The sequence below is a fragment of the Perissodus microlepis genome, chromosome 7 (assembly GCF_051167445.1).
Source record: "Perissodus microlepis isolate ML-2025 ecotype Zambia chromosome 7, ASM5116744v1, whole genome shotgun sequence".
Lineage (NCBI taxonomy): Eukaryota > Metazoa > Chordata > Actinopteri > Cichliformes > Cichlidae > Perissodus > Perissodus microlepis.
In genome coordinates, this window is record NC_140467.1 from 56372620 (window position 1) to 56443731 (window position 71112).

The following is a 71112-nucleotide window of genomic DNA, read 5'->3' on the forward strand; positions in this document are numbered from 1 at the left end:
TGGTGACAGTCGGAAGGAAAAACTCCCTTTTAGCAGGAAAAAACTTCCAGCCGAACCAGTCTAAGGTAGGGGCAACCATGTGCTAGGACCAGTTGAGGGTGAATGGATGAAGACAGGACAAAGACATGCTGTGGATATCCCCCAGCAGCCTAGTGCTATTGGATGTAACTATGGGAGGATTTAGGGTCATCTGATCCAACCCTAACTATATGCTTTATGAAAAAGGAAAGTTTTGAGCCTAATTTTAAATATAGAGAGGGTGTCTGTCTCCAAACTGGAAGCTGGTTCCACAGAAGAGTACCTAAGATAAGCATGTATAATGTTTTTTGTTTTGTTTTTGTTTTCTTTAATCCTTTCCTGTCTGGCAGCCTATGCAATCAGAATTGTGATCTAAATGCACTGTGATAAGTAGAAATATATTGAAATTACAGAGTGCAAATAGAAATGCGCAATCCCAACTGCTGCTCCTGTAAGAAAAAACAAACATACAGCACAAATAAACTGGATTTTGTCCACTAGGGTGGACAAGGCTAAGCATCAGGTTTCAAACGAACTGAAGCTCTGTCTAGGTGTTTGGTTAATGAAAAAGCTGGAATGGAAGAAACCCTAGCGGGTGTGTCGCCGAGTGGTGAAAAACAATTAGATTTTTCTGAAACATCATGATTAGTTAATGCATTGTCTCTACTCTTCCCCAACATTCTTTGAACTCACAATGGTACCTAAGAGCTGCCATCTGGTGGTGTGATTAAAAATGGCACGCACACACACCTTTAGTGAACATTTAGCAACTCCAACAGTTAGTTTACACATGACCACACTAAGGTTTGTTACATGGAATATACATGAAGTTGGTTCCAGGGAAAAGAGGCTTAATATTACTAATTAGTTTAATGACTTACTCGGCAGACATTGAAGAAAGACATGTCTTTCTGCAGGAGACTCACATGTCCAAAACATCTGCACACACACTCACTTCTCCACAGTTCCCTCACACATTCTCAGTCTGTTACAATGCAAAACAAAGAGGTGTAGCCATATTAATTAACATAAAAACAAAACTTCACTGTTAGCAGCTCTAGGTTGTTGAGTGACATGAGATCAAGAGAGACTGAAGTCCCCCCGGCCACCCCTGTCATCACAGTTTGGGCGGGGTGGGGGGGTAAAGGGCTTAACATCCAGGCTTATGTGTTAAAGATGACCAGAGGGCTACAACCGAGCCATTTTCATTTATTATTTTCCATATATGCTAATAATAGATTATCTTTATTCTTATTCCAAAACATAAATAAAATCCAAGCTTAATACTGAATACCAGAATATTATCAGGTAAACAAAATTATGTTTAAGTTTAGATATTGGTGGATCCTATTTAAACAGAGTGATTGGATGTCTAGGGAGGAGAGATGGAGTCAGCACTTGAAAGGGCATAAATTGGAGCACCCAGAGATGTTTTGGGTCTGTTTCCGTCAGTCCTGCGAGATGAGCAGTTCAGAAGATTGGATCCCAGAAGTTCGCCGTTGAAAATTCCCGCAGTGACACCAGAGGGATCAACCACCACTGTCCAGATGGTGGACTTACAAATTAAACTTGGATTTGGCTCTTTCTCTGCTCATCATCACCATCATTGCCATGTTGGATTGTTTCCATTAACACATAACACTGAGAAACACATCTCCAGGCCTGTATGTGCCTGTCTCTCCTCGAAAGAAAAATAAGCATTAGCTCAGAGTAAGTTAATTAGTAAATGATTCAGGTGAATTGTTTATCGTTTTGTGATTATTGCTATTTAATTTTGCTTTTGCTTTGCTCCTGCTAAATTGATTTTTTGTGGACATTCACTTTTTAACCTTTTGTGAAATAGTGAAGTTAGAAATCTGGATGCTAATCATTAATAGTGCAAATAGCTCTTACAGGTTACTACAGCCCTTAACATATAACAGTCCCTTGGGGGCCTACTGTTGCTCATTGGTCCAGTGTTCTCTTTTTGTATGACAGTACATTTTTCATTTTTTTTTTATTATTATCTCTTTTATTGGGACAGCTGTTGAACATAACTGTAGTATGCCTTTTTACACTTTCTTTGCTGTCACATTTTAACTTATAATTTAAAAATTAAAGAAGAAAGAAAAAGAAGAGAAAAAAAAGAAGAGAAAAAAAAACTAGGGTTAGGAGGCAGCAGGGCAGGTAGGTTTACATAATACTCAGGGTTGTAACGTCATATACAAAATCACACCTCATATGATTAACATAGTCTGTCCATTTAGACCATATTCCGTAGAAGGTATCCCTCTGAGGCTTAAGCCATCTTCTCATAAGAGGCTTTTTACTTGCAGCCAGAAGGACATACAGGAGTCTTCTGTCGTTGGAATTCAGTTTATCCACTGGTACATTGCACAAAAATATGGTCTCAAAAGTTGAAGGAAAAACAAATGAAAAAACATTTTGTAAATGATCATGGATTAGAGACCAATACTGGCGAATAACTTTACTGTCCCAAAAGATGTGGAAATGGTTAGCTCCGTCTCCCCCACATCTCCAACATTTATCACCAATTCCTCGATATCTTTGTTGAGCAGGGGTAATGAAAAATCTCATAATGCTTTTCCAGCAAAATTCACGCCAAACATTAGACCCAGTGGTAGCCCACTGTATCTTGCATGCGTGAGCCCAACACTTCTCTGTAATTGACAAATTACCTTCCTTTTCCCACTTCACTTTAATATACAGAGTGCTGTCGTTTTTACACCGCAGGATGCTGTTATATAATTTAGAAATAATTTTACTTTGCGCTTCAGATTTGGTTAGTAATAAGAATGTTTCTACAAATTGTAATTCGTTTAGGTTCACTTTTAAGTTTTGATTAAAATAATTTCTGATCTGTAGATATCTTTAAAAAAAAATCATCTGATCCCAAGTCATGTTTACTCCTTAAAGATTCAAAGCTTTGAAATGCTCCCTTATGGACAAATGAATAATAATTAGTTATACCTTTTGAAATCCAGTTTTTGAATCTGTTATCATATTAATTTGGAGTAAAATCTGAATCATATGCACACCATCTTAAAACCTTAGAGGCATTTTCCAAACCACCAATTTTTATTACTTCTTTCCAAGCAGATATCATTATTTGTAGTATAGGTTTATCTGCCATATGTATTTTATTCTGCAATTTTATGTCCGATATTAAAGCTGAAACTGGTATTTTTTTTCTATTGTTCCTTCAACATCTTTCCATCCGGCGGTGTAGTCTGGACAACAGAGACAAATCAGTGGTCTTAACTGAGCTGCACAATAATATTCTCGTAGACAGGGAAGCCCACGACCTCCCTTTTCTTTCTTTAATTGGAGCGTTTTATATTTAACTCTAGCTTTTTTCCCATTCCAGATATATTTTGACAATGTTCTATCCCATGCCGCAAACTGTTTTTGTGGTATGGCAATCGGTAGAGACTGAAACAAATACAGCAGTCGGGGAAGAATATTTAATCTGATTGATTCAATCCTGGAGTGTAGGTCCAGAAATGGAATAGTGTTCCATCTTTGTATATCTGATTTTATAGATTCATTTAGAGGGGCATAGTTGGCATTGAACATTTTGGTGAAGTCACGATGTATTACCACCCCTAAATACCTAATGCTATCTGCATCTCATTTCCATTTATAACGATTCTTAATTTCGACTGGTGGTTCATAGTTTAAAGTTAATACCTGCGTTTTATTTACATTGACCTTATATCCCGATAAAGAACCATACTGTGATAGGGCTTCCATGATTTGGGGGAGTGCCTGTGAGGGACAGGTTAATGTTAAAAGTAAGTCGTCAGCAAATAATGCTAATTTCTGTTCCCCTCCTGGCGTTCTTACTCCTGTTATATCCTGTCTCTGCCTGATCCACTGACTTAATGGTTCTATAAACAAAGCAAAAAGCAGCGGTGAAATGCAGCAACCCTGTCGTGTCCCTCGTTCCAATATAAATGATTCGGTGAGGTCCCCATTGATTTTGATTTTAGCTGTTGGTTTGTTGTATAACCCTGAAATAATATCAATTATAGATTTATCAAAATTAAACTTCTCAAGCACTTTGTATAAAAAGGACCATCTCACTGAGTCAAACGCCTTCTCTGCATCTAAACTTAACACTAAGGTCTCTAATTTTTGTTTGTCAACTTGCCTCAATATGTGCAAAACCTTTCTGATGTTGTCCTGGGCCTGTCTCTGTTTAATGAAACCCGTTTGGTCATTATGTATTAACCTAGGTAATATCATTTCTAGTCTCTTAGAGATAATAGATGTAAACATTTTTCATTTTATTTACAAATAAACGTCCTCAGACTGGGAAAATATTGCCATGCCAGTGTTTTTTCCACTGTGTTTTAAGCACAAAGTTATCACAGCTGTTCACTGGAAGATTTTAAAGTACTTCATCCTTTCTGACTGTGTGTGCTGACAAGATTTTTGGAGATGCAGATTTGCTTTTCCAGGAGGACTGCACACAGTGCCAAAACTATTGCCAAGTAGTTTGCTGATTATGTTCTTACTGTGATTGACTGGCCAGCAACCTTGTCTGACTGAACCTAATGGAGAATGTGTGGGGTATTGTCAAGACAAAATCATCAGTCTTGTTTTGTATATTCAACAATTCCAGACAGAAAAATAACTCTGCTGTTACCTTTTAACTGCACCTCTTTAAGAAGTGGTCTGTTATATTATAGAAAAACATTCTATATTGTGTTTTCCCCAATGATATCCCCAACTCGTCCTCTAATGTTGCAGGGAAAATGTTCTACCACTATTACAATTTCACAATTAAAGAAACATTAAAAAAAATCATCTCAGCCATAAAAAGCATCCTAAAAACATTTTCAGAATATTGCAACAATTGTCATGGTTCTGGGTCTTGGACCTAGCATTTCTGGACCCTGCCCTGTTGGTCTGTATTGGTTCCCGCTGTGTGATTTATTATTAAAATAGACATAATATAATTTTTTCACCCCCTCCCAAAAAACACATGTTCAAAGCAGAATGTCAGACCAATATCAGACAGAAATGTCACATGATATCAAACAGAAGTTGTTAATTCAGCTCTGCAAAGTGGGCAATCATAGTGAAGCAGTTCATTATAAGCTGTAGTTTTAAGTTGCTCTTCATATTTCTGGCCACCAGATGTCATCAAAGATGACTGTGTTGAAAAGCTTCGAGTAATGAACAGTTTTTCAATACAACCAATGCTTCAGAAAGCTTCATTTAGCCATCACAACTGTCAGGTTTGAACTTGAGTTTTGTGAGCTGGCCCCCAAGAAAGCTGAACTGTGATCTCAGAAGCTGTGCTTTCTGTTCCCCATCTAACTCATTCAGAGACTATTTCTAATGTTGCAATCTCTGTGTATCTCCTGCTTATTCTGAGACGGCTTGATATGCTGCCTAGTCAACTCTCCCTGAGACTGAGAATTGTGTCCCTGTGCTTTCAAAAACTGCTGTGTTCCAAAGCTTTCTAAACCTGAAACTGTGTATTTTGAGACTGTGTGCTGTGCTGCTAACTAAATTCTCTCAGAGACTGAGACTCTGCCCGCGGCCTACCCAGAGATAAGTTTGTGACCTTGTGGTCTCCTCTCTGCTTCAGCCAGAGGTCCCTGCACCGACGCCCCCCGTTGCCAAGGGGCAAGGGGGCCTCCAGACCTGTCTCCCTAGGGCAGTGGTTCCCAAACTTTTTTGCTTGGGCCCCCTTTGTTTTAAATTTCATTATAAGAAGCGTTTGTGAACTAAAAATCAATAATGTGGGATACTGTTTTTCCATGATTTGGACAGCCCAGCGCGTGCTGTCGGGGATACCTACCTTTGCACCACCATTGTGCAGGTGAAGCCAAAGGCAAGATATGTGTCGTCATATTTTCTAGTCTTTGGCTTGGAAGGAAGTTGGTTTGGAAGCATATTTGGCATATTTGGAAACAGAGATATACAGTTACAATTGTGTCATTAACTGCATTGCTAAGTTTCTTCAGTTATCTGCATGAACATAAGAAATAATCAAAAATGCTTTTTCCTTCATGCACACTTGCACGCTACAGTGTGTCATGAGCTGAAATCAGACACCACAGCACCCCTACCAAATGCAAGGAGAAAAAAGAAAAGAGTGTGTTTTTGTGCCTGGAGTCTGCAGCTCCCATGCAGCTCTGTTTTTTAGATCTCTCTTTTTTCTTTTTTTTCTTTTTTTTTTTGCCGTTTTCCACAACATGAAGACTTTTGTTGAATAGTTTATTAAATCCTACAAAAATCTTTTAAATTTTGAGTGACGATGATCACTAACATGTGTAAAAGACATATATTATCATATTATATATAATATAAAAGAATAAATATTAATCTTGTTTGGGTTTTTTTTTACATGAAATCTGCATGAATGGATTCAAAGATTAAATCTATGGCTCTCTCTTTCAGTTCTTCCTTCCATGCGCTTACGTTTTCACTCAGAAGGCTATTCTCTAACTTTTTTTCCCTTGTTGACAGAATTTTATTACATATATGCAGAATTCCATTACATATATGCAGAATTCCATTAAATTCCCTGTTCAGCCATTTCTTGCGCCTCCAAGTGAAGCCTGTCTGCGTGTCAGTAGTCACGCAGGCAAAAACCCCAATCTTAGACCGGTTCGTGTTGTAATCTCGCGTTATGTAGCGAGACTTCGGGTGAACCGGGCTCAGCAGACAAATGTCTTGCTCTTTTCAATGGACGGTAAGTTGCCGGGTGCCTAGATATTGAAATAAAAGCTAAAAGGGGACTTCAGAATGGAACCGTATTGTTTGTAATAGGTGGAAGTCGAACATACGCTGCTGTGGAGACATTTTAATAGACGCTTAGAGAGCAGACAGCAGAATTCTCATCATATCGACGCGTCTCGTTTCGCCGGCATCTTTCACTCGCTAACGTTGAAAATAGCTAGCTGAGCTGATGGACTCAAGTGGAATTTGTGCTTGTGTGTGAGCTTCACGGTTGTGTTAGTGGTGAAAAGTGTGCGTTGTACGCCAAGTGAAAGCCGTCGACTTTAATAGAGGCACGTGGTTACGTAGTAGTCAGGACTCGCGATATAAAGGCGATTCAGCTTTTGGTTAGTACAGGGTCAAGCTGTTCGGGAGAGGCGGACACATGATGCACCAGCAGGGCTCGTTGATGCCCTCTTTGCTCAGTGGTGTATTCTGCCAGTGTCGGTCGACAGACACACATCCAGGGGCCGACCCTGGTGGTGGAGGCAGGGTTCCCCCCTCCGTCCCTCCCTCGGAAGCATCACCATCTAAACCAGTAACCCAACAGTCAGCGTCCGGCGTGTGGCACACCGACGAAGGAGATCATCCATGTGACATATGTGGGGGTTCGGAGCAGGAGCACAGACTCAAAGTGCTCTTCCAGGTCCTGGATGTGAACGGGGATGGAGGCATCTGTGTGAACGACTTGACAATTGGGCTGAAGAAGTTAGGAGTACATCGCACTGAACATGAGCTCATGGTAAGTGGACACAGCTCGAATGCTCAGTTGCATGATATATAGTGTCTTCACTTCCCTGTTTGTGTGTACTAACATAATTTCAAAGCATTTCCCACGGAAAGACACCACATTCATTGTAAATTTTTCATTTAAGAAGAGTGAACATGAATGCAGGGTGAGACAATGAAATGAAACTGGTGCTCAGAGTTATTTAAATAGGAGAGTAGGTAAGGGAGTAAGATGACACCAGGGCATGGCTTGAAACAACTGGAAAAAAGTACAAATGCACTGAACAAGCTTTGGGGTAAATACAGACTGACATGTCATTTAGTAACAAAGGATTTAATTACTTGTACACCAAAAAACATTAAGATATATCAACTGAGATAATAGTGATAGCACTGTCAATAAGCAATGCCATGCTTTAGGGTGTTAAATGGTACAATGCATATTTTATATTTAAAATATCTCTCATACATAAGAAGTGCCAAAATACTAGGGATCTGCACAACTAGTTGACCAACCAAGTAATCGTTGCTATTGTCACTAATTGCTACCAGATGTACTAGTCGTTTAGTCTTAATTGTTTTACATTTGAATTGATACCCGTGGCAGGTGTTGTGCCAAAAAGTGATTTCCAGTATTTGCCAAAAAATGACTGCTGGAACTTAAGCTATTATAAAATAGGTCAATCATAGTTTAACAAAGAATATCAAGTCGTTTAGAGCCAGAAAGCGCATTCCTATCACAAAGTAGCTGCTGCCATCAGTTTTTGGCAAAGTTACTTTTTTTTATCAAGTAAATAAAGGATATATAAGTGTCACTGACATTAGTGAACAGAGATTCTAACAGAGATCTTTAACAGAGATTTAGCAAAGTGGCCTCTTTGCTAAATTGTAACAAATATAACATCGCAATTCTATAAACTTACTTGAAGTGACCAAAAAAGACTAGATTAATGACAGTATGGGTTCAAATACACAGTCATAAAGATACTTCAAAAAGAGGTAATTTCATTATTAAATATATATAACCCCTTCATAAATTTACTGTACAATATAAAGCGCCTTGAGGCGACTGTTGTTGTGATTTGGCGCTATATAAATAAAATTGAATTAAATAAATCCTATTCACTACAGTCTATTTACTACTGTAAGTAAAGATATTAGATGTTTAAAAAAAAAAACCCCAAAAAACCCCTAAAAACAATGGAAATCACTTGCGTCTTAATGTTATGCAGGCATCTGCCACCAGATGGAGCTACATTGGTGAGAAACACATTAAATCTATTAATCTGGGCTTGATCTTTTTGTTAACATTATTATTGTTGGGGGTTTTTTAAGGCGAAAAATGAGATCACAGATACACGTGGTGGAAATGAGCTTTCACTGAAAGGTGGATAGTGTTACCCTTAGCAATAGGATGGGGAATTTAGTCAGGGGATCATAGTAGAGCTGCTGATTTTCCACATCAAAAGGAGCCAGCTGAGGCAGGCACCTCCTGAGTAAGGTGTTCCAACCAGGCATGTTCTACCAGCAGAAATTCCTGGGGCACACCCGGGACCAGCTTTGAATAACTTTTCCCTGGAGGAGGTGGTACATATTTCAATCGCAGTTTCTGAGATTTTCGGTTGTTAATTTGTCACATTTTAATAATATGTGAACATCTTACGTAGTAACATGTTTTCATATCATATTTAACATCGGTTTATTTTAAGTGTTTTTCTTCTTCGTTGTCTGGAGTATAACATGCAATGTTCATAATGCATAATGCCAGGTGCTGCACAGTTAAGCGGGAGGATTTATTATTGAAGAATGTGATTAGTGGTTTAAAATGCCTTTGTTTAAGAGTTTTTGCATTAAACGGTTCTCAAATTTAACTTGATATTAAGTGTTTCTTAGTTTTAGACTAGTCGGTAGTTTTTGGGGGGGGGGGGTTGCGCTTGGAGGACTTAGAAATTAGTTGCCAGGAACATCCCAACTAAATACAATTAGAGTACATGCTTAACGGAGTGCAGCTTTGTTATTTAAAAAGAAAAGATTTCCAGACAAGGTAAAAATGCCCCCAAAACCAGTACTGCAGGAACTTTGACAACAGCTTGAGATGCAGAGGGAAATTGGGGATGAGTCTGTGTGAGTCTAAAAGAGAGACACAACACTGAAAGAATCCCAAAGAGAAGTCTCTGGGAGATGAAGTTGGTACATCAGTGCCCCGAAAGAACCAATTGACAGCTGAAACAGGAAACATATGATTCAACTGTGTTGTTGTCTAGAAACGTGCACAGTTGAGGTTCATAACCGTTTCACTTGTGTGTTAGTAGGTGAATCCTTGCTGATTGTAATGGTAAAGATATAGCTATGTATTTGTTGTTGTTTTTCTTGGAATACAGATAGCTTGGCTGTGTGCTACTAGGATGAATTCATTTTGTTGGCCTGCTGGGTTGAATGAAGGGGTTATGCTGTGTATATAACTTGCAGTGGGGGGGAAAAAAACCCATTTCAACCTCCGTGAGGTAAATTCCACAAAATTTATACATTTGTAAAAAATGAAAATGTAACTGGTAATTCTATACCTTGTGTTTTGGGTCCCGGTGACCAATGAAATTCCTTTCCTAGTTCAGTTTGATACATGTTTCTGTACCTGAGTGACACGAGTTGATGTTATGGTTTTTTTGAGTGAGAGGAGAGTTGCAAATGATGGCCAAGCTTTGTTGAACACAAGCATCTTGTTAAAAATTTTGTTTGGAAATCTGTCTTAATAATTGAGGTACCACTCTATGTTACCATATTTATGTTTTTTTCAAATATTTATGAATTGATTCTTCTCAGTGTGACACACATGTCTCACAAAATTTTTCTCACTGTTTGCTAATAACAGTCTCTTAATACCTGATAACAGTGTCCTCCTTTGTAACATGCTGTTCACAACGGGATTCACGTTCAACAGCTAAATGAGAATGGAATTTCAATGTTTCTGAAGATAATAGTGAAATCCTATACCCCTTTGACAGCAGGAACCTTTCTTTAAGCAGATTAAAGTCAAGTGTTTTTACTGGAGTATTCTGTATAGTTTATTGCAATGAACATCTAGTTTGTAAATAGTGACCCTGTGCCTGGAAAGCCTACAGACAAAGACAGAACATTTTTGACTAACCATTAGAAGGTGTGACAGAAATTCTCTGTGACCAAACACTGTGTTGTGCCAGATGTCATGTCAGCATTGTCAAATATTTAACCAAGTCCTTTTGACTGAAAAGAATTATAAACACTGCATGGATCAACAAATCCAACCTGATGTGTTTGACACAGAAAAATTCTGCACTATATATTTTGTACCCAAGTTGTTTGACATATTTAACAAAAAATACATTAACTCTGGTGCATTGAAAACATTCAAGTTTATTGATATAGTCCCAAATCACCACAACAGTTGCCTCAAGGTACTTTATAATCAAAGTATAGACCCTACAGTATTTGGGATAAAATCCTACAATAAGGCAATCCACTATTAAAACACTTGTGGGAAGAAAAAAACTCCCTTCTAATAGGAAGAAACCTCCAGCAAAACCAGCCTCAGGGAGGGGGCAGCCGTCCACTGCAGCTGGTTGGGCTTGAGAGAAAAGAAAAAGAGCACATTGGGATTGGACAGAACACACACACTATGGGGGAGAGACTGCACAAATCAGGCCTTTATGGTCAAATAACTGCTAAGAAACCAATACTAAGGAAAATCAGCAAGCAGAAGAGATTTGTTTAGGCCAGGAAACACAAGGAATGGACATTAGACCAGTGGATATCTGTGCTTTGGTCTGAGGAGTCCAGATTTGAGATCTTTGGTTCCACCCTCCGTGTCTTTGTGTGATGCAGAAGAGGTGAATGGATGGTCTTTACATGCATGGTTCCAACTGTGAAGCATGGAGAAGGATGTGTGATGGTGTGGGGGTGCTTTAGTGGTGACACTGTTGGGGATTTATTCAAAATTGAAGGCACACTGAACCAGCATGGCTACCACAGCATCCTGCATGCGACATGCCATCCCATCCAGTTTGTGTTTAGTTGGACCATCATTTGTTCTTCAACAGGACAATGACCCCCAAACACACCTCTGGGCTGTGTAAGGGCTATTTGACCAAGAAGGAGAGTAATGCTGTGCCAGGTGGCCTGGCCTCCACAGTCCCCTGACCTAAACACAATCAAGATGGTCTAGGACAGTGGTTCACAAACTGGGGTACGCGTACCACTGGTGGCACTTGGGCTCCTTCTAGTGGTACACAGGAAGTCTCCAGATTAAATAATATACCATGTTCTGGCTGAGAGATTTCTAAAAAATTAAACAGCTCTGCTATCACTTCCCACATAAATGAAGACTAAACCGCACTGGCGTTTGTAAGGTTACTGAATTTGGGCTAGCTAGTATATAATTATGTGCTACAGCTATGTTAGCATAATATAGACACAGTGAAGCTGGAGGATGAACTTTTTTTCCACTCGATAAAAGTTAACGTGAGCGTTCCCGGTGGCTAGGGACAAATGCAATCGCATGGCAGGATGCTGTAAACGTACCAAACTTCAGTCAGGAGAACAACTGAGATAATCCATCCACAATACGAGGTTAGTCATTAATATACTGCTGGGCTGGGCTGTAGTTACACTGTAAGGTTTGAAAAACTGAGCTTTAAAATGAACAGTGGTAATAGCAACCTAGAGAAGCTGACAGTGATCACTGCCTTTTTTTAGGAGCTTGTTTGGATTAAATAGAACAAGATACAAAGCATTAAAATATGTTAAAAACACAACAGCTCTGATAAACTCAGAGTAGTTTGTTCATATGTCAATAGTTAAAGATCATATTTCCCACCCGCTGGAATGTTTTAATGCAGTACAGTTGTTATTATTTCCACTTATCACGTCCTGTTTATGATAGTTAAAATAAATAACATTTATATAAGAAATAAAATTGTCTCATGTAAGCTGTATATGGTGTTAAATAGACCTATACTACTGTACTTTAATGTCGGTCATGAGCGTAGTACTTTAAGAGCCATATATTTTATGAGGTGGTACTCGTGAAAAGTTTGAGAACCACTGGTTTAGGATGAGATGAACTGGAGAGTGAAGGCAAAGGGCCAACAAGTGCTCAGCATCTCTGGGAACTCCTTGGAAAACCATTTCAGGTGACAACCTCATTAAGCTCATTGAGAAAATGCCAAGAGTGTGTAAAGCGGTAATCAAAACAAAGGGTGGCTATTTTGAAGAATCTAAAATATAATACACGTTTTGAGTTATTTCACACTTTTTGTTTACTACATTATTCCATATGTGTTCATTCATAGTTCTCATGCCTTCAGCGAGAATCTACAATGTCATAAAAATGACATTGTAGATCCCAGCAACCGACACCTAACTTTTGACTGGTCACTCGCAGGGCGTAGGTGTTGTTTGGCTGGATTTTGTTCTTTTCATTCAGCAGGATTTCCTTACCCTCTGCAGGTACTTGGTGGTTGCAGCTTTCCTAGCGGCCTCTTCGTGGATCCCATTTGCCGTGGGATTCCCAGGTACTTGTAGCCGTCCTAGATGACTGCAATGTTGCCTTCTGGTAGTGTAAGCCCCTCAGTTCTGACTAACTTCCCTCTCTTTGTTACCATGCGACTACAATTCTCCAGTCTGAATGACATTCCAATGTCGTTGCTGTATATCCTCGTGGATCAGTGAATCTATGTTTCGTTCACACCTGGCATACAGCTTGATGTCATCCGTCACTTGGTGTTCGCTCTCTCTGCAGTAGAATATCACTTCCTGTTCCTGTCACAATACACAATGGTGTTTTTGTGTAGCTCACCTGCATAGTAATTTAATAAAGAACTTTTAGAAAACTTTTTATTTTATAGTGTAATCTTCATGTGCTTCATCTGAAGCACACTCTCCGTGTATTCACTTGCTAATTTATGGTCACAGTATTCACTCACTGTGTCTTTCACTAGCTTAGCTGGTAGCTGACTCGCTAGCAGCATGGCCTTTCCACCTGTCCCTCCTGCACTTTCCTGCTAATTGTGTCAGATGTTTAGTTACTCCTCGGCCTCCCTTAGCAGTATTGATACTTGTAATAAATGTAGCCTATTTGCAGCTCTGGAGGCCAGGATCACTGAATTTGAGACTCGGCTTTGCACCCTTGAAAAACCTGTAGCTAGCCCAGCTAGCTGACCCTGGTAGACTGTCACGAGCAGCCGGGGAAACAGGATGCCTGGGTGACGGTGAGGAGGAAGCGTAGTCCTAAACAGAAGCCCCAGGTACACCACCAACCTGTTCGTGTCTCTAACCGCTTTTTTCCACTTTGACAGCAGTAATGACACCCAGTTACATCAATCAGTGTTGAGTAAAATCAAAGCTGAATCGGTGTGCAACTTGGCCAAAACAATGATGGACTCTGTAGTTTTCTCTGGTCCACTCCCCAATCGGACCAGGAGTGACATGTTTACCCGCATGTTCTTCTTAAATTGCTGGCTAGGGATGGGTATTGATAAGATTTTCACGATTCCGATTTCATTTTCGATTCTGTTTAACAATTCGATTCTTTATCGATTCTTTTAAAAAAAGGAGAACACTAAGGTCGATTAGCTTAGAACTTTGTTTTATATCTTCTCTTTGAACAAGATAGAAATTTAGGAGTAGCATGGCCTTACAAACCCAACAGTGAGATCTTAAGAGATCCTTGAGAGATCCAGCCTACGGCTCTTCAATGGGGTGTCACAAGGTCCCTGGGGAAAAAAATGGTAAATGTAAAATAATAAAATAAATATTCTTCTGTAGCAATAACAAAGTATAACATAAATTATTCTGTAGCAATTACACAAGAATATCCAGTAATGTCCCTGCCTACAATTAAACACATTCACTTACCGAAAATCGGGGGCATCTGCTGTGGCAAATGGGTGCAAGCCTTTTACCACAAACTTAAGTCACTGCTCGGTGACATTCGTCTATCCTGGCCTGAAAGGAGACGCTAACGGTAGACTGCAGCGAGAACTGCCAGCATCTGAGGCAGCCAGACTCTGTCTGTCTCTCTCATCATGGTCACCTAAATGCACAGTAATGGCAGGTTTTGTAATAAGGCAGAACGCGCTAACATAACATGCACTGTTAGTTGCTTATTTACCTGCCGCATTAACGGGAGAGGACATGCAAACGTTACCGCTGCTGCTGCGTTGAGATTCACGAGTCCGGAGCAGAATTAAAAACACGACATTCATTTAAGGTCATCGCGTGTTTTGTGAGCAAATGCTTTTGCATATTTGTAGTGTTTCCTCCCTTAAATGAAATATCTACTTTGCAAGTATTGCAAGTTGCCCTGTTGTCATCCGTTCTCGTAAAGTATACCCAAACGTCTTACACATCTCTCTGCAGCTTCTCCCCTCCTGTTATTCTCCCAAAACCTCCCTCTCTTAGAACATCTAACTATTCATCATTGATTGAAGAAAATAAGAACACCCCTAGGTTTCGCTTCAGCACTGTAGCCAGGCTGACAGAAAGTCAGAGCGCTCTCAAGAGATTATAGATGGGAAACATCCCTCTTATGGGACACTCCCAATAGGGCTTAAAATCTGGGGCTATGCACCATTTGCTCTTAGAACTGAAGAAGCTTCTCAGATAGAGGTGAAACATCTTCAAGAAACTTAAAGAAGTCCAGTCGCTTTTCCAAGATCCTTAGATCAGTGGAAGAAATGTTTCGTTATTCATCCAAGTGACTTATTCAGTCTCAGCTGAATGGAGATTTCCCCAACCTTATAAACAGTACATTTTCATCATTTATGAATAGCAGATGTGTTGATGCATGCTCAAAGTTGAGGCTTCAAAATGCAGAGTTCTCAAGCAGAGGGTGAAATCAAGCTAGTTACGTCTACCTTTCAAAAACAAAAGCTTTTTTCCAAACAAAATGGGAAGATGTAGGATTAATGACAACTGGCTCATGAATTGAATGAGTTACAAACAACTTTTTTGGTCAGGAGATATTTTGGAGCATTTCTGCTCTTTCCTTTTCATTTAATCTGCTTTTGCTGTTCCTGAATGTAGTGATGGAACTCCTCTCTGCAGTTAAGACTGCAGAATGTTGTGCTACCTAGCTACGTACCATTACTCAGCATATTAAATAACAGGTTAAAATATTTCAAATGAATACCTTTTCATTTCTGTCTATATACAGGTATTTAAACTGTTGTCATAGATTTCTACAATAGTAACCAGTGGACTGGGACGATGCACGTTTCTGTGATTTTGTTTGATTGGTTGATGTTAAGATACTTATAAATTAATGCCAGTTTTATCCTTCTACAAGCATAGAGATATTTTTTTCTTTTCTGGTCTAGAGAGGCATGTTGACAGTGTGGTCAGTAAGGTAGTAAGCCAGGAAACGGTTGCAAGAAAGCAGCGTTTAATGCAGAAATAGAACTACTCTGCTATGCCACACTGTAACTCTCCAAGCAGGAGGAACTATATACGTGCTGAGAATGAAAATCTGTCTGCCTTGGATGCTTCAGAATGCTTGCTTGATGCTGACAATGCCCTTAGAATGACTCAGAGCAAGTGCAGGAGGCTAGTGTGGGAGGGAGGAAAAGGAACCGTCACTCAGCAGATTTTCTTTACAGGGAGGGAGGTGCAGCTGAAGGGAATCCTGCTGTTTAGCCAACCCTATCCCTCTAAGTTCATTGACAGTCAGTGACATCGCTTCATTTCCATGCTGCTACTCTGTCCTCTATTGGCTGAGACCCACATTCTGTGGTGAAGCAGTCAGACCTGCTTGTATGGTCTGCAGTGATTGGCCAGGCTGGGCTGCAGTGAGGATGCAGGTTTTGGAGGCTCTCACTGCTGCATTTCCCTGGCTGATGATACTGAAGCTAGCACAGTGGCAAATCCTGACTGTGTGTTGCTGATTCTATTGCATTATCAGCATCAAGAGAAAAGACTTTTTGTCTGCATCTAACGATTTGATGATCCGTGAAGTAACCGCGCCTCAGAAGCAGTGTGGTAGAGTTAGATGGGAGAACTTGGTTTTGTACTGCTGCAGCTGATGCTGTGATCCTGAGCCTGGACATTTTATTAAGGAAAAAGATGCACTTAGAATATGAGGCACCGAGTCTGAGAAGTGAGTGAAATCCTTTCTGCAGCCCCATGCTGTCATTAGCTAGCCTTTCCACACTTGTAATACTAGTTCACCTCTCTGCATTTTGCAAGACCTATACTGTTGCCGTTGCTTTTGGTCTGAGTGCAGTCACCCAAATAGTGTGGGAGAGCCAGTTTGAGGATGCTGCTGGACATACTGAGCTTTCTATACCAGAGACTTTTTGGCAGGACACAATGTAAGCCTGCTGAAACCCAGCTGCCAGGAGAGAAACAGTCTGAGACTACAAAAAACTGCAGAGAGCTACAGGCAAGTCTTCAGGAAAGCACTAAAGAGTCCTCTAATGGTAAAGAAATCAGCAGGAATAATGTTACTCCAAAGAAGACCATGGTATTAATCATGATGGCACCACCTACAGATCTTCAACAGGTAGGATTAAGCTGGTAGAATAAGGTCTGTTTTCTAGACCTGTATAGCCTTTAGTGAGAGTTACTTCACTGTTCAACTTTCTAATACTATTAAATAGAGACCTTCAAGACTGAAAAATAAACCCACTGTAGTCCCCCAAAATGCAGTTTCTCTTAAGAACACTTGGGCTGACTACCAGCCATGATTTTGGTGTGCATGTGTGTGGGTGTGTGTTAGTTAGTTTTCCTTTCTAAACAACTATAATGAGGGTGGATTTGTTTAAATCACAAATTTATACTTAGAACTTATATTACTATGACAAATATTATGCTTCTTTGTGGTAAAAACCAACCATGAGGTCTGTGCTTCAGTTTTGATGATTGAAATTCTTGCATTGTAATAGTCTGTTACTTGATACACTCATAGGTATCAGAGTCTGCAATAGCAGAAAAGTACAGTTAGATGGATGCAGTTTAGAAATCAAGTCATTCTTATATGATCTTAGACTTTTTTTTTTATTGTAAGGTAGACCCTACAATAATACATACAGAGAAAAACGTTGGCAACAGTGGGAAGGAACAACTCCCTTTTAACAGGAAAAAATCCTCCAGCAAGTATGATTCAATGCAGAGGGGTCTATTAACACACAGTGAGTGAGAAAGGTGACTGAAGAAGAAATACATCCGTGTGCATCATGGGGATCCCCCAGCAGCCGACACCTATTGCAGCATAACTAAGGCAGTATTCAGGGACACCTGATCCAGCCCTAACTATTTGCTTTAGCAAAAAGGAAAGTTTTAAGCCTAATCTTGAAAGTAGAGATAGTGTCTGTTTCCCGAATCCAAACTGGAAGCTGGTTCCACAGAAGAGGGGCCTGAAAACTGAAGGCTCTCCCCCTCATTCTACTTGTAAACACTCTAGGAACAACAAGTAAGCCTCCAGTGCGAGAGTGAAGTGCTCTAATGGGCTGATATGGTACTATAAGGTCATTAAGATAAGATGGGGCCCAATTATTCAAGACCTTGTATGTGAGGAGCAGGTTTTTGAAATCAATTCTGGATTTAACAGGGAGCCAATGAAGGGAAGCCAATATAGGAGAAGTATGCTCTCTCTTTCTTGTCCATGTCAGTACTCTTGCTGCTGCATTTTGGATTAACTGAAGGCTTCAGGGAGTTTTTAGGACATCCTGATAATAATGAATTACAGTAGTCCAGCCTAGAAGTAATAAATGCATGAACTAGTTTTTCAGCGTCACTCTGAGACAGGATATCTATGAATCATTCAAGCATTAAAACATTAGTGACTGGAGTTGGTTTAAAAAGTTTAATAATGTAACAATGACCTCTGCCAATCAACAGTGCCAATGGAAAAGTGAAGATAGGAGTGCAGGCAGGGTGGAGTGGGTGGAGGCAAGTGTCACAGCTGACTTGTGACAGAAGAATAGCAGCAAGAGTGCACAGTGAAGATTTCGTCAAAACAAAAGTGAAATCCAGGAAGGATCAGGTGTACATATGAATCCTTATTCACCAGGTGTGTGATGGCCATATGAACCATTGTTAATGAAGGGCACCATCTGTGGACCAGAACACAATGATGCTATCTGCAAGAGGCGCATAAATCTGCCTCACAGAGGCAGCATCACTTTGTGTGGTTTTCTGTGATGGTTTGTGATATTTTAACAGGCCTACCATTGCTTTCTGCTCAGATGGAGCTGTTATGGTTGCTGCATCATCATCCAGCACTGGTGAATTACACCCCCACTGGGCTGTTAATTTCCCACTTCTTGTCTTAAAAGACCTCATACTACCATATCACCCCAGTAGAGCACTTTGTTCTCAGACTGCTGGCTTACTTGTAGTTCCTTGGATATTTAAAAGTAGAATGGGAGGGCCTTCAGGTTTTAGACCCCTCTTCTTCCCCTTGCCTCCAACCGGTTACAGCAGATGACTTCCCCTCCCTGAGGTTTCTTTCCTGTTAAAAGGGAGTTTTTCCTTTATTTTTCCAATATGAAGTACCTTGATGATTTAGCCTACTGTAATTGTCACCATAAGTATATGTATATCACTTTAAATAAAAAATTTTGTCTCTTTTCCTTTTTCTGTAGGTCAGGGTATAATAAGTTCTTTTTTATAGTCCTCTATAAAGTTTCATTTCAGTATGTCGAAATCTCTGATGATCATGTAATTTTCAGTAAAAGGAGATACCCTGGTCAAATTGCTCTTCTGTGTTATAGCTTGATCTCAATAAGATGTTTTTGCTGATTTAAAAAAAAAACCTAACTTCATTTCGTTGTTTCACTTCACTTCATTCTTAGCATATTAAAACTTCGTGATGGTTCAAGTAGACAGTTTCAGTATATCTTTTTGTGTGATGGTTGACCCCCCTTTCCTAATAGGAGGTGTCATCCATTCTTCTGATACCCATTACCTGACAGTAGATGGCATTTAATTGTGTTTCGGTTAAAACTGTTTCCTTGCAACCTTTTCAGTTGACCTGACAAGCTTTGGTAGCACTAAGCACCCTGGATAGTCTTAAATATATAGTAACCTGAGATGTGTGGTGGTTGTAAAATACACTACACTCCAAATCAAGTCAACAAAGCACAGATGGTATGAGGCAGGGGATTGTACACCCTATCCTCGACTGCTGTTTGTCAAATCACTCTTTCCACACAGATAATACTATACTATTAAGAGTGTGTCGTTACTTAAATGAGCTGGCATCTAAATGATTTCTCTTTGTTCACAGAAAATAGTGAAAGCCGGAGACAAAGACCTGGATGGACAGTTAGACTTTGAGGAATTTGTCCATTATCTCAGAGACCATGAGAAGAAACTCCGACTGGTCTTCAAGAGTTTGGACAGGAAGAATGATGGTAAGGCAGTTTGTTAGAAATAGAATGTCTTTTATTGTCACTATACACATGTACAATGAGATACAGAGCATCTCCTACTTAGTGCAGACATGTGGGAAACGAAAGGGGGTGAGGTGCACAGTTCTGCAGTGCCATATACATATGAACAGTATTCAAAAATATCAAATGTACAAATATACAAATCGGGGGGGAATTTAATTGTGTTGTATGTTCACAGTGTGGGTTATTGCATGTAATAGTAATGGGAGTTGTGTAGTCTGTGTATAGAGGGAAGTCCTTAGATTGGGGGGTGGAACTGTGTTGTCAGTACACATGTGAGTTCAGGGTGGTTATGGCTTTTGGGAAGAAACTATTCTTGAGTTAAAAGCAGAGTTTGAAGCATTTTCTGAGCAGTGCCAACAGCTGCTTCTGTGGTCACAGTTCGTAAGTATTGGATTCTTAAACCAGAGTGCTGAGCCCATGCTGGTTTTTGAAGAACTGATAGGAACAGATGGTTTCTTTTAGACTTGATCTTAATCCTAAAGAAATGCAGAAGACATAGGATTGTGAATGAATTTGAATTGATTTTAATGTCTGTGTGAAATCGTTGCAGTAGCCATGGCTAATAACTTCTTGTGTTGCAGGTCGAATTGACTCACAAGAAATCATGCAGTCTCTGCGTGACCTGGGAGTGAACATCTCTGAGGAACAGGCAGAGAAGATTCTTAGAAGGTTAGATAATGCTGTCATCCACTGAACACATATCTATCAAAATGGTTAGGCAGCATCATTTTTTGGGGGTGTCACATTTGTGGTAATAAAGTTAGCGGCACTGTTTTCTTTAGCCTCTTTCACACATGCACGTCTTGGATTAATTGTGTCAGTAAATGGTAATTTAACTTTTCATCATCATATCTGAAGCATCCCATTTCTGTCAAGAAAAGTACAGACAGAGATCTGCACATTTTCGTGTCCAGTCCAATTCCTGCAGTGTTGGGTATTTCAGGAGGTTACTGTCAGTGCACACCTGGGACATCAGCCTCTCCTTTACTGACAATTTCAATCTCTTCTGGGAACGCAGTCAGTTATTCAGATACAATGGCATACATCCAACTGGACTTTGAACAAAACTTTTTTCCTTCAATATTTCTGGTACTCATGCATTCCTGTCCTTTGAACTACTCACAGTTTACAGTTGCTAATATATCACTACATAACTTTCCCAAGCCGCTCTCTCATAATACAATAAAAATTAACAAGAGACCAGTCACCTACAAACCAGTAAGCAGACCTCTAATACACACTGCTTTTGTAGACCTTATCGGAACACATCACCCATGAGGCATCATATCTATCTCTAAGGGAGAGGCCAGCCACCCTTCTGGGAAATTTCATTTCAAGCTTTGCTTTTACCCTCAGCTCTCTTTACCACAATGGACCAGTACAACACTGCAGCCTGTCGTTTGATGGTATGATCGCCTGTCGATCTCCCTCTCCCTGTGAACAAGACCCCGAGATACTTAAACTCCTCCACTTGGGGCAACAACTCGTCCCTGAACCAAAATGGGCACTCCACCCTTTTCCGGCTGAGGACCATGGCTTCAAACTTGGAGGTGCTGATTCTCATTCCCGTGAGGAACGAGGTCAAATTCCTTTTCCAAGTGATATACAGCAGCAGTCCCCAACCCCCGGGCCTCAGACCGTTACCGGTCCGTGAGTCGTTTGGTACCGGGCCGCGAGAGTTGAGGCTCAGGTGTGAAATGTATGGTTTTCAGGGTTTTTATCGGTTTTCAGCGTTATTTTGTTATCGTTTTTATCGTTAACTCGGTTTTCATGGGTCTTTTCACGTGTGTTATGAATAAATCTTCTTTTTTTTCGGTACCGGTACTAGTTTTATTTTGTTGTATTTATCCGCGACACCTTAAAGGCCGGTCCGTGAAAATATTGTCGGGCATAAACCGGTCCGTGGCGCAAAAAAGGTTGGGGACCGCTGATATACAGTATGACAATGTCTAAAGCGGAACAGGCAGGAAAGGGAAAAAGATGAAAGATGTAATAAAAGGGCAAAGAGAAATACAAATAGAACACACAATACAAAGAACTGCACAATATATCACCAACTGCTGCACCTGTAAGATAAACAAACATACAGCAACTGGAACACAAAAATTCTGAAGTGCACAGGAACATAATTCAACATCTTCTTGACTTTTTCACAAAATGTACTTAAAAATGAGGGTGGGAACCCACAATAATGCCTCCCAGGAGCCAGAGGCAGATAGAGCTGAATCAAGGACAACCGGGCCATCCACAGTCCCCAAAAGTACTAAAGACCTAAGGCCACAAATCTCTGCGATATCTGCGTTCCCATCCTAGCATGACATGGCGTAAAACCCCATGTGGGGTGCCCACGGTCAAAGGGTGGGAGGAGGCAGACATTCTCTCCAGACTGATGTGATGTGTATTTGCTTCCTTATCTTGTTAACTTATGTCACTTAAGATTCACCACTTGTGTGAGGTTTGGGATACAGCAACTAAACCATGTGAATAGGACCTCTGGATAGGCATGTAATACTATATAGCATGAATATAGTTTTCAACAGAGTTGTCTTTGCAATGGGTGCATATGCTTGAGTGTGTACCAGCCATTTGGAACAACCTTTATTCTGTGTAGTGTTCTGTAGACAATTTTGTATAAGTTGTAAGTTGGGGCTTTTAGTCATTTTGAAGGTGTTTAAGCATATTTGTGTCCAGAAGTTTTGATCTGGATTGATGGAAAGATGTTCTGATTTTCATCCCTTTTTCATGCCACAATGAAAAATTTTGTTTTTTCTTTTTCAATTTACAATGTTTTTCACCCATGAAGTGTAGTTTTGGTCTTTTGCTGCTGGTTCAGTATATTTTGGTCGGAGTGATGAAACCTGCAGTTTGAAATTCTGTGAGATGCTTTCAGCAGCCGATGGCGTGTCCATGTATGTGCCATGGGGTGAACGGAAAGATCCATACTTTGTGTTTACATCTTTTTGCGGAATCTGTTTACCTGCTCTTTAATTGTTTGCTGTTTTAGCTGTTTGGTGGGAGTTGAAATGGTTTTGTGAGCTTTTAACTGAGATTTTGACTTTTCTGTGGATACCACACATGTCTATATTTAAATAACAGATCTGGTGGTACACCCCGATAAAGCAGATGTTCTCCCTCTCACCTCCAGTACCGGTGGCATTGGGATTCAACAAATTAATTATTTATTGCCTCTTACTTTCTGTAGTGTGAATGGCCATAAGGGGTTTTTAATCACTAGGAAAAGCTGCAAAACTTATGAAAATTCAGTAAAGTCCAAAATTTCTGCTTATGCGGTTATGTGGTGAGCAGCAGATCAAACAAGTTAAGAATTATAAATGGCTTCAAGGGCACATTCAGACCTCTAAGACTCATTTAGACACATGCAGACATTTCTGCATCTCTGTCATTCAAATAAACTTTGTAAATTGTAAATAGTTTATTTTATGCAATATTCAATACTGAACTGTAAATGTAGTCTTTTTCAAGGAAGCAACGTTTTATTCAGTGTTTTCATAACAGCCTAATTTTATGCATTTAGTACTACTAGGGAGAACACACATGAGGTTTATGGACTGGACAAGATTGAAAACTTTTGCCCTCCACAATGGCTAAAAATAAAAACAGGTATCACTTTAGCCAGGTAGGTGGTATTGTGAGCACAAACATAACTTTCTCATTTTTAATTCCAATTTTAAGCAAGTCTTGAAAAGGAAAAGTGTTGTGATGTTGCTGTTAGATTGTCCTGTGATTGTTCTGTTTGTCACTCCCGTCTCCACTCATGTTTCTAATTTCTGCTTTATGTCAAGGTTCAGTGTGATCATTGTCTGTTTCCTCTAATCTCCTCCGTGTCTGTCTTTGTCTTCTTTTCTCTGGCTGATCTCAGAATAAGGAGGGGTCATATCTGGGCCCCTATTATGTAGTAAGTAGTAGCTTCTATAGTCTGCTTGCTCAGCCAACGCTGCACAAATCACCAATGCATAGTCAGCACGTCTGAGTGCTGACTATCACTTTTCAGCTTCAGTGTATTCCAGTGACGTAAAAATGCAACATTTAATTGTAATGGTACGCTGATTCAGGTTTAGCACAAATCGCTAAAGAAAAGCATCCTGCTACAACAAACTGCATCTGAATCCATGGAGGCAAATGTCTAAATTACTGAGAAGAAACAGTGCATGTGAGCAAACTGCTTGTGTTTCCTCCTAAAAGCATCACATCTCTTATACTCTGTCCGCTGTGTTCTCTCTTGCATCTGCAGTATGGATAAAAATGGAACAATGACCATTGACTGGAATGAGTGGCGGGACTACCACCTCCTGCATCCAGCTGACAACATCCCTGAGATTATTCTTTATTGGAAACACTCCTCGGTACACACTCCTCCTTCCACCCTGTAGCAACACAACAATCACAAAGCAAATCACGTGATTTCCACTTGTTTTTAATTGTGTACATATTGTATGTGATGGGCATGTTGACGTTTTGATTAATTTTAAATTATTGAAAAAATAACAAAGGAATGTTCAAATGAAAAAAATTGCCAGTTTATTAATAGGATAGTTTATATATAGGATATGAGGAAAATTTAAGTAATAGAGACACTAATGCCACTTGAATAAGGGTTTTTCTCTTTTGCTTGACTGGTATTTTCTCATGGTGTTTCCCTGTCAATGCTGTAACTTATGTGTCCAGGCTAAAAACGGCTGCTTCCTCCACAGATCTTTGATGTAGGGGAGAGTCTGATGGTTCCTGATGAGTTCACAGCAGAGGAGAAGAAAATGGGTATGCTATGGCGACACCTAGTGGCTGGAGGAGGGGCTGGTGCAGTGTCTCGAACTTGCACAGCACCACTGGACCGTCTGAAAGTTCTCATGCAGGTAAAACACAACTATTGCAGTTTTCATTTTTCTCAGTTAAAGGAGAGGACGGCTAATAAGCATTTCATCCCACTCGCCCAGGTTCACTCCTCCAAGAGCAACAGTATGCGCATCGCTGGTGGCTTTGCTCAGATGATCCGAGAGGGTGGTGTAAGGTCTCTGTGGCGAGGCAACGGTATCAACGTCCTCAAAATTGCCCCTGAGTCTGCAATAAAGTTTGTGGCTTATGAACAGGTACACAAAACCATGCGTTAATGGAAAAGAATATGAAAGATAAAAAATTATGTAATTTGTATTTTTTTGCATAGCTCATAGCAGAGTGAATTTGTTTGGTCTGACTTTTATGTTGCTGCTAAACAACACTGACATCTGTCCATCAGATTAAGCGACTGATTGGAAGTAACCAGGAGACGTTGGGCATCACAGAGAGACTGTTGGCCGGCTCTCTGGCTGGAGCGATCGCTCAGAGCAGCATATACCCCATGGAGGTGAGAGAACAATGAACACAAAAAATAAAGCAAGACATCAGTTTAACAATAGCTGTAGCTAGGCAGCAACTTATAACTTACTGCATGCTGAAATACACTGGACTGCTCTGCCATGGAAGCTCCTGGTGCTGTTTTTGTTCTTCCAGAAGAGGTTTGGAAATGTGGTTCTTCATTTGGAGTGTTGGTGACACTCTGCAGCCACATTCTGGAACTTTACGTGGTCTGACTTATTTGTTGTAGTTCCTAAACACTTCCAGGTTTCAACAATACCACTTACACTTGATCTAGAAGGGAAGAAATTTCAACTAACTCGTTCCAACACTGGCATCCTGTTATTTCAGTCAACTCTTTATCTTTCTCAAATTCTTTGTAAAGGCAAATTGCACAGTCAGTTCCTTGGCTTTATGCATCTGCAATGGGGCTCAAAACACCTGAAATTAAAGATTACGATGTGTGGCCCAATAGTTTCATCCATATAGCGTGTCTCAGAGCCTCCTTGCCTTGTGACTGATGACCTTCAGTGTGAATATGTGGTATATGGGAATGAGGTTCATAACATGAATTTGAAAAATGTTAATTTTATTTTTCCTCTGGCTTGTTATGTTATTGTAAGTACAACTGATTCCTGGGTGAGAAGTGCAGATTTTCTGTTTTTTACAAGGTGTGGCATTACTTCCTGTGCATTCAGGTCCTGAAGACACGGTTAGCCCTGAGGAAGACGGGTCAGTACTCGGGCCTCCAAGATTGTGCTAAACATATCTTCCAGAGGGAAGGTGTGGCAGCTTTCTACAAGGGCTACATCCCAAACATGCTGGGCATCATTCCCTATGCTGGCATCGACCTGGCTGTCTATGAGGTTTGCTACTATTGCTGGGTGATAGTTTTTTGTTTTCTTTGGAGGGGGGTTTATTAGTTAAGTCTAACCTCTGTGTTCACCTCTCCTCTGACAGACTCTGAAGAATTCGTGGTTGCAGAACTACGCTACAGATAGTGCTGATCCAGGAGTGTTTGTGCTACTCGCTTGTGGCACTACTTCCAGCACATGTGGACAGTTGGCCAGCTACCCACTCGCTCTGGTCAGGACTCGAATGCAGGCACAAGGTCAGTCACTGGAGAGCTCAACAGCACTGCATAAGACAACAAAGATATATACACACGCAACTTTGTACAGCTGTTTTGAAGAGGGTCCACATGGTTATTATACCAGGTTTAATGCTGTAAAGTTGGAGGTTTTAAAGTGAGAGTCTATGGGGATTGACAGCCTAAGGTTAAGGCCTAAGGCTACTACAAGAACTGTTGGGTTTTTGCGATTAACGATGATTTGTGAATGATTAAAGTTTTCTTCTCATAGCGTATTATTAAAAATATTACCCCAATTCTTTTAATTTTTGTATTCATCATCCCCTCTGAATGCAATGTTTTGTTCTCCATTTGTATTTATTCAACGTACACCACCCATACACAACTTAAAATTTTTATCCATAGCAGAATTTTGGAGCAGTTACCACTAAATGTAGAATAAAGAATTTGAAAAAGTGCTGTAGGCACATATTCAGGATTTATTGATACAAATTCTGGTTGGAGGTGTAAAGGACAAAAGTAAAAAGATGGGTTTGATGTGTGTTTGATAGAATCATCTTCCCTTTGTTCCTACAGCTTCTCTAGGAGGAGGTCCTCAGATGAACATGACAGGACTGTTCAGACACATTATTAGGACTGAGGGACCAATAGGACTCTACCGAGGCCTGGCACCCAACTTCATGAAGGTCATCCCATCTGTCAGCATCAGCTACGTGGTCTACGAGTACCTGAAGATCACGCTGGGAGTCCAGTCAAAGTGACCAGGGAGGCAGACAGAAGAAAATAAGTGGCCAAAGGTTTTTTTGTTTGTTTGTTTGTGGTCTGAAATGACCAGCTACAGTTCAACATATTTTAGTGCAGAAAATGAAGGACAAAGCTGAGATGTGTGATTTGAAGAGAGAAAAATCTTGACTGAAGTCATGTCTGTCAGTTGTTCTCTTAAGCTTTCTTTTAGCAGCTCGGTGGTGTTTCAGCACCTGTGAGTCTTAGTTTAACAAGTGTTTACATGACTCTAAATTACTGCTAGAACTGGAACATGTCCGTGCTGCTGAGTACTGTGAAAGGAACAGTCCTGCGTCTCTGTGGAAAGGAAGAATCTTGATCCTGGTGGGCTTTACTCAGTCATGACACTATATCATCATATAGCTGTCAGCATATGATATCATATGCTATCAGCTTTGTCTGTGAAGCTGTAACTGGATTTAAAATGGTAGATAAATGGTCGATTTGGCTGCATTAAAACAGAGATGATACAAACAAGAGAAACTGGTTTACTTTAAGCTAAAATCAGTAATGAGTCATAATGAAATAAAGGATTAACGTGATCCAAAGTGATTAGGGCCATTCTAGCAAATACTAATTACAGAACCAAGGGAAGTGTTCACTGTTTCTGAGATTAAAGTAATAAGTATTAAAATAGGCTTGAAATAGTTATTATCGGTGTCCTATGAAAAGTTATTGCTGCAAATCAAGGAAACCAACTCAGACAGTGAAACTAGCCGCTGCGACTTGAGCCGTTGGTTAGTGAAGTCTCATTCTGATCCCTGAGCTGAGAGTATTTTTTTTCCATTGGCATCTTGGTGTTTTTAAACTTAGAACAATCGTTATTTACAAGGTAAGGTAAACTACATGTTGCATTCAATATGACCTGAAGCCCATAAAGGAAAGTGTTCACTGGGGTCACATAAAAAGGGTGCTGAAGGCCGTTTTCCCAAAGACCTGTAAATAACCACAAGTCTTTGCAGCCAGAAGAATGAAGGAAAAGGCATTAAAAAGAAAGCAGGTTTAAGGCACTTTAGCACTGACTTCACTTTTCAGACCATGAAGCTGTGTCCATATGTCACCCCCACAGTATCTTTTGTATGATTGATGTGGTTTCTTGACAACAAAGAGGGAAAAAAACAGATCATAATTTGGTCTGATCATTTTTGATGTGTATAATTTTTTTCTTTCTTTCTTTACCACTACAGTCATTGAGAATATCCAAGTTTTTTTTTTCTTGCATACTTGTCAGTCCAAGTTTTTTCCATTTAAAATCATTATCCACTGTCATTTACGTCTGCTTTTTGTTTTTTTTAAATGTAGAATGGCCCTAATAAGGACTTTCATATAAGTTTGCAGAGGAATTTCACAGAAAAATAGAAAGAAAGGCAATGAAACAATAACAGAACGATCATGTAGGGACTTGTCGACACGCTGGATAAAGAGCTCTGTTACATTCAGTCTATGGTCATAAACAGTGAGATGGAATCGTTTGTTTTTTGTATTCAGTTTTGTTTTAATTTTGGCAGATACAACATGATCTGACCATAACAGACGTATTGTGCAGAATTCTGTTCTGAGAGAAAGAAGGCCACCACAGCAAACAAAACAGTGCTACAGGGAGAGTCACTGACCCAGGAAATTAGCATTGTTGAGCCACAAAGTAGTAATGCCCATGCAGTGAAAAGGTTTGCACTCATAATGCAAATCCAAAACAACAGACATCTCTGCATTAGTTCTTCAAATTGAAAAATGCTTAAAGCAAAGACTTCCTCTCAGCTGAAGTTGAAACTGAATGTTGTGTTATCACACTGATCTTATTTTGCTAACATGTCCCCAGAGCGCTGTTTGGTTTCTCAAAAGCTTCACCTCTCAAAACTGTAATGGAAATTGATAATTATAAATGAAAGTCATGTTTCCATTTTTGTATAAACACTCCATAAAATAAGTGGTACGGCGCCCAGGCAGCACTCTCCACCTGACTGATGTCTGTATTATATGATCATCTCAAGAGTGCCTTGTGTTACACGCATAAATCCACCTGAACACTATAGGATAGCATTCCTTTTTTACTTTAAATGTATTTACTACTGCATTCATTTATTTATTTTTACAGAGAAGTCAAGATGATTGACTGAAACGGTGTGAAAATGTTATTTAGTGCTTTTGCTGTTTTCGGAGTATTAATGATAATGGTGGCAGAATTTTTATTTTTGGCTTTAACAGACCTTCAGTTATACAGAAGCCCAAAATGTTTCAAATGAAAACAGTGAATCAAATTGGATAAATGCTAAATTGTTTAAAATATATATGTTATAATTCTGTATATTCAGTTTTCTATTAGATTTTTATGTAAGTACATGCAATTTTTGCTTCGTATTATTCTTTTATTTTGTCAATTAAGTCAGTGACATCAATCCTGTCAACATACAGAAAAACAGCAATGAAAACATTTCTCTCTCCTTGGCAATAATGAGTAAAGCCGTGGAAGTGACTGAATTAACCCACTGAGATTAGCTCCTGCTGTACTGGTTCTTAATGTGAGTGTTAAAGATATTGCGTGAGGTTTGAAAGAGAACAAGTTCAAATCTCTGTACAGATGATAGGTTGTAAAATAACACAAGCACCTACCTAACTATAGGCTATACTGGTAATTTAGAGGGTTGCATCCCTGGCTATGTAGCTAAATAAGTATGAAGATGATACTGAGTCTATATTTATTTATAGCAGCATCTACATAGTTAGACGTGCTAAAGGGCACTAATTGCACTTGCTGGATAGGCAAAAGGGCAAGGAGCAAAAAAAAAAGTCAAAGAACGTACAAATTCCACTATTATAGAAAATGTTTGAAACAAACAGGGAAGAATGCTAAATAAAAACATTTTAACATGTTTAACAATTTCGTTTTTTAAACCTGTTTGTTATAAGTCTTAAAATGTATGTAATGTTGAATATGTTGGGCCTGACAACATAGAATTCATATCTGTGTGTATCATTGTTAGGATGATAAAACACTGCTAACCCTACAAAAACATGACTTCAGCTTGGAAGCGAGAGAGATGCAGTGTGGACAGGTGTTCATCATACTGATTCAAGTGTGTGTGCATAGTACTAGAATAAACATGAAGAAGCCAGTTGCCCTGATGTATAAACCAATGTGCTAAACAATTTGTGTGTTTCTCTGGTAGAGCTGCAGTCCCACACACTGGACTGTCTGGTTGTGATCTTCAGAATGTGGGCTGCTCTTGGGAGCTGATTTACTCCAGCAACATGTCTGCTTAAGTCATCACTTTCTAGCAGATTATGGGCCTACACTTGCTTATAACAGCAAAAAAGTGAACGGATGACATTTACTTTATTCTTAATGTCAGTGTCTGACTGTTTCATGCCTTTATTTCTGGCACGACTGGTGTGTTTCGCACTCCTTGCTCTGTTATTGCAAATCATGCATAAAGCGGTGACACAGAATGTCATTGTGTGGCTGTGTGTAAATGTTTTCTGTATTTGTACAGTGAAAGGTAATGCTGCAGTGTCTTAAAAGTAGCCATGTGTTGGCTGTATGCTGTACTGACCAACAGCCAATTAGGCAGACCCAGTGGAAGTGCTACCTATACAAACTAAAGGCTACGCTATTCATAAATGGTGGCCTAGTTTACAAAATATATACACTTTATATATATTTGTATTTTATTTTATTATGCTAGCTGTAAGTGAATGAGTATGTGAGTACATGTATAGTAGTTTTCTGTTTGAAGCCCCTGCCACTCAAAGAGTGTTGAGTTGAGACAAATATTTATGCTTTAATGAGTTCAGCTGTTAAATAAACTAGTTCATGACTGACTGTTTGTCTTTTGTTTGGAAACTTAAAACATAGACATCCTAAGCTCCTGTAAATATGGAACTGCAAAATGAATTTGTCACATCAAGCTCCAGCAGTGGAAGACGTCCATGCATAATTGTTTGGCAATTTGTAATTGTGAAGAAGAATGTTATTGTTGAATAAATACAAAAGTGTCAGTCAATCCACAAAGAAAACTGGCCTTTGTGTTTTCCATGAGGGACTTGATCAAAACATCACGATGCAGTGCACCGTTTGATGTAATGAGTGTCCAAACATTGGGATGTAATTGGACAAGCATGTATTAGCACACATTTTGATCATTTATATTATAACTAGTACATAATATGTAACCGTCGTCCCCATTTCCATGTCCTTCACCAAATTTTCATCAAAGCCATGACTTCTGGGTTTTTAAGTTAAATATGTGACTCTGAGGTAGGGACCCAGGTTAACATATCCTCACTCGCTGTGTTTGCCTCAAAGGAAGCTTAACGCCTAGTGACAGTAAGAGAAGACTTCAAAATAAAAAGCACCTGCCGCAAAACAATTTCACTTTCACTCAGACATTAAAAAACTAATCTGAGGTGCTTTCAACTTGAGATTTCTGGTCTGGTGACTTAGATCAATTTATCCTCAGCAGCAGAGGTGACTCTTGGTCATGTGAGCCAGTTTCGTCATAGCACTTGATGGGTTTTTACCACTGCACTTGGGGACACATTCAAAGTGTTAGCAATTTTCCATCTCACTGACTTTCAGTTCTTAAAGTGATGATGGCCTTTGTTTCCCTTTACTTAGATGATTGGTTCTTGCCATAATATAAATTTTAACAGTTGTCAAATAGGTCTGTCAGCTGTGTACCAACCTGATTTCTGCCCAACACAACTGATGGTCCCAGCCCCATTAAGAAGACAAGAAATTCCACAAATTAAACCTGACAGGCACACCTGTGAAGTGAAAACCATTTCAGGTGACTACATCATGAAGCTCAGTGAGAGAAGGCCAAGGGTTTGCAGCACTGGCAACAAAACAAAGGGTGGCTACTTTGAGGAATTTAAATATAAAACGTATTTATTTATCAGTTGTTTCTTTTATCTTATCTTATATATTATATTATTATATATTATATATTATATCTTGCTTCATATATTTGATGTCTTTAGTTTGTATCTACAATGTAGAAAGTAGTAAAAAAAAATAAATAAAGAAAAACCGTTAAATGAGAAAGTGTGTCCAAACCTTTGGATGTTATATTTAACTATCTATGAAGTCTACCAAATTAGTTCCTCCCTTTACCGTTATGCCCAGTTACACTACAAAACAACTTTAGTCTGATCGGGTTTTTCTGTTGTTTTTTTAGTGGATACGGCTTTAACCACAGTGGGCAGTCAGGTGATCAGACGCTGACTTAACAGCTTTGTCGTGAATTTGCTGTCGTGGCCTTTGGTCTCGTGGCGTGGTCTGACTGACAGGAAGCAGTAAACACGTTTTGACTTCTGTAAACATGGAAGTGCATAAAGACGCTTTTGACTTGCCTTCTACAGTGTATCCTGTATGACAGGATCCCTGAGAGCTGCAGTCACGAGTTTTTCCTGACATTCAGCCACTTCCTCAGTTCCGGAGCAGCGTGTTTCTGCTGCCTGATCGGAGGAGAAAGTTGGACATGTATTGATCTAAAATTGCTTCGGACTAAAACGCAAAATGCCTTCTTTTGAGCAAGTAAAGCAGGGTTTGGAGAGCGCAGGGCAGGCGCACGTCCTGCAGTTTTGGCCGGAGCTGTGTGAGGAGGAGAGGGATGTTTTCCTCGAGGAGCTGGCTCAGCTGGACCTGAAAGGGCTGAAGGATCACTGTGAAGGGGCCGCGAAGGCTGCAGCCTCCCCGCCTGACAGTTTGGATCAGCACATAGAGCCGATCCCCCCTGAGTTCATCGGCAGCGTGAAGAAAAGTGGGAGAGACTCTCTAGAAGAGTGGGAAAGACGAGGTAAAATACACATTTGGTGCACGAGTAACGCGTTAAGACACGGAGGGGGGGCAAAAGTGCAGACAGTCGTTACATAAGTACAGATACTGAGTGGTAAATACTCTAGTAATCATCATCATATATGAACGTGTGCAGATATGTACACAGAACAGTCACAATGGCGAACACTTTAAATTTAATTGTAGTGTTTTCATATTAAATTGGTTGAAAAATAATTTTTTAAATTACTTTGGAAACACTTTAGCCACCAGCTACCTGGCGTTAGGAGTGATAACCAGCCTTAGCAGAGAAGGGGAAGAGGGGGCATGGTAAAATGATATCATTTTCTTATGATGGAAAGGTTAATGGAATATACTTTTTTTGCATTTTGTGATTGGACCACCAACTATAGATGGAAACCTGAGCATGCGCACGGAAGGCTTATCCGATTATCTGGACTAGATTAGGAGTTAAAATTGGATTTCACAAGGTGTGAGAATGCTAAAATCAGTTGTGGTTAAAAGAATAACAAGTTGTAACAATTTCTCTTGTGAGTTCCTGTAGATTTTCGAGTAGGCTATAGGCAATGATCAGTTTAGACTTGCTGCTGCTGCTCTGAGGTTAACTGTCTTTCCACAACTCAGTTAATCCAAATATAAGCACATCTTACATGAGAGGACATGGCGGATTTCCAACTTGTCTACATTATAATCCTGAAATTCAGTGAGTTAATCTGATGAGCAACATCATCTTAAATTCAAATTGATGTCTGCATCTGTAATAAAGCTAATAAGCCATAAAATGAAGATATAGGAAAGAGTTTTAGTAGCTAGGCTAAGAAGAGAGGTGACAATCGGAGAACAGAACAAATGTGATGTTTGCTTTGAGGGTGCTGATGGAGAAGTACAGAGAAGGTTGGAAGGAGCTTCGCTGTGTCTTTGTGGATCAAGAGAAAGCATAGGACAGGGTGCCAAGAGAGGAACTGTGATACTGCATGAGGAAGTCGAGAGTGGCAGACATGTGAGAGTGGTGCAGGGCATGCAATGAAGACAGTGAGTCAGTGGTGAGCTGTGCATGAGCAGTGACAGATCAGTTAAAAATGAAGCTACAGACTTTGGTTGCACAAGAGAGGTGAAGAAAAAAGTGCAGGCAGGGTGGAGACGAGTGCCAGGGGCGATTTGTGAAAGAAAGAGAGCAGCAAGAGTGAAAGGGAGGTTTTACAGAATAGTGAGCTACTGTGATGTTTTTTTTTTTTTCAGGCTTAGATTTAAATCATTTTGTTGACTATATTTTGATGAGATGGTGAAATGGTAAGGGCTAACAATAGCAACCTTGGTTAGGAAGCACAAACTCCTTCAGTGGCGCTAACACATCACAGGACATATTATTTGTTAATTCCTTAATCTTCCAGTATTTGAGCACAAACACAGTTAAGTCCTTTTCACTGTGGCCAAGTAGATGGCAGTCTGCTACAGATGCACACATAACTTTAGGCCTTAAAAGAGAGGTTACGTATTTAGAGAGATTTTTAAATCCTCTCTTAAATGGACTCTATAGAGAAATGTTTAATATACATATAATATAAAAACATATAATTTACATATAAGTTTATTCTGATTATTACTTAAAAAAAAAATCCAAATCAAGTCAGAGCCATTTGCCCTGGCAGTACTTTAAAAGCTACGACATGAAATGATCTGACACTGGGCTGTCATTGCTTTACTGCTGTCCTCTGTGATTGTCATGAGTAAGCACTGCTGGGTTATGACAGAAAATAAAACTGAGTAATTTCTAAGCTCCACAAAATTAATCTCTGAAGAACGCTTCTATAAAATTATGAATAGAGTAATAAGTTAGTTATAGTTATATAATTATAAATTAAAATACGTTTTTATAGAAAGTATCAGTTATAGAAGTAAACAATTCCCTTGTGTGTGCTTCTGCTCATTTTAGCTTTTTCTTTTTCTTCCCAATAACAGGGCTGCTGGAAATCTCGGAGAACTGTGTTGGAGTCCTGCTCTTGGCTGGTGGTCAGGGGACCCGTCTTGGTGTTCAGTACCCTAAAGGAATGTACAATGTTGGGCTGCCGAGTGGCAAAACTTTGTATCAGATCCAGGCAGAACGCATTTGCAAAATCCAAGAGCTTGCAGACAGCAAACATGGCTCTAAATGCACTGTTCCATGGTTGGTTCCTCTTGCTCTGCTAATCTGATAAAGTGTAAGAGTATATACTCAAAGTCAAAGTAAAAATCCTGATGCATTTTCTCTTTCTATAAGTTTTTGTAATGTTAACTTTTTCAATAAAGTCAACATTAACCTCCTAGGACCTGGCGTCCACATATGTGGACATCACATTTTGGGTTATTTAGACCAAAATACTAAATCTTGCTCTACAAGGGCCTGATATCCACTTACGAGGGCATTATAGTGCTACTGTTCTATCGAAATTTTAAACAAATATCTTCATATGTGGCTCAAATTTTCTTAGAAACAAAAATCAGGTAAAAAAAAAAGAAAATCGGGTAATTCTTTAAGTTAACATTGGTTTGAAAATGTGGCTGTGGTTCATGTGGTTGAGAATGTCATCTACTAATCAAAAGGTCTGCTTGCCAAAGTGTCCTTGGCCAAGACACTGATTCTCAGGTTGTCCCTGCATCCATCGGAGTGTGAGAATGTTTGTGAATGTTAGAAAGCATTTAGGCATTAATAAAAGCACCGTGTGCGTGACTGTAGTAGAAAGTATTTTCAGTGCTCAACTAAGTAGAATGGCTCTATACCACTCTGCATCACTTCCTTTAGCTTTTACATGGATAATAGTTTTAATTTTTCAAAACATTTTTTAAAATAGATTTTGCTAATGCTGCATTCAGTTTAACCCCCGAAACAGGAGTTCCACAATAGTCCTCCTCTGCTGCAGACTGTGTGTAACGGTGTATAATCTCTACCCTCTGTGCTCTTCAGGTACATAATGACCAGTGAATTCACTCTGGCTCCAACTGAGACTTTTTTTAAGGAGAACAACTATTTTGGACTGGAACCAACAAACATCGTTATGTTTGAGCAAAGAATGATTCCAGCTGTGACATTTGATGGAAAAGTCATCTTGAAGGATAAAGGGAAGATAGCCATGGCACCAGGTGGGTGCATATGAAGTTACACAGAAGAATCAGAAACAAATATGAGTGGAGTTATCTAAACTTTGGTTTCAGATGGTAATGGAGGTCTGTACCAGGCACTGGTGGACAATAAGGTGCTGGAGGACATGAAGAAAAGGGGAGTAAAGTACCTGCATGTGTACTGCGTGGACAACATTCTGGTCAAGATGGCCGATCCTGTGTTTATTGGCTTCTGTGTGAGCAAGGGCGCTGACTGTGGGGCCAAGGTGGAGTAATACACCATCACACAGTATACATGAAAGAATACATTAAGATGTCTTTTACATTGTAATTGAATATAATCAATAGAAGGATTATATTTTGTGGAAAGTGAATTTCGTTTTTTCTTTTCTTTGGACTCTCACGTTAAACAAAGTTTCTTCAGCTACAATAAATCGTACAGAACTGTGTCCAGTACGAGTATCTGTGTAGTCATTAGAGCAGACTGCATATAGCCAAGTGATTGGCTGTACATGAGTATGCTAATGGTTTCTCCTAATTCTTCCTTGTTCGTCCACCTCTGTCTTGCTTTAGGTGGTGGAGAAGGCGTACCCTACAGAGCCGGTCGGCGTGGTTTGCAGAGTACGAGGGGTGTCCCAGGTGGTCGAGTACAGTGAGGTCCAGCCACAGACGGCTGAACTGCGAGGACCTGGAGGAGAGTTGGTTTACAGTGCTGGAAACATCTGCAATCACTTCTTTACCAGGAGTTTCCTGCAGGATGTGGCAGAGTAAGGGGCAGCACAACATTATAAACAATTGAATGATAGCTTTTAGTAGTACACAAATGACCAAAAAAAAATTAAGAAAGAACAAATTCGAGCTCTTTTTATTCTGCAAGTTACACTTACAGTAAAGATCTGGCTGTTTCAGTGTGTGCTAGATGTTTATTAAAGAGTCCACAAATAGACCAAAACAATATATTAGTGCATAAATGTGTACTGTCCCAGCCTATTGGGGTATCTTAGCTTCAATTAGTTTTTAGTGAGCACACGTAAACCTCTAGAAGGTAGTAGTTGCTATAGTTCAGTGATTCTCACTTCATAATCATTGTTGGGGAGTTCAGAGGGCCCGGTGGCGCCAGTGTCCGGCAGCCTCGCCTCTGTCAGTGCGCCCCAGGGTGGCTGTGGCTACAATCTAGCTTGCCATCACCAGTGTGTGAATGTGTGTGTGAATGGGTGGATGACTGGATGTGTAAAGCGCTTTGGGGTCCTTAGGGACTAGTAAAGCGCTATACAAATACAGGCCATTTACCATTTCTTTCTAGGGATCTGCAGCAACGCTTAGGTGTGTGGTGCAGTTCTATGCAAAAGTCTTAAAACACTACTTGAGTTTCTTTATATTTTGCTTCAAAGGAGCTCGCCTTTGTTGTAATATTTTAAATTGGTCATGAGCAGTAGTTCTCCACGCTTTCTAAGTTTTTCAGTGGACATTGGCTGCTTTGTCACTTTCAGTCCAGTCCTTGAACCTGATCTCTTTTTCTTTTCTTTTTTTTTCTTTGTTTGTTAAGACCGGCGTTAGCACTGGTCAATGATTCATTCGAGCATAAAAGGCTATTTAACTGAAGGGATGAGTCAGTGCTTTGTTTACTGATAACTGACAACTTGGCAAAGAAGAAGTCTTAACATGTTTTTCACTGCCAAATTAACCAGATTTTAATTATACAGCTATTGAACTTCATTGCTCCTTGAGTATAAAACCTTCCATTTTTATGGTATTCCATTTTGTTTGGTGCTGCTAACATATTTCATCTTTTAGGAAATATAAAGACCAGCTGAAGCAACATGTTGCCTTAAAGAAAGTGCCCTTTGTTGATGCACAAGGCATTCAAGTCAAACCATCCAAATCCAACGGCATAAAGATGGAGAAGTTTGTTTTTGATGTCTTCGAATTCTCAAGGTATTAATTTCTCTACATTATCTTTCAGTTTGTATGTGTTTACACATGTTGTTTTTACTGTCTAGGTGATTTTCAATTAATTAGAAATTTACTCCCTTGTATTTGGAAGGAACTTCGTTGCGTTTGAGGTTGTCAGGGAGGATGAGTTTTCCCCCCTGAAAAATGCAGATGGCTCAGCCACAGACAACCCGACCACAGCCAGGAACTCTCTGCTGGCTCAACACTGCCGTTGGGTCACATCTGCTGGAGCCACACTGTTGGATAAATATGGGAATCCCCTTCCTCTTCCCAGGTCAGAGATGCTCCTATGTACTCCACACCCTGATTTGTGTGCTCCCTAAGGAGCTGATTTGTTGTTACTACTATTGGAATTATAACATATACTTTGTGGCATGTAGCTCTTTTTAAAATGTATGTTAGTGTTGTTTTCAGGCTGACAGAAAAAAAATTGAAACCTATTATTTAAATCTCAAGTTGTGCATTATTCATCCTGCAGCGTGTCAGCTGATGACAGTCCTCCGGCTCAATGTGAGATTTCACCGCTTGTGTCGTACTTTGGAGAGGTGAGAACAGTGTGTTAAATTGTGGAACCCTGCAGAGCACTTAGAGACAGCGATTCTTTCTTGTATTATAGATACACTGTGGACAAAAAGTACTCACTAAATAATTTTTTAGTTTTGCTCATGACTTAACTCCTGTCTCATCTTCTCTGTCAGGGTCTGGAGCAGCTGCTGAAAGGGAGGACAATTCATACTCCCTTTGTTCTGGATGAAAAGCAGGCCAAAAAGTCGCAAGCTCAATAGCTTTTTTTTGTCATTTAGAGAGTTTTTTGACATTCCAAAACAGTGGATTGCAGCTTAGAGGTGTGTGTGCCAGGACTCCGGCAAAGACTGCTCAGTATGTTTTTTTTGTTTTGTTTTTTAATTTTGAATTGTATGTAATTATGATCATATCCAAATGTCACTTTGATAACCTACAATGTGATGTTGTTTCCTGGGGGGAGAATTTCTAAAAGGAAAAAAGAAATTGATCCACAAAAAATAAAAGAATATCAAAAATAAACCACTTTCATCTATTTTGTCTTTTGATAATCCAGAATACATATGTGTGAATGATGGGGAGACGTGTGGATGAGTGAATGCCTGTTGGGTTACTTACTACCTTGGCTTAACCCCACCCCCCATAGAGACCCATGAGGGAGGGTGTTTTACTGACTGATACTTTATTATCTAAGTGACTGTATTTTAACTTGAATGTATAAGAAACACAACATATTAATGAAACAGTCTACTTACTGAGCACATCTGGCTGTTAGGTCACGAAATCACCCCTTCTTCTGCAAATGCTGAGAGAGAGGCAAAACCAGACTTTAATAGATACCACTACTTACAGATTAAAAATAATAATACATAACCCTCCCACAGTTACATTAAGATGACTTTCCCCCCCCCCCCAACTTTTCATATATATATATGTGAAAATATGTAGATGAGGTATCATCACCTCATAACTGTAGCTACTTGGGAGCCATCTTGGTAAGGTCTTATATGATTAGGAACATTTATGGAAGCAAAATAGCCCTAATTGTCACATCTGACCGGTGTACGTTTCCTGCCCTGACTTCTAACCCGTATGTTTAAGAAATGATGTCAAAATCACAGTTTAATAAGTGTCATGAAATCAATATCCTTAGTATCCTTATTTTCCTATTATATTGTTTTATGTACTTTAATAATGAAGGCTTGTAGAGCAAGGCCATTTTTGACTCACAAACTAAGTGCTCAGCCAGACTGAAAAACAGGATGTTTTAGTGCACAGGCATATTAATAGATAAAGACTCAGAAAAGAGGAACTTTGCCATATAAGCAATGTTTGAAACTGTGTGTGACGTCTGAAGTACAGAAATAACACCATATAAGATACATGTGGAGCTAAAAATGTTAGAGCTCTTGCAACTGGCGTTTGAGCTGTGCAGGGGTCTCTCTCTTCCGGAAGATGATTGAATAAAAAGAAATATAAATGTTTTAACACACTATGAGTCGGTTTTCTCTGTTCTATCACGGGGACAAAAGAATCGGGGTTAATATTTGGTGTTTCCGCCCGGTTCTTCGTGTGACAGAGAGAACAAATGTGGCCGAAGGTTGGATCTGATATGAGGCGAACAGAAGACCGGTCTAAAGAGATTTAAAGGTAGGCACAAACCTGTTCAAAAAGCAAATTTGTGCATATTGGCTGAATTCTAAATTATCTGTTCGCTGAGTGATGATCTTAACTATTAAATTGGCTCAGTAGTGGTAAAACTAAATTCTTGAGAATAGAGTAAAGCTTTGAAGTAAGGATAATGAAACTGTGAGAAAAAGACAGTACTGAGATAAAAGTAACATGAGATGTTATGGTAAGAGAGAAAAGAGACCAATGTGTAAAACACAGGATCATAGGTTATTGGTCATTTTATGGTTTAATAAGTGTCAAGTTCAGAAGTGCAGACTTCCTCCCTACTGGAGACGTCCAGTAGGTGGTCCGGCGTGGCCGTACTGGAGATTGACCATCTACCAAGACTTGGGACCTTGGTTTAAAAATAGGTTATGATCAGAGGATCATTTTGGGAAACACTTATTTGTGAGTAAAAAGAGTAATTTCGGACGTGGAAGTCCGATGAGAAGGACACGTTGAGCTGGACAAGGTGTCTAACTGACTCAGGATTTCAGAGAATCGAGTCAGTTGTGATCTTGAGTTCTAATGGTAAATTGATTTTAAAGGAAAATCAATGCTTACCATGTTGAAGTAATTCTGAAGATATTACTAGATGTGCTGTGACACAAGTGAAGAATCAGTTGTGTACATGGGGATACACAATTGTGTTGATATTGATGGATCGGCTGCGGTCCATGTGATAAGTTAATGCTGGGTGCACTGAGACAAGAAACTGTTTTAAATCTTCACTGGCTGCAGTGATATACATGTTCTGAAGATTACTGGACCCATAGAGGTCCATTTGATGAAGTTCTTGAGCAGATAAATGACAGAAACTGTTTTTGAATCTTGTGAGAATTTTGAAGCACTGAGGCTGGATTTTCTCCGTGCTTGGTGCGCTGTGAGGACTTATATCACGGTTATAAGTCCAAAGTTTTATGCCCTGGAGGCCAAGAGTTATGTATAGAGAAGAACATGACTCAGAAAAGGGCATTCATGGTCATATTTTGTCTAATTTGGGGAGAATTGTCCCATATGTGTTTATTTCTCTTCTCTTTTAAGAGGACATACGCACTTAACTGGGTGTTGTCTACTTCCTCTTTCTGATTCTAAAAAGCATGTTTGATAAAATACTCTTAGGAAAGCGTATTTTGAGTGATTCTAAGTGTGTGAATGTTGTGAGAACTGGATTTGAGTGATTCTGTGTGATTTGTACAAAATAATAAATAAGTAATAATAACACTACGTAGGTTCATAGCAGAGTGCGTAAAAAGAGAAAGTCTGAGAGAAGAGAGTGTGCGTGTGTGGGTCAAACAGGAAGTCTGATTATAGCTTGTGAGCTGGTGAGAGACGTTGCAACATGAAAACAGAGGAATTAGAGACTGAATGTCTTAAGAAAAAGTAATAAAAAATGATATTAATTACATGTTTTAGTGTGTCAATACAGGTGGAGTCTTCTCAACCTCAAAACATGAGTGCAGCGGCAAAAGGATAGATTAACAGAATTGGGATGAGAAAACAGGCCAGACTTTGGCTTAAAATTTTACAGCTTGACCTCTCATTCTGTCCCCACCCTGAGAAGAAGCTTAAAGGACAGTCATTCTCCTGATGAAGACAGAAGACAGACAGAACATCGTGTACTTGAAGAGTTAACAGCAGGCAAAAGTCAGTGCAACTGACCTATAACACTGAAGGGTCAAGCAGCAGCATGTATGAACACCACTGATGGAACATGAGCTTTGAATTACAAGCTGGAAACCTGACAAGTGACATGACTGTTTGAAGGCACTGGACGTGATATTTGCCATGCTGGGAGTTAACCTACAAGAAAAGACTGAAAAGATCAACAGAGAAGAAACAGAGAAGAAGAAACAGCTGAGTTGGGCCTGTTATTACCTGTTATTACCTGCTGAAGATTTGAAGGCCACACAGGACACTGTGAGAAGAGGGACAGGGACCAGTGAGAGGTCAAGCCTGGACGCGTTTGAGTGCAAGAGTACAGGAGTATTGGATTGAAAATGGAAGCTAACTCATGGAGGTTTAGGATTGTCCACCACATCAAAAAAAAAAAAAAAAGAAAAGAGAAAGACCGAGGAAAATAAATACATGAACTAACAATTGCATGAATGAATAGAAAGCACACATACACAAATTGTTACATGTGAAATTATTTTTGGAAAGAATCAGAAGTGAGACAGTTTGAATCCACAGCTCAGTGCAAAGAGGCATGAATTACACCTGATTACAAAAATACACATGCAATGAAGAAGCAGCTTACACTCAATTAATATAAACACATAACATAAATGCAATGAAGAACACGCTTACACTTATATACATGACATAAATGGGTATTTCTGACCGGAGAGAGAGAAGCGGGTCGGTTAAGCAGTGATGATAATAATGAAAATGTCTCAGTTTTGTTATTTTTAGACGCAAAGAAGACCTAGATCAATTTTCCACATGCAGCGGTCGGAAGAAAGTTATAGGTTAACATCACTGGAAATGTTCAGGCAAGTTTCTGGTTGAAGTGTTTACAGCGCCATGTGTTACTAAACCTCACCAGCGAGCTCCAACTCCTGGCTGAACACAGAGGAATGCTGTTATTTAATGTGGGAAATCAAAATTTGGGTTAGCAAACCTGGGAAAGAGAAAACTGACTGTTTAACTGGAAAATTGTGAAGGAGTCTGAAACACTGCAAAAAGAAACATATACAAACTCACACGCACAAACAGAAAATGCATTAACCTTAGAAATACAAGAGAGCTCATGAAGACTAGACAGCATGTTGAGCGTGTGAGTCTGTTTATCATCTTGTCCAAATAGCTTAGTGTGTAGTAGTTTTTAGAAAAGAAATTTAGAATTTAGTGATGATGGTGTGCAAATTGTGTGGCTTTTAACAAGATTTTCTGTGTATTGAGCAGGTGAAATTATGTCAGTTGACCTGAGAGTGTCAGGACCCTGAAGAACTTGTGGCAAAACTTTTGTGTGTTTAAGATTTTTGAGGTTGTTGTTGTAGTGATGGGTTGATTCTGTCGGTTAGGTTTAGGTTGTTTTCTTATTTTAATAGAGGGAGTTTTATTAAACATGGACATGTCTAAGAGGGCCCATTATTTTTGTAACAGTGCATTTAGAGAAAACCAGGCAGGTGATTTTGTTTTGTGCTTTGATGAGCTAATAGTCAGCTCTCTTTTTTCTGATTTTTGTTCTAAGCAGGCCTGCAAGACTGAATTAACAGCGCTGTAAAAATTTCCGGGAGAACAAACATAAGGTGAGCTTTTCCAGATTACAATGGGCGGAGGAAAAGGCTACCTGTGGGGACCTGATCAGATTATAAGTCCCTGTCTAAAAGGATTGCCGTGAGCCAATCCAGTCCAAGAGCATAAAGAACTATTTTCCTAAAGAAAACAAAATAAAACAAATGAATGAGCTCATGTTGCTGAGGGTGGAGAATCTGATTATTTGCGCGGGAGTCTCCACCATCAGCAATATCTCGTGTGAATGCGTGTGAATGAATGTGTGTAAATGGACAGTGACTGGACGGACGAGGTGGACTAAAAGTTGGACCGACTGGACACTGAGATAAAGACTGGACTATGGTTAAACACATGACTGATAACTGTTCTGTTTTAAGTTTTCTTTCTTATAACACAGATCGGATCATAAGTGGGGAAAACTGAGTATGAAATGTGAAGTTCAGGTTAACACACAGGTTTTGTTTCTAGGAAGTTCCAGGATGCAGGCTCTGGATGGAGACAGGAGTTTGAAAAGATTTGACATGATGATTAAATTGATTTCATTCCTTAAACACAGGTTTGCAGGGCCGGAGCAGATATACCTGAGAGGAGGATCGCTGAGGTGTTTAGTCAAATAATATGACTAACCTTTTTCTTTTAATTTCCTAAACTCTGGTGAGCATTTTCAGTTTGTGACACATAAGAGGTGTCAAAAGGGGGGATTTTAGGTTTAATTTGAAATAATGGGTTTTAGGATCATTCTATGACTTTTGGGGTGTTTGATAATTTAGATATGGTAAAACTGAGGCAGAAATTGATATTTTCATGTTTAAGTTAAAGGATTAAAATGAACTGAATCCTGTTTAGAAGATAAAATGCCAGTGTTCATAATCGGTTGAATACCAAACTTAAAGGGAAACTGTGGGACAGCTTGAATAAAACATATGCTTTGGTGAAAGGAGGGAAGATTTTAGGAGTAAAATGTTTGATTTCTTTTTGATTTCTAGAATAAGCGGTTATAATGCAGGCTTACAGATGCAGACATGACGTAGATTGGTTTCTGGGGTAGAGCTGAAAAACAGTTTGCTTTGTCTTTGCTTAGCAAGAAGTAATGCAGAAGGTGTGAAAATAGGCCTGCTCTGAAAAGGTCGACAGGACACATCTGGAGACTGAGACAACCATATAGGGCAAAGGTGGCAGAGCTTGTAAATGTATGTGTGACTAAAAAGAGGAAGTAAGTTGAGCACAGGAGGGTCATGATCAGATGAGAGAAGAAGAGAGCTTCTTAAGAGGGTGTTAAAAGTGTCGCTTACCCAAATGAATAACATTCAAGACTATATACGTAGAAAAGATTTTTTTTATACACATTGCGATTGTGCTCATGAAAGAGTTGATGCTCAGTCTATTCAAGGTTTTAAGCTTCGCTGAGCGCGATGTCTCAGTTGATATATTGAGGGTGACAGAGCATAGAAGGCCGCATACACGCTTACAAACACAAATGATTTAAACATAGGCCAGGCCGAGGGCCTGGAATTCATTTAGCTTCTAACTGCAGTTGAGCTTGCCTAGTAACAAGTGACAGAAGAAGAGTCAAGAAATTGTAAGTCCCCAGGAATCATCTGGAAGGTGAAACAAATTGCCATGTATGGAAGAATGTGATAGAAAGAGGAACGTCTCTGTCTGTTTTTAGGCTGATATGGTGATGGTGTATATCTTACCCTGGGTGTGTTTAATAAAATTAAAAGTGTTGCGCACACACATAAAGAGCATTGAGATTAAGTAAATAAAGATTAAGTAAAGTTAATATAAAGGCTAGGGCCCAGAACATGATATTTTGAACGGACTTTGAATAATTAAGGGAACATTAGATGAACACAGTAGATTAGTGAGGTGTAGCAGAGAGAGGTGTTTTGTTTTCTATCCTTTACAGGAGAAGATTTCAGGACCACAGCGACCACAGGGGTGGCGAGAATCATGGAGGCCTGAGACCGAACGGAACCAACCAGAGGAGGGGGACCCAGAAAAGAAGCACAGAGCACAGAGAACCATTGTTCCAGAAAATGTGTTTAAGAGACTGAAAGCTCATTAGACAAAGGTTAAATGTGAGCATAAAAGATATGCGCTACCCGTTAAAGGGGGCGAAGAAACCAGGACTAAGTTTAAAGAAGAAACCAGGTAAATTTTTAAAGACGAAACAGGTTAACTTTATAGAGGCTGTTTCCAAACCAGTGACAAAAGTAAAGTAGGACCTTTTACCAGGAAAAGCTAATTGTATCTTTTGGAGTTTACAGTGTACACTGAGGGAAGTCAGGAATAGTTTTAAACTGGGATTGAAAGAAAATTAAACTGGGATTCTGGTTGAAAAGGGGGTGAAGGACGTAGATTTAGGACAGCTCACAGCCTGGCGTAAATGCAAGGTGCTGTCTCACAACTTGATTTATTTGTTTGATTTATTTTTATGACAAAAATAATAAGGAAACATTGAAAACATACAACCCGTTGAGGGGACAGATAGGGTTGGGCAATTGAAAGGTTTTGTTTTGTTTAGCAGAATTTCTCTTGTTATATTTTAGCTTCTAACATGGAACACGCCTCTCTGGAGCTTCTCTCCTTAGGCTACCCCCCCCAAAAAAAAAAAATCCCATCTCCACAGAGACTGTGTCAGCTCCCAAACAGACAAAAACAAACTAAAAGCCAGCAGTAAACAACTTAAACATAAACAATCACAAAGAAAGAACAATACAGAATCCACATCTAAACTAAAGAGTAAAACAGTGAAATGTGGATTATTAAATATTAGGTTTCTCTCTTCAAAGTCTCTGTTATCTCACCCCAACCGGTCGCAGCAGATGGCCCCGCCCCTCCCTGAGCCTGGTTCTGCCGGAGGTTTCTTCCTCTTAAAAGGGAGTTTTTCCTTCCCATTGTCGCCAAAGTGCTTGCTCACAGGGGGTCATATGATTGTTGGGTTTTTCTCTGTATCTATTAAGCGCCTTGAGGCAACTTTTGTTGTGATTTGGCGCTATATAAATAAAATTGAATTGGATTGAATTGAAGTAAACTTAATGGGATAAATTAGGAATTATGTTGTGTTTCTTACAAAACACAAAAAGGGGGAGAACTGTCATGAAATCAATATCCTTAGTATCCTTATTTTCCTATTATATTGTTTTATGTACTTTAATAATGAAGGCTTGTAGAGCAAGGCCACTTTTGACTCACAAACTAAGTGCTCAGCCAGACTAAAAAAACAGGATGTTTTAGTGCACAGGCATATTAATAGATAAGACTCAGAAAAGAGGAACTTTCCATATAAGCAATGTTTGAAACTGTGTGTGACGTCTGAAGTACAGAAATAACACCATATAAGACACATGTTGAGCTAAAAATGTTAGAGCTCTTGCAACTAGCGTTTGAGCTGTGCAGGGGTCTCTCTCTTCCGGAAGATGATTGAATAAAAAGAAATATAGATGTTTTTAACACACTATGAGTCGGTTTTCTCTGTTCTATCACGGGGACAAAAGAATCGGGGTTAATATTGATTAGGTACATTTATGGAAGCAAAATAGCCCTAATTGTCACATCTGACCAGTGTACGTTTCCTGCCCTGACTTCTAACCCGTATGTTTAAGAAATGATGTAAAAAAAAAAAATCACCGTTTAATAAGTCAGAACGCCGTATTTTGCGCCAGAGAGTGGTGCCTTGAACCGCCCCTTCTGAGTGGCGGAAAGAACGCCGTTTTTCCCGGTCTATGAACGCCGCTTTTCCCAACACTCGCAAAACAGCGCTCATTGCGCAGCTGCGTATGACGTAAAAAGTGGCGTTGGAAGACCGGGAAAAACGGCGTTTTTTCCTCCACTCAGAAGGGGCGTTCAAGGCGCCAGTCTCTGGCGTAAAATACTGTGTTCTGTTGGGGTCAACGCCGTTTGTTTTTTTACGGCGTTCTGACTTATCAAACGGCGATTTTTACGTCATTTCTTAAACAGACGGGTTAAAAAATTGGAGAATTTTGGCCTAGATTGTTTGCCATACTAATCGCTGCTACTGTGAGTCGTTGGCAGGATAAAAACAAATCCACTAGAAGGAAGCGAGCGGGATGTTTACTTCCCAGCTGCCGAAACTCGACATATGTAATATGTCCTGGGTAGAAAAAATATTCAACGATTTGATTCGGTCGTAACACATCGTTTAATACTCTGACGACATTACGGCTTGTATGACGCTTGCCCAGGGAAGAGAGTGGTGTTGTCGTTTATCAGCTCCATTTGCATGTTGGATGGCTGATCTATTATGCTAGGAACATGTTCAAAAATGTTTTCGGCTCAGGGTTTCTGGTGAGAACATCACATGTGATTCTGACATGGGTCATAACGTTAATCCTCTTCCTACATGATACAGGTGAATCTATCACTTTACATTCATAGGCTTTGCCTCTATAATCGCTCGCACACCCCTGGGAGCTGTGGTGGTGTTAAGTGTGTGAGTGATTTGTTCACAGAGCTGAGGAAGCAGGAGGAGACGGGCCAGCTTGTCCAGCCCGTGCTCTTCGTCCTGCTGGTGCTGCTGTCTGTGCTGCTGTACTTCGCGGTCTCTCTGATGGACCCGGGTTTCATCCTGTCTGATGACACGGACTTGCAGGTGAGCACGAGCCTACTGTATATTACTGTTATCGCTCCCACTTTTTACCTTTGTGTTGTGATGGTTTCAGGGTTTGAAGCAGCTTGAATGTTTACGTTGCTTAAAAAACCTGATTCAAAAAATATATCTTAAAAGATAATCGTGTGCTTGCAGTGCCAAAACAATAATGATAACAATAATTTATTTAAGGCAATATATATATAAGATCACAGCAATAGTCGCCTAAAGTTGCTTAATATTGTAACTTAAATGAGCTGTAGGCCACTGCTGGCACTGTCATCTCTTTAGTGGCCACTTTAGTGTAAGTAGTGCAAAAACAAACCAATCAAGAAAACACCCACAAGTATTTCCAAAAAGTTAGTGTTTTGTTTGTTTGTTTTAAATTTCAAATATTGTATAACAAGACAAAACTGCCAGTGTTAACACAGTTTTTTTTCCTCATGCTTAACTAACCGAAGCCTTTCATTAAACTACCAAAGAAGGAAATTGCTACTCTCTTTCTGGCCAGACACATGGCAGCACTTCTGTTATAATTTTGTTCGCATTTAACAAAATAAAAAAGCAGACAAGTGTACATATTAGTTTTTGACTGCTGGTGAAAATTGTTTTTTTTTTCACAAATAACTCTCTCACTGAACTAACACAGCCAATCCCTCAACATGTTTGTACTCTCTCCTCATGATGCCTTGGCCATGGGCTGCGAGTTTGAAACCACTGCCCTACTCTAATAGCGAGAAAGAAAAGTATGTGAGGGTGGTGCAGCACATGTATGACAGTGGTGAAGGATCTTCTCTAAAGCCTTTCTTGTTTCCAGTTGAAATTAGGGGTGGCTTTAAAAAATCTATTTTCCGATTCAAATCGATATTAGCTTGAATAACACAATATCGATTCATTAAATCCTGAATCTTTTTTTAAATATAAATGTATTTTGCCAGAAACACCAGAATCTCAGGTTAAGGCTCACAAAACTATGTCAACAACCACCAAACAGCTAAAACAGCAAATGAGAGCAGGTAAACAGAATCCGCACAAAGATGTAAACACAAAGAGCGGATCGTTCACCCGATGGCATGTACACAGACACGCTGTCGGGGCTGAAAGAGAAATCTCGCAGATTCTGATTCTGCAGGTTTTGTCATTATCCAATCAAAATTCACTGAACCAGCAGCAAAAGAAGATCAAAACTACAGTTCACATTTGATAAACATCATATTTAATTCCCTCCTACTTTTGCTGTTTTGCTTTCACCACAATAGAATCACACTTCCTGCACAGCTCTCTCTCTGTGTGATTCAAGAACAGTTTCCCTGAAACTCAAATCTCAGTTTTCTGCATTATTCGCTTGCTTATTACACACCAGTCTACCGTTGTGTGCATTGCTGTCGCTCGCTGTTTTTTTTTTTTTTTTTTGGTTTGTTTGTTTGTTTTGTTGTTGTTGTTTTTCAAAAATGCCTCATTTCTGCTGTTCAACAACAAAGAAATGTAAACTTTTTAAAATTATGCCAAACTGCAAAAGGCTTAGCTGTGTCTCTAATAAAACCTCTGTAACTTTGATCTGTTTCGCTTCAGCAGCATCAGGTAATGTTCATATGTTAATTCATGGTTTTCCTCTGTTTTTGATCTACTGCAGAGAATTTTTAAGGTGGTGCTATAAAAATTCAGGCCAGGAAAATCTCCTTCATGTTTTTCTGTGTTTTATCCTCAGTTACTTTGACACAAAGGCATGTGCTGTGATGCTTACACCTCTGATGAAGTCAGTTTTTATACCTAGATATAAAATATGGATATGTACTGATAAATGATCAGAATTATAATATTTCTGAGTCAAAATTGAATTTAATCAAATTGAATCAGGGATAGAATTGAATTGGGACCTCGTGAATCGGAATCAAATCGATTATAGAAATCAGTGATGATATCCAGCCCTAGTTGTAATGGACAGGCTAACAGACGACGTCAGGCAGGAGTCTCTGTGGACTATGATGTTTGCAGTTGACATTGTGATCTATAGTGAGAGTAGGGAGAGGTAGAGGTATGCTATGGAGAAGAGGAATGAAAGTAGCAAGAACAGAATATGTGTGTGTGAATGAGATTGGTGGAAAGGATGAACATGCAAGGACCAGAGATAGTGAGTTACTGTCGATGTGCCAGCACAGAGAGTGGTACTCTGCTCTTAGATGAAGTAAAAGGATTTCATGCAAGTCAGAAGTTACTAGCAATTAAAGGTTCAGCTGTTGTATAACTTGGTTGGGGTCCAGACCATCTAAAGCAACAGACACTGCCCAAGAGAGGTGAAAGAGAGTGCAGGCAGAATGGAGTGGGTGGAGATAAAAGTCAGGAGTGTGAAAGGGATGATTTACAAGATGGTAGTAAGACATGTTATGATGTATGGTTTGGAGACAGTGGCTTTGACTAAGAGACGGGGGGCTGAGGTGAACATGTTAAGATTTTCACTTGGAGTGACCAGGAAGGATAAGATTAAAAATGAGGACACCTCAGTCCATCTGATGTCCCTACCATATAGAAAAAGTGGGAAACAGTGACAATGTCCACTTTAACATAATTTGTTAGCTGGACAGTTACTCCTTTCTGACCACTTTGTCTTCTTTGTTGTATTAGTTCATGCTGGGAGTGACTGAGGAGCAGCAGGACATGATTCCACCTGCCACCAAATCCCTGAGACAGCGCCGTTGTGGCCACTGTCTGCTTCAGGTATGCTGCTCAGCTCATCGGCAGAGGTGGTATACACACGTCACTTAAATAGAAGTAGAGACACTTCCAATAAAAAATACCCTGGTAAAAGTTAAAGTACTTATTCAACTTTTTTACTCCAGTAAAAGTAAAAAAAAGTACAGGCTTTGAAAAGTATAAAAGTAAAAAGTAACTCCTTGTTACTTCAGTTCTAATTAATAATGAATGTAATCAGTTTGCACATCTATAATGTAGAACACAAGCAGAGAAAAACAAAGGGAATTAAAAGAAACTAGCTCTGTTGCCTTCATTGTAGATATGTGGTGATCAGATGGAGCTTTCCTGCTGCTCTTTCTGGCCAAATAAATTCAGCAGGATATGAGCATGTTACATGAGGTATTACGGCTGATTTTCAACCCAAAGCAGTACAGAGCTAATTTAAAGGTGGAATTCATTGAGTGAATCTAATAAACATCATCACCTAATTTGCTGCCTGCTGCCCTTGGTGTAACCTGACACTGACCACCACTCCATCATAGGGCATGGCTGTAAACGTCACTGTGTTGTGAGATAAGCAGTGTAGTCTGCACTCGGCTGCCTACAACTGTCATGGAACATGTGAATAACAAAAAGGCAGTATGCCAGTTTATTATCGTCAGGTTTCCACAATCTTGAGCGCCTGGAGTTGATTGTTCTTGTAATTTAGCGCTATACAATTAAAATGGAAGAGAACTGTGTTGAATTTTGCACAATGTTTCATAATATGAAAACCGCGAATTGCTACCTTATCGTGGTGGAGGGTTTTGTGTGTCCCAGGGATCCCAGGGGCTATGTTGTCCAGGTGCTTTTCCCTACTGATAGGGTCTCCAATGGCAAATTGGTCCTGGGTGAGGGACCAGACAAAGAGTGATTCAGAAGACCCCTATGAGTGCAAGATCAAGGGAACACTTCACCTTGGGTGGATGATTGACATGCCTCTGCAATGTTGCGTGGAGATCAGGGGTGGTATCTCTGGATTTGCAGACCGGGGTAGTGGTTCCCATCTTTAAGAAAGGGGAACAGTCTGTTAGTCGAACCTCGGATACAGGAGGAACAATGTGGTTTTCGTCCTGGTTGTGGAACACTGGGCCAGCTCCTTATCCTCTCAAGGATTCTTGAGGTTGCACGAGAGTTTGCCCAACCAGAGAAGACATGGAGAAGGCATTCAACCATGTCCCTGTGGGTGTCCTGTGGGAGGTGCTTCAGGAGTATAAGGGTGCCTGGCCCATTTCTACAGGCCATTCGATCCTTATACAACTGTTGCAAGAGTTTGGTCCACATATCTGGCAATAAGTTGAACTCGTTCCCTGTGGGTGATGGACTCCGCCAGGGCTGCCCTTTGTCATCGATTCGGTTTGTTATTTTTATGGACAGAATTTCTATCTGTACTCAAGTGGCAGAAGGCTTTCATTTGGGTGGTCTCAGAATCTCATCTCTGCTTTTCGCAGATGATGTGGTTCTCTTGGTTTCATCAGATGATGACCTCCAGCTCACACTGGAATGGTTCGCAGTCGAGTGTGAAGCAGTGGGAATAAGAATCTGCACCACCAAATCTGAGGCCATGGTCCTCAGCCGGAAAAGGGTGGAGTGTCCACTCTGGGTCAGGGACGATTTCCTGCCCCGATTTGAGGAGTTTAAGTATTTCATGGTCTTACTCACAAGTAACGGGACAAGGGAGCAGGAGATCGACAGATGGATTGGTGCTGCAGCTGCAGTGATATGGACGCTGTACCAGTCCGCCATGGTGAAGAGAGAGCTGAGTGTAAAAGCAAAGCTCTCTACTTGCTGATCAGTCTACGTCCCTACCGTCACCTATCACGAGGTCACGAGCTCTGGGCAGTGACCGAAAGAACAAGATCACGGATACAAACAGCGGAAATAAGCTTCCTTCCAGAAGAGATAGGTTTAGAACTTCAGCCATCTGGGAGGGGCTCAGAGTAGAGCCGCTGCTCCTCCACAACGAAAGGAGCCAGTTGAGGTGGTCCGGGCATGTCCCACCGGGAGGAGGCCCCGGGGCAGACCCATGACACGCTGGAGAGATTATATCTCTCAACTGGCCTGGGAACGCCTTGGTGTTCCCCTGGACAAGCTGGAGGAGGTGGTCGGGGCCAGGCATGGTCTGGGCTTCTCTGCTTAGGCTGCTGCCCCTGCGACCCGGCCGCAGGTAAGTGGAAAAAGAAGATGGATGGATGGAAAACAGATCACACCGAACAACAGATCATCTATTGATCTGATATCTTTTTTTTCAAAACAGCTCTAAATTAAATAAGGAGATTACATGTCAGGTATCTAATGCCACTGAGCAATCTTTATCCTAGAAGATAAAATCTCCTGTTGTCTCTCTCCATCTCTGAGTGAAGTTATCTCACTTTCTTTTCTGTCCTTTGTAAGCACAGCAGGCATGCTGTGTGACAAATGGCACACAAACAGTTTGTGTGTCTGCTCTTATGAGTATATTTGAAAAATTGCACTGGAAATTCCTTGAGGTGACTCTTGTTGTGAATTAGAGCTGTATAAATAACATTGAACTTAAATTATCCACGACTTTAAAAAGTTTTATGCTTACTTCTCTTCCATAGCACTAGATGCAGAACCACCAGTGTTGTGAAAAAAAAACCTTATTATGACCAGCTTTCAGATATCTGGACCAAAACACACTGTTCTGGATTGTTCCGGCCCACTTTAAGCCTTGAAAACAGTGCTGTAAATGATGCACCGTCTAAATGTTTTTGCCCTGTTTATTTGTTCATGTGCAATAAGCACAAGCAATTATTGTTCCCTCCATTTAGGTTCAACTTTGTTTGATATTTCAAGACGCACAGTAACCTGAAATAATAACTCAAATGTCCTCACATGTCTTAAACTTAGAGTAACAACCATGAGTAGAAAATGGAGATATTTGTGTAAAAATGTAGGGACTAAAAGTGAAAAATAAATACTTAAGTACAGTTGAGATTTGTACGTGTACAACCACAACCCAAGTGACTAGGTCTCTGAAGGAAAAGGCAGTGAATGTGTGAAATATCTTTGTCACTACATTTGTACTGCACTGATTCACTTTTCTGTGAGGGAGCTAATCTCAGTTGTGGAGAGGTGAGGGTAGTACATCTGGCCAGAACTAAATCAGAGAGCCAAAGCCACCAGAGCTGTTTGGAGGCTAAGCAGGTCACCTCCTTGGGCAAGATATTAATCCCAAGTTGCTCTCCCGTCATCATCCATTGGAGTATAAATGAGTGTGAATGTTAGATAGAAAGTACTTGTATAGAGGGAAGTTATATAAAGCGCTTTGAATGCTCAGAGTAGAAATTTAAGTGCTATATATAAGAACCAGTCAAATGGTACCAGTCCATTTACCAAATGGTAAATTGGATACTTGTCACGCTTAAATGTTTTAGACATAACCTGAGTAAACACAAAATGCAACTTTTAAATGATAATTGAATATATTAAGGGGGGAAAAAATCTACCTGGCACTGTGTGGAAAAAGTGATTATACCTGTCGAGAAAGGTGGGATTAAGCGAGACATTCAAGTAAATGATGTATGTGCACAAGTCAGATAGATAGAGAGAGGATGATAGTTGTCGCTGGTCATCTGGTGATCAGGCGTTAACAACGTGACTGGATGTCACAAAGGGTCGGGCCAGATGTCATCTCAGAAGATGTGACGTCCAAAAAGAGAGGGAGGAGAAAGCTTGACCAGGTATAAAAGTTAGGTGAAAAAGAGATACACGGTTCTTCCCTTTGTCCTCTGCAAGATGAGCAGTTCAGAAGATCGGATATAAGATGTTAAAGATTCCAGCAGAGACTCTAGAGGGATCAATATACCTGGATACCAGAGGCAGCTAGTGCTGTTACTGCCACTAACTCTCACCCATCAGGCTCCATCTAAGCTCACTGGATCAGAGGTTAGGGCTTTTTAAACAGAGAGCCACTCCAGATCTCCTGTATTAGGGTGTTGGTTCACCAGATCCACACCCCCTAAACCTAATAAGTGGTCGTGACACCCTTTGAAGCAAGAACTGTAATCAAACATTTTTGATAGCAAGAGTTCATTTTGTTGCATCGGAACCCTGATCTTGACTGAGGCAATTGATGTGGATGCATTGGGGTACAGTATCTTGCCCAAGATAAACTGGAGAAGCGGGGGATCGATCCATTGAATTTTTGATTAGTAGACAACTTACTCTACCACCTAAGCCACACCTGCCTCTTCTTCCTTCTTTCCTTATCAAATGGCCAGAAATAAAAGGACAGTTAAAATTGTGTTGCTTCTAAAACAACGAACGGATGCTGCTTGTGATGGATCCACAACTCTCCAGAGGTCATCTGCTGTTTTCCCCCCCTCCATGAAGTCTTACTTTTAAAAGGAGTCTGAAGGTCGTTCTGGATGTTGAAGCAGAAGTTTGAATAAGCATATGTCTGCTTGTGACAATAGAGGAAAAGCTGGGGTGGACAGACGTAGCTTCTGTATTCCCATACAGGATGGGCAAACTGTACAATGTCACCTCTTTGTTCTCTGCATGTGTTTGTGTGTCAGTGTGTGGCTCTCAGGCTGAAATGAGACACTTGATATCTGGCAGGATCCAGCAGTGGTATAGGATATCAGGAAACACAGGGCTGTGTTACATACCCAGACGACCTTAAAAGTATCAGATAATACTTCAGATGCAGTATGCCGGGACTCTGACTAAAATGTTTCATCACCAGATCAGAAAAGCCTTTTTTCCCCCACAAATATCCACATACTCACACAAACAGGAACTAACAAAAATTGGGCAAAATTCATGACGCACTGACACTTTCTCTAAGGAGGTACCACAGTCCACTGATAATACTGGACTACTGAGTTGAGCTCTGAGTTATAGACAGTCTACTTGTATTCATTGTATATCAGTCACCTGATATACTTTTACACATCCAACTACACTCTGTTTCAGCTGCTTTAGCCTATCCATTTCTAAGGCACTTTCCAACCCACTTCCCTGTCATCCCCATATTTCATTTTCAGTTTCATATCTGCTGACATGGTTGCCCACTCTGCTCAGTGCTCTTCCTGCTGCTCTCCCTGCCTCCGAGTGGCCTATGAACTGAACGGTGATGCTAAATTAAATGACTAAATGGCTGAACTAACAACACTTTGTGCCCTGTGCTGTTGTAATCTTACCAAATACAGTGCATTTGGAAAGTATTCACACCGCTTTACCTGTTCCACATTTTGTCACATTATAGCCTTATTCAAAAAATTAATTCAATTCTTTTCACTTTAAAATTCTACTTGCAATACCCCATAATGACAAAGTGAAAAAGCTTGCTTGAAAATCTTGCACATGTATTGAAAAACTAAAAAAAACCCACTGTGACATGCACATATTCATAGCATTTATGGATCCTGTTTGCACTGATCATCTGTTAGATCCACCTATGGTAATTCCTCTTTATATACAAGGTCTTGAGTAATCTTAAACATCTCATAGTACCATAACACCCCATTAGAACACTTTGGTCTCAGACTGCTGGTTTACTTGGGGTTTGTAGGATATTTAAAAGTAGAATAGGATGCAGAGGCTTCAGCTTTCAGGCCCCTCTTCTATGGAACCAGTTTCCAGTTTGGATTCAGGAGACAGACACCATCTGTACATTTAAGAGTAAGCTTAAAACTTTCCTTTTTGCTAAAGCATATAGTTAGGGCTGGATCAGGTGACCCTGAATCCTCCCTTAGTTATAATGCAGTAGGCCTAGGCTGCTGGGGACTTCCCATGATGCACCGAGTGGTTTATACACAACTCTGCATTTAATCATTAATTATTAGTTATTATTAATCTCTTGCTCTTTGAGGCAACTGTTGATGTGATTTGCCCCTATATAAATAAAACTGAAAGAAAGAAAAGGAATTGAATATAAATGGTACAATTATTAAAGATGAGGGTTCTATGGCACGTGAATTTAATAACACTGTATACAGTTAGTAGTAGAATTAACTCAGAATTTCAATTCTTCAGTTGTAACATATAATAACTGTGGAATCATCAGATTTATTTTGCGTGCAAGAGGTTAATAAATACAGGAATTCATTGTCAAAACCATTGGCACATCTTTTTAATTTATTGAAAAAGGTTTTTAAAGGAGGGGAGCATGGTTTTATATGTAACTGTCATCCAATTTCTGTACTCCCTGTCCTGTTCAAGGTCAGAGAAGATTGTGGCAGCCTTCATCCAAAGCAGTTTGGTATTAGACCAAAATGTCCTGCAGAAGCTGCTCACTGTTACTTCATTAAAAATATTATTTGCTTTTTGGATGATGGCGATGTTTTCTAGGCAGTTTTTCTTGACTAAAAAAAGGAATCTGACACTGTCAGCCATGACATACTTCTGTCTAAACTAAAGTTTGACTTACCAAAATAAGCAGCAGATTGATTTGAATCCTATCTTTATAAAAGAGAGCAGTGTGTGGGGGTTAACCAAGAAATGTATTGTTAGGAAACAGAATGGTCATCCGCCAAGGATCAGTCCTTGGTCCATTGAACGTGTTTAGCAATGACCTCCCTGCCATTTGCATCTTTTACAGTAAAGGTCAAAGCTTGGTTAAAGGTAAATCAGACTTGTAGTCATTTATATCAATTAAATTGTAATTTTGCAAATATCCACACCTTTGGAAAAAAATATTTTCTATCCTTCTCACTTTGTCTGTTACACTATATTTTACACTGTGAATTTTTTGTAGTTTTGTAAGTTTGGTGTATTATGGTTTTATGGAATTGAATGTTGTAAGCACAACAAGGGGCCTGGGTCATGTGAGGCACATTAGTTGGAACTATGTTAAACTGCATTGTGTCTTCTAAATAAAACAATTAAAAAAAATTGTTCTGTGTTTCAAGCAGCAGCCAATGAGATCAAAGCACTGCCAGACGTGTCAGCACTGCGTCCGGCGTTATGACCATCACTGTCCCTGGATTGAGAACTGCGTTGGTGAGAGGAACCACCGCTGGTTTGTGTTTTACCTGGCCTTCCAGCTGCTAGTGCTTCTATGGGGCCTGCGCATTGCCTGGTGAGCAACACCACCCATCTCTACCTCCATGTTACTGTTGCTGCTGTTGCAAAGCTGTCACATCCTATTGCTCTCTCCTCTTCAGGACGGGTTTCACCTACGTACCCATCTGGCACCAGTGGCTGCGTACAAACGGAGTCCTGACGGCCGTGACCATGCTGCTAGCGCTGCTCTCGCTCATCGTACTGTTGCTGCTCGGCTCCCATCTATACCTGGTTTCTCTCAACACAACCACGTGGGAGTTCATGTCGCGCCACCGCATCTCCTACCTCAAACACTGCGGTGCAGATGAGAACCCCTTTGACCGCGGGACATTCCAAAACCTTTGGGGTTTCTTCTGCATCTGGGGCACAGTGGTGTGGGAGCATGTGTACTTCAAGGAGGGCAGCGATCAGGTTTAGGTACATTTCAGTGATGAACAGCCTCTCTGGATCTGGGATTACACACCAAATAGGAGGATAAACTGTGCTTGTGAGCGGTTCCCTTTATATAGGCATTTGTGTTGTTGTGCCATAACTGTGGAGCATTTCCCTCCTCCTCATCCTCTCAGTTGTTCTTTATTGCAATTGATTGCCTGCATTTCCTGTTTTTACCTCAATGCAGTCGTAGTGAAAACTGTGGGAGCTTTCAAATAGTCAGTTTTGGTTAGGAAGTTTCTAATGAGTAAAGTGATACAGGTGTAGCTGCATGACAGCTATAATAAAAGCATTTCAAATTCTGGTCTAAAGACCTTATGTCAAGGTCTTCATCAAGAGAAATAAGAGCTATAATAATTGACTTAATTAAGCATAATGCACAGTTCACATTTGGAATGTTTGTTGTTCTAATGCAGCCTTTAGGATTATCATGGAATTATTTTTTACTTTAGGTCAGCTAGAATAAGTGATGGATGGAGGCAATTTTACTTCAGTCATGGAAATCAAGGACTTAAATGAAATAAATCATTTTCCTGCTCATGTGTCTTACAGGCTATGGGGCAGGGCAAATTAGCATGATGCCCTAATGATCATGATCTAATAATAGTGCACTAATTTAATGAAATTTAAAGATGCAGCAAATTCATTTCAATAATAATCAATATGCTGCCAAGAGCAGAACAAATTAGCAGCTCAAAAACAGCAGAACCGGTGAGAAACCCAGCGAGGATTGTGCGAACCAACGCAGGTCTTAGAAATAGAAACTGGAGAATGTGAGGTTCATAGGTCTGAGACACAGCTGGAGCTCAGGATTTATCCAGCATTTTTTCAAACAGCTGTATGACCTGTAAGATGTGTAAAAGGTAAACAAAAGCATCAGATCTTGAGCCTCGCACACTTTCATGAAAATACAGCTACTATGCCTACATGCTTATGAGCATTGCTCATTGTTGGTCTGTGCAGACTCCAGAGGAAGGACAGTTCATTCAAGTTTCAGTATTATTGAGCAGAACACTCAGGGACAGGACTATTGCTATTTTTTGTGACCTTCATGAAACATCACAGTAAGAACACGCTAATAAGGTGGGCATTTTGCCGTCCATTGTCTCGATGCTGTAATTTCAACACAGTAGACATCGAGTTGGTTAGAATCTCAGCACACAGGCTTCTTTTCCCAAGTCCTTAAACATTTTGACCTCGATGGAGAACATCACCAGGTCGGGAACAGGAAATAGGAGTCATTTTTAGGACAATTTGAACATACTGTGTGTTTCCAGAATGAGGCCGCTCCTTTTAATAACTGGTAATCAGCACTGCGGCCTTCCTCCTTATTGTTTACACATCAAGTTCATAATTTCCTTCAAAACAAGCAACTCTCTGCATTGTCTTCAGGCATTTTACACACCCGAGTGAATCCGGTTAAGCTAGGACTTTACTCACCCAAATACCCTCAGTCCTGCCTCTTCCACAAAATCATTTAACTAACAAGTGATGATGTTTGTTGACAATAACCTGACTCTTCACCCTCAATTCACAGCAATCATTACATTCAAAAATTGAGTAACAATACAGATCTATAGCTGGCATGGTTTCTTGATTCACTCACAGGATTTACTTTAGGGTCGTGGGTTCCATTCTCTTGTTGTCTCGTGTGATGAATACTTTGCCTGTTTTACAGGATTCACCTTCTCCAGCAGCTTTTGTCACTAAAGTAGGTTAGTCCAAGTGAGTGTGTTTGAAATATGAACTGTATTGTTCCTGGCAATTATTCCATACATGTACACGATATTTAGACTTGTTACAGTGTCTCAAGTTGTTTAAAATTGTACATATTTTTTAAACTATTTTGGAGCAGAAAATGTCTTTAGATTTTTGTAAAACTATTTTAACAGGGACTTGAATGATACAGTGGAACACTGGTTATTAGCTAAAAGGTTTGAGTGCAATATGTTTCTATTTAAGCTTTTCCTTGTGCAATAGTAACCTTGTAAGACAGCAATAAATGTTTGTGTTTAATCCAGTGCAAAATGCTGAGTCCTTCTGCTTGGACGGAGCCATTATCAGTAAGATCTCTGCTTTTTTTTTTTTTTTTACAAATTAACATTTACAGTCTGTGGTGTAGTTCTCAATTATATACAATATTGTCATGCAGTGTTTTTTAAATACTGTAAATACTGGAAGTACTATAAAACTCAATAAATGTTTCATGAGGAGCTTTCTGGTTAAAGTCCAGCATTTATACATTTATTCATGTTTACCTTCACATAATTTACACTTTACATATAGGCTGGTTTTGTCTAAATGGGCACATTTGTTATTTAAAATTTCTAGACATTAACAGGTCAATATCAGCAGAAGTGAGACTTTTGGCCATTTTAAGCATTTAACAAAGAGAGAATAACAAAAAAATCTATAGAAAAGTACATTCAGTGCATTTTACCTTCAGTGAGACTTCACATATTTACAGGTTAGACAGTGCTACTCTTCAGAAACATTGCAGTGTAAATATTCTGTAAATAGCCTAACGAAAAATGACAAAAAAGTACAAAAATGATTTTGGCAAAGTGTTAAAAGTAACTCCTGCACAATGAAATCAGACCCAGCTAACCAGATCTTGCCAGGGAAGAAATATCTGAACGATATCTATAGTTTTTCCATCTTCTGCTCTTCTGTTGAGCCAGAAGAGCCGTGTTGAATAAGACAGAGCTTGAATCGCCGTGGTCAGCTAATGAAAGAGAAATCAAAGTCTGCAAAGATTTCCTGTTGCTCAGCAGTGAGGATGCAGGGTGTCCGCGGGAGTGTAAGGACCGGTTTGAGACGAGTGAATTCTTCATCAAAGTTACTGACATCCTGTGGAGCTCTAATGGCTGGCAGGAAGGGAGGCTTCACTTTCTTGGCCAGAAGAGCATCCCAGTCCATTTCCTGGTAATATAAAATAGGAGTTAAATTGTCTTTTTCGAGAAAGATGTGGCCACAACGGCAGCAGAAATTGCAGGAAATTACAGTTCTATAAAGGTCTGCATCGAGTATAATGTAGAAGATAGTAGGTATAATAACCGGGCGTCATAAAGATACTCTATTTAACATATAATTCCTTTGGAAAAGTTGTTGTCTACAGGCCATTTACCAGTATAAGCAAAGATATTAGACATTTAAAAACCATACAGAAACATCACCAATCACTTTTTGGCAGACAATTACTTTGGGACACAACATCAGACCCTTCTGTATCTCCACTAAAGTGATGGCAATTAATGCCCAAAACATTCTGACATTTATGTTTGGTCGATTATTTCTTTGTTGTAAAAATGTTAAACCGTTGGAATGCCGGTTTATTTCCCTTTCAATTGTGTGTGGGTTGCAAAAAATGAAAAAATTGAAACTAACTCAATAAATTGTTAAATTGCCAAATATTTCCTTTTTCTTCAGACTTCAATCATCCAATCCAACAAACGACACCAAAGGGTCAATAGCAGAATAAGCTGTTTGGCATTGGCAGAGGAGATTTGGTAGGTTTTCCATGGGTGCAACCCACATACTGAACTCTACTGCTCAAGCCACAAATGATCTAAGGAGCTTGGAAAGAAAAGCAACCGGACTTCTTTCAGTTTCTTAAAGACAAAAGTTAAAGAAGTCCAGTCGCTTTTCTTCCCAAGTTCCTTAGATTACCATGACTTGGATGACTGGGAACCTTCACAAATACAAATACAAATACATTTCCTTACACATAAATAGACTTTCCAATGGTAGAAGAATTGTTACAAAAAAGAAATAATCAACCAAACACAAATTTCTTTACTTTTTGTGCCTTGTTTATCTCATATAGAGTGTTTATTTTTACGTGCTCCTAGGATTTCTGGCCAACAAGGCACAACTGCTGATATTTTTAAAAAGGGATTTTTATGTCATATGATCTCCTCAAGCTGTTACATGTACTTTGAGATGGCTGCGATTAAAAGTACACAAACGTAACCCTTGTATGGTGTTTTAATTTGGCATCCACCTTTTTTTTTTTTAACTACCTTGACCTGGATGAAAGAGAACCCACACAGACACAGACTAATTTTTCAACTTCTCATGATAATCACAACCTGCAACTGGTTGCGGTAGATGGCCATACCTGCCTGACCCTGGTTCTTCCAAGGTTTCTTCCTGTTAAAAAGGGACTTTTTCCTTCCCACTGTCACCAAACGCTTGCTCAAAGGGGATCACGTGATTGAAATAATCCAGAGGAAAATCCCAACAGAGTCTTTACCTTACAATATAAAGCACCTTACGGTGAATTTTGCTGTGATTTGTCATATGAATAAAACTGAATTGAATTGAATGTTGAACTCTTTTGCCTCAATTCAAATCAACTGTATTTATATATAGCACCAAATCACAACAACCATTGCTCCAAGGAGCTTTGTATTACAAGGTCAAGACCATACAACCATGCTCAGGTCACTCTCTACAAAGCCAGTCACACTGTTGTTCCTTGCTCACTGGTTAAATAATCAAACTTGTGCTCTTCATCATTCCTGTCGAAACTAATAATATTTAAATGAATAATGATTGTGGATGACAGTGGGTTTGGTTGTGCACTGAATATTTTGAAAAATCGAATTTAAATAATCTCAAAAATTGTAATAACAATTATCCCAGGTTATTATTTGATACTGTGCAGTTTCTCCTCCACCCTGTTCTAATGAGGATGATTCTCAGTGCCCTGAATCATTTATGTCTTTTTCTCTAATTACACTTAATGACTCAATGATTACCTTCTTTACATCCTATTTGAGACGTCCACCACCATTAGTACATCTTTGTTTTCAGTTCACTGAGGCAAGGCAGTGTTCCCTCCTATACAAAACGGCCTGAAATAACTGCTTTACTGAAGAAACCTAATCCATTGGTAGCTGTTACCAAATTATGAAGAAACACTTGAAGAACATCAATTCAGATCTTTTAGCATTTCCTCCAAATGGCAGATTTTTAAACTCAAAAGCAGGACTCCATTTTTGAAGCTCTGTTATGATCTTTTGATGGCTTCTGATACAGGGACTTGTTTTATACTCTTTCTATTTGACCTCAGTGCAACCTTTGATACTGTTGACCATAAAGTTTTACTTAATAAATTTAAGGTTCTAGCTGGCATCTCTAGCTCTACCTTCGATTGGTTTCCCTTCTACTTATCTACAAGGACTTTCTCTGTTAGGACGAAGAAGTTATCCTTGAATATAACATTGTGGGGTTCCACAATGAGTCGTCTTTTAGTCGACATTTTGCTCATGTCTCTGATGATGGCATTCAGCTATATATGCCTTTTAAGGCTCAAAGCTGGATAGGTGGTCCTCCCTAGTCCACTGTTTAATCCAGATTAGGAACCGACTCACTATCTGTTACCTTGTTCTAAACGGCAACAAGACTGACACTGTGGTTATAGCTCCTCCTGAATTATGTCCTAAAATCAGTCAGGCTTTTGCTTCTTTCTGTTCAAATGCAAATTCCAGAATTGTGATCTCTGGAGAACATGTAAAATCTATTTTACATTTCTGTTTCTTTCATTTAAGAGGCATTTCTAAATTGTGACATACGGTCACCTTGGCTGAACTCGACAAAATCATTCATTTGTGCGATTGCATGATTACTAAAATGCCTAGATAATCTCTTCCATGACTCCAAACAAACTCACATTTCTCCTCTTTTATATTCTTTATACAGACTCACTAGATTCTAGGATTAATTTTCAATTTCTTATACGACAGAACAGTAAACAGCCAGGCTGTAGGCCATTTATCCCAGCTGCTTAAACACACTGCTGCTCACAGTCTTCAGCCACAGACTCAGAATCTGTTAGATGTTCCTTATAGAAGTTTAAAGACTAGGGGACACAGAGACTTTGAAATAATCTTCCACTAATGTGGTTAGCTGACTCTGGACTTCTGCTTAAAAAGCAGTTAAAACCTTTTACTTTAACCCGACAAGTCTTTGTTGAGACTACCGTCTTAACCTGATTTTGTATTGGAACTGCGGTATTTAATTTTCTCATATTTTTTATTCTGTTTACTTGTGCAGCTCTTTGTGATTCCTTACTTTTCAGATGCTTTTACTCAGCACCTGTCCTTCTACTATTTCATCTCATACTCGTACTGGGTACTTCAGTGACTTCAGTTGAAGCAGCTACAATAACTGGACACTGACCTCATAAAATTTGTGCCTTTTGATCTCCAAGGCATCCTCTTCTCCAGCTCCCAGTCTCAACTCAGGATTTTTCTGCAGCAGCTGAAACACAGGCGGGAGAAAGAAGGTGATGTAGTAGCCTAGGTCAACAGCATTTAGAATATTCAGATCATATAAATAGAATTCAAATGTGCTGTAAGCTCAACAGACAGTTTAGATTATGAGCACTACTCCATTATTAAAAGTGTGAATAGAATTGAAGAGGTCATAAAATGTTCCTCATCAGGAGAATTCAGTTTCCTTAGTCTGGGAGCCAACCTTCTGAATGAGGGATGCAGAGTTAGGAGAAAGGAGGCGGGGGTAGCGCACATCATCATTGACAATGCTATCAAACACTTCTTCCTCATCGTCGCCGGGGAAAGGAGACTGAAAGAAAGAACAGAGCTGTAGTAACTTCATATTGTTCTTTACATTATTTAAGGATATAATTCAGGCATATGCTCCAATGCCTTGTGCCAAGAGAGGTGTTTTTACATCTTCACTGGGTACGCCTCTTGACTCCTCTGAGCCAAGCATTCCTTTAAACTTAACTATTAATTAGTGTGAATGCTGATTAGGCATTCAGACTGGCAGTAGTAAAACCATTACTTAAAAAGCCATCACTTGACCTGGCTGTCCTTCCTTTTATCTCAAAAATTCCTGAAGGAGTAGTGGTAAAACAGCTAACTTATCATCTGCAAAGGAAAGGTTTATTTGAAGAGTTTCAGAGGCCATCACAGCACAGAAACAGCTTTAGTGAAGGTTACAAATGATCTTCTTATGGCCTCTGACAGTGGACTCATCTCTGTGCTTGTCCTGCTAGACCTCAGTGCAGCATTCGATACTGTTGACCATAATATCCTATTAGAGCGATTAGAGCATGCTGTATTACAGGTACTGCGCTGCAGTGGTTTGCGTCATATCTATCTAATAGACTCCAGTTTGTTCATGTAAATGGAGAGTCCTCTTTCCACACTGAGGTTATTTATGGAGTTCCATGGGGTTCTTTGATAGTAACACTGTGAGAAATCTTGGAGTCGTTTTTTGACCAGGATAAGTCCTTCAATGCACATATTAAACAAATATGTAGGACTGCTTTATTCCATTTGCGCAAAATCTCTAAAATTAGAAATATCCTGTCTCAGACTGACACTGAAAAACCAGTTCATGCATTTATTATTTGTAGGCTGGACTACTGTAATTCACTATCATCAGGAGGTCCTTCAGTTAATCCAAAATGCTGCAGCAAGAGTACTGACAGGGACTAGAAAGACAGCATATTTCTGCTACATTGGCTTCTCTTCGTTGGCTTCCTGTTAAATTCAGAATCTAATTCAAAATCCTTCCCCTCGCATACAAGGTCTTGTATAATCAGGCCCCATCTTATCTTAATGACCCCAACAGGGCACTTCGACCTCAGACTGCTGGCTTACTTGTGGTTCCTAGGATATTTAAAAGTACTGTGGGAGGCAGAGCCTTCAGCTTTCAGGCCCCAGGTGACAGACAACCTCTCTACTTTTAAGATTAGGCTTAAGACTTTCCTTTTTGACAAAGGTTACAGTTAGGGCTGGATCAGGTGACCCTGAATCCACCCTTAGTAATGCTCCTTTTTTCACCTCTTTTCACTTACCATGTATTTATACACCACACTGCATCTAATAGTTGGGTATTATTTATCTCTGACTCTTCTCCATGGCATGTATTTTGTCCAGTCTTCCTCCCCTTAACCCAACCAGTTGCAGCACATTGCTGGCCCTCCCTAAGCCTGGTTCTGCAGAGGGTTTCTTCATGTTAAAGGGACTTTTTCCTTCCCACTGTCACCAAAGTGGCTGCTCATTGGGGGTCACCTGATTGTTGGGATTTGGTTAAGCCTTTGTAATACTTTGAATTCAAGTTGATTTTTTTTTTTTTTTTATTTGAATATCCAATATGGTGGTGTAGAGAGGCAAAACTATCAATAGTACCCTTGTCCAACAAAGTACAGACCTAACTGTAATTATATAAACATTTAAATGGTTGTTAGTTGTCCATAAACAGTCCAGCATTCACTTCTTTTCAGATTTTCTTTTTCTTTTACTTAGCACCAAATCACAAGAGTTGCCTCAAGGCGCTTTATATTGTAAGGTCAAGACCCTACAATAATAATTCATGTTTGGTCTAAATAGACTGGTTCTTATATAGCACTTTTTTTCCCTACTTTAATGTCCTCATTCATCCATTTATATAAGAACTTTGTCTTCGCCGAAATGCTTTCTAACTAACATTCACACACACTCATGTTCCCAGCTGGGATCATCCCACCAACCTTCCAATTAGTAGATGACCTAGTTTACCTCCTGACCTAAAGCCAAAGTCATATTTAGACACCCCATGTCTAAACATGACTTTATCCTATCTCTGAAACATGGTTTTAATATAGGAATTTTGGTTTGTCTGAGCTAGGATGACTTTTCAACATTAATAGAGCATTGAATTTAGCATTTTGGCAGCAAAGTCTAACAGGAAAAGCTAATTGAACTAACCAAGCATTTCATGTGAGGAAATGTGAGGTAACATCAGTGTTTAAGCTCTTCTGTATGGAGGAATGAGTAAAGATTACTTTAAAGTAATGCAGTGATCAAGAATGAATGGAAATGTGTAGGAAGGTCTACACCAGACACTGAAAGTGAAGGTGGACATTGCCCCAAAAAATCTAAACCTTTTTCTTTCTGCAACTTTATGACACGGTGCATCTTTATATACAGTCTATGGTTTACACTGACCTCCCCCACCAGCATCTCATAGACGAGGACCCCCAGCCCCCACCAGTCCACACTGCGGGTGTAATTGCTGTCTGTCAGCACCTCTGGAGCCAGGAACTCTGGTGTGCCACAAAAGGTTGACGTGCGATCCCCGTGGCCCATTTCTATGCACAGTCAAGTGTCACAGAGTGACGACAGGGATTGATTACATACTTGCTTAGTTGGTACTGTTCATGCATATAAGTGTGAGTGATTAATTACAAACTATCCATGTACATTCATACCCTTTGACACAAACACTATACAGTTCTGAAATCTGGCAAAACACAAAATCTAAAGCTTTGACTTCCTGCACTGAAGATACAAAGACCATGCAGTTTGATTTTTCAACAAAAAAATAAAATAAAAATCTATTTACCTTCTTTGCACAAGCCAAAATCTGCTATCCTTACAAATCCATCTGCATCCATCAACAGATTGTCCAGCTTCAGGTCTCTGAATGACACAAACATGCAAACAGAAAAAATGATGCCTCATGCTCCTGACATGCAGCTCGTAGTTACGAGGATATAGTAATAAATTGCCTTGAAAGGACTCACCTGTAAACTATTTTGTTTTTGTGGAGAAACTCTAGACCCAGAAGCACACACGAGGAGAAAAACCTAAAAATCAGAGAAGTGGTAGAAATAACAGCACTATCCTGGATTGTAGCGGCAGGTTTTACAGAAAAAACACGAGCTCACCGAGCCTGACTCTCATTGAAGATGCTGTTGTGAATGTGTGTCATGAGGTCTCCTCCGGGCGAGTAGGCCATCACAAAGCACACGTGGTCTGCAGTCTGGAAACAGCCGTACAGGTTCACCAAGAATGGATGACGAGAGGAGTTGATCACTTCAAAGATCCTCTTTTCACACATGAGGCTGAACATGACCACACAGATACAGTGGTAGAAGTGACATATTAATACCCATCATCTCCTTCCAACAGTCTTAACTCTATTCAGACCCTTGCAGTTCAATCTTTAGATGTCACAGGTCAGAGTAATCATCGTCATACTGATATATGTTAATTAAAGATGGGGACAGAAATATGCAGATGTGAAGCGCTCCCAAATACTGTGCACCTTTTTGTGTTGGCTGGCTATTGAGTTCAGCTGCAAAAACAACAACACAACCCCCACCTCCATCCATCTTCCTCACCAAACGTGAGATTCCTCATAAACAAAATGGGAGGAGCTGGAATCAGAGATTTACAACAACCGGGATGGGACACTAGACCATGTGTACAGTAACATCAAACAGGCCTACAGAGCAACACCCCTCCCCCACCTAGTACAATCTGACCTGATCTCTCTGCTCCTTATCCCTACCTACACCCGCCTCAGTCCTCCAAGCACCTGGGTCATTAAAACATGGCCAGATGACACTCGCCTCCAGCTACAGGACTGTTTTGATCTGACAGCCTGGTCCATCTTCGAACAGCGGGACCTGGAAACCTGCACTCACTCTGTCCTTTTCTGTATTAAGTGTTGTGTGGAGAATGTGATAATGACTAAAACCATCTCTGTTTTTCATAACCGAAAACCTTGGATGATGGGTAAAGTACAGGCACGGATCAGAACTCGTAACTCAGCCTTCAGGCTGAGGGACAGTTCCATGTACAGCACTCCCACAGCCAACCTGAGGAAGGTATCAAACAGGCCAAGGAGCCCTACAGGAGGAGGACAGACGGCTTCCTCACGGATAACAACCCCCGCCAGGTGTGGAGACGCATCCAAGCCCTAAATTATCTTTTAAAATTCAGGTCCTTATCCATTCAGTCAAGGAGCTTTTCCATTCTGTAAACCATTAATTACTTTTACATCTCCTCCTCAGAGATAGTCTCAGATAAGGAGGGAAAGGAGAAGGAAGGAAAAACTCCCTTTTAACAGAAGGTAAACAGGCAGAACCAGGGTCGGCTGTGACTCACTGGGGGTGAGGGTAAGAGAGGAGAGCAAAGAGACACTGAGAAAAAAACAAACTGGGAGAAAGGGATGACGTTCCAGCATGCAGGAAAACTCATTAAAATTATTATTTATATTCTATTTGATAAATCTTTTTGTCTGTTCTTCATCTAGCTCAACAGCTGTTCACCTAATCTGCAAATGGTGGGTGCATGCAAAGGCTGATGCTGTGTGGTTGAGCAGTTCTCACATTTTGCCTTTTACCTAAAAGTTGTTCTCTAGAGAGACTGTTCCATTCTGTGCAGGAGGAGGGACACACATACACAAGTTTGTTTGGCTCTCTTTGTGTGTGCATTCATTTACATTAATGCATTCCCAAGATTCCTACACCTGTATTTAACCATTGCAGAGATTTACTCAAACTCTAAAGTAAAGTAACTTTAAACCCTGAAACTGCGCTCTGAAGGATAACTTTTAACAGAATTTCACTGCACCGACAGTCTAAAACTCACTTTATTATTTTCTCTTTCATTCCCTGCAACAACTGGCATCCATCCATCACTCACTCACTCGTGTAATTTAGACGAGAAAGCTAAACCCTATATTCTGCCCGGCCAAGTTTGTAATGGCCACAGTCCCACTGAATCAGCCTTTAGCTGGCTTCTTTTCAAAACAATAACTTTGACTGTCTTGTGAAGGCATCTGTACACTGTAACTACAAAATATAACCTGGGTTACACAGGCACTAGTTTTATTCATGAACAGTCCTTAACTGATTTTTTTTTTTTACTTTTAAAGAGGGAGGAACAGAGGATGATGTAGAGTGGAGGAAGATGCATACAGGTCGATTAAAATCTTCTAAAGAAGATGCAATCTGAAAGAGATGGGAGACTTCAGTTGATCCAAAATGCTGCAGCAAGAGTACTGACACGGACTGGAAAGAGAGCGTATTTCATCCATACTGGCTCCCTGTTAAATCCTCCTAATATATTTAAAAGTAGAACAGGAGGCAGAGCCTTCAGCTTTCAGGCCCCTCTTCTATGGAACCAGCTCCCAGTTTAGATTCAGGAGACAGACAGCATCTCTACTTTTAAGATCACGCTTCTAACTTTCCTTTTTGATAAAGCATATAGTTAGGGCTGGATCAGGTGACCCTCAATCCTCACTTAGTTATGCTGCAATAGGCGTAGGCTGCTGGGGGATTCCCATGATGCACTGAACGTTTCCTCTTCACTTACTATGTGTTTATACACCTCTCTGCATTTAATCATTAGTAATTATTATTATCTCTGGCTCTTTTACACAGCATGTCTTTTGTCCCGTCTCCCTTCCTTCACCCCCAACCAGTTTTCAAAGGACAAGGTTAGCAAAGAAAACGTGGAATAGCTAAGGACATAAAGAAAGTAGACATGCATATAGGGAGACTAGGTGTGGAAAAGCAAAGGTTTAATTTCATCAAGCACTGGGAACATGTTCCAAGACACCATCCACTAGAGTCAAAGCATTTTGGAGAAGACAAGATGAGATTACATACCTGTCAACTTCATCACGTGTCACAATATCACCTTTCTTCAGGGCTTTGATGGCATACATTTTACCTGACCTCTTATACTCTGCTAGCAGCACCTTGCATCAAATACAAGAAACAGAAGTAATGTTTAAGAGAGAGAGGTTATGTACTGCAAAGTTAAAAAAAATACTGGTGGCTTAGTAGATGCACACATGGTATAAATTAGAAAATCCTAGGTGTCTTCCTTCTTGAGTTATCGCATTTACAGGATTTTCAGAAAAACTTGATCTCTGACCTTAGCTTTGAGGTCAAGGTCACTGAGATTTGAATTCAGATTTGCAATCACTACATTGCAATAGTTGCATATAAATTGTATTCCATGTTTAATGAAATGTTGCAGTCCCACTGTTGCCTTACAAATATAGGAAAGTAAGTTTAATGTATACCTTTCCAAAGTGACCTCTCCCTAGGACTGAAATACACTTGAAGTCTTCT

General features: G+C 39.9%; 4 protein-coding genes across 7 annotated transcripts in view; 3 read left to right on the forward strand and 1 right to left on the reverse strand.

Moving 5' to 3' along the window:
* The first annotated feature begins 6665 nt into the window (after positions 1–6665).
* On the forward strand, positions 6666–30954 carry LOC146384245 (mitochondrial adenyl nucleotide antiporter SLC25A25-B-like). Of its 3 annotated transcripts, none has more exons than XM_084936152.1 (11): positions 6666–7498; positions 19745–19871; positions 20495–20582; positions 23794–23829; positions 24166–24277; positions 24626–24784; positions 24866–25018; positions 25165–25272; positions 25961–26128; positions 26223–26373; positions 26929–30954. In XM_084936152.1, exons 1-11 carry the CDS (start codon positions 7142–7144, stop codon positions 27111–27113), a joined length of 1644 nt encoding a protein of 547 aa, XP_084792278.1. In that variant the 5' UTR covers positions 6666–7141; the 3' UTR covers positions 27114–30954. The 3 variants fall into 3 exon arrangements, with proteins under 3 accessions (XP_084792278.1, XP_084792280.1, XP_084792281.1); XM_084936155.1 differs by lacking the exon at positions 6666–7498 and adding an exon at positions 13046–17017; XM_084936154.1 differs by lacking the exon at positions 23794–23829.
* A 1392-nt stretch (positions 30955–32346) lies between these two features.
* On the forward strand, positions 32347–39025 carry uap1l1 (UDP-N-acetylglucosamine pyrophosphorylase 1 like 1). The gene is made up of 9 exons (XM_084936156.1): positions 32347–32933; positions 34892–35096; positions 35874–36049; positions 36122–36294; positions 36602–36795; positions 37823–37963; positions 38073–38255; positions 38460–38526; positions 38680–39025. Exons 1-9 carry the CDS (start codon positions 32654–32656, stop codon positions 38764–38766), a joined length of 1506 nt encoding a protein of 501 aa, XP_084792282.1. The 5' UTR covers positions 32347–32653; the 3' UTR covers positions 38767–39025.
* An 8180-nt stretch (positions 39026–47205) lies between these two features.
* zdhhc12b (zDHHC palmitoyltransferase 12b) lies at positions 47206–60467 on the forward strand. 2 transcript variants are annotated; one of them, XM_084936158.1, is made up of 5 exons: positions 47206–47789; positions 47890–48029; positions 50649–50741; positions 57635–57804; positions 57890–60467. In XM_084936158.1, exons 1-5 carry the CDS (start codon positions 47693–47695, stop codon positions 58203–58205), a joined length of 816 nt encoding a protein of 271 aa, XP_084792284.1. In that variant the 5' UTR covers positions 47206–47692; the 3' UTR covers positions 58206–60467. The 2 variants fall into 2 exon arrangements, with proteins under 2 accessions (XP_084792284.1, XP_084792285.1); XM_084936159.1 differs by having other exon boundaries at positions 47209–47789; positions 57638–57804.
* A 95-nt stretch (positions 60468–60562) lies between these two features.
* pkn3 (protein kinase N3) overlaps positions 60563–71112 on the reverse strand; it is a 34101-nt gene continuing 23551 nt past the window's right edge. The window contains exons 14-22 of the mRNA XM_084936157.1: positions 71064–71112; positions 70642–70733; positions 67909–68085; positions 67765–67827; positions 67584–67660; positions 67187–67329; positions 64704–64811; positions 64407–64487; positions 60563–61142 (exon numbers count right to left, since the gene is read on the reverse strand). The exon at positions 71064–71112 is cut by the window's right edge and continues 21 nt beyond it. Of these exons, the coding sequence (XP_084792283.1) occupies positions 60942–61142; positions 64407–64487; positions 64704–64811; positions 67187–67329; positions 67584–67660; positions 67765–67827; positions 67909–68085; positions 70642–70733; positions 71064–71112 (991 nt within the window). The 3' untranslated portion in view covers positions 60563–60941. The remainder of the gene's footprint in view (positions 61143–64406; positions 64488–64703; positions 64812–67186; positions 67330–67583; positions 67661–67764; positions 67828–67908; positions 68086–70641; positions 70734–71063) is intronic.

What these genes read in the sequence shown, in the direction of transcription:
- LOC146384245 (XM_084936152.1), top strand. Translation starts at nt 7,142, where the DNA reads ATGATGCACCAGCAGGGCTCGTTGATGCCCTCTTTGCTCAGTGGTGTA. An exon ending in TTTGGACAGGAAGAATGATG is followed by an intron (nt 19,872 to 20,494) that starts GTAAGGCAGTTT and finishes CTTGTGTTGCAG; the next exon opens with GTCGAATTGACTCACAAGAA. An exon ending in TTTATTGGAAACACTCCTCG is followed by an intron (nt 24,278 to 24,625) that starts GTACACACTCCT and finishes CTTCCTCCACAG; the next exon opens with ATCTTTGATGTAGGGGAGAG.
- uap1l1 (XM_084936156.1), top strand. Translation starts at nt 32,654, where the DNA reads ATGCCTTCTTTTGAGCAAGTAAAGCAGGGTTTGGAGAGCGCAGGGCAG. An exon ending in TTCCTGCAGGATGTGGCAGA is followed by an intron (nt 36,796 to 37,822) that starts GTAAGGGGCAGC and finishes TTCATCTTTTAG; the next exon opens with GAAATATAAAGACCAGCTGA. An exon ending in GATGTCTTCGAATTCTCAAG is followed by an intron (nt 37,964 to 38,072) that starts GTATTAATTTCT and finishes TGTATTTGGAAG; the next exon opens with GAACTTCGTTGCGTTTGAGG.
- zdhhc12b (XM_084936158.1), top strand. Translation starts at nt 47,693, where the DNA reads ATGTTCAAAAATGTTTTCGGCTCAGGGTTTCTGGTGAGAACATCACAT. An exon ending in CTGATGACACGGACTTGCAG is followed by an intron (nt 48,030 to 50,648) that starts GTGAGCACGAGC and finishes TTGTTGTATTAG; the next exon opens with TTCATGCTGGGAGTGACTGA. An exon ending in GTGGCCACTGTCTGCTTCAG is followed by an intron (nt 50,742 to 57,634) that starts GTATGCTGCTCA and finishes CTGTGTTTCAAG; the next exon opens with CAGCAGCCAATGAGATCAAA.